Here is a 69,025-nt window from a genome sequence, read left to right as displayed (position 1 = left end):
AAATCAATTTCACCCACTAGCTCAGTGTCAGTGCTAGAGAGATCATGGAACTGAAGAACAAATTTGCTCCAGGGAAGGGACCTGTGTTGCACAAAACTGTTGGCCATGAATACTGGAGAAAGTGTAACCATCCATGTGAAAAAACATCTGAAGTGTGCAGTGCTCTTTGTATAGGCTTAACTTTCAGCATTACAAGTTATAAAGGAGCACAAATACAATGAAAGCAAACACCCTCAACTAATCCTTCGCACACTTTCTAAAGCACCCGTCCCCTAAGAAACATGTCAGCACCAGCAATGCATTTCACATCCCTCAAAGCAGCCAGCAAGTCATTGTGCCTCCAAAACATTGCTGCTGTATTGGGTTTGCATGACCTGGGTTTGGAAGCAGGGGGGCTACAGGGGTGGTTTCTGTGAGAAGCTTCTGGAAGCTTCCCCCATGTCCAGCAGAGCCAATCCCTCACAGCTCCAGGATGGACCCACTGCTGGCCAGGGCTGGGCCAGTTAGAAAAGGTGGTAACACCTCTGGGATAACAAATTTAAGAAGCAAAAAAATTATAGTGCAGATGTGATTGCAGCCAGAGAAGAGCAGGGTGAGGATGTGTGAGAGGAAGAGCCCTGCAGACACCAAGGTCAGGACACAGAGAGGGGCAGGAGCTGCTCCAGGGGCTGGAGCTGGGATTCCCTGCAGCCCTGGTGAGACCCTGGTGGGGCAGCTGTGCCCCTGCAGCCCAGGAGGGCACAGGGATGCAGAGATCACCTCAGCCCAGGAGGGCACAGGGATGCAGAGATCACCTCAGCCCGGGGAGGAGACCCAAAATGGGGCACAGGGATGCTGAGAGGAGGCTGTGAGCCCATGGGAGGCCCATGAAGAGAGGAGCCCACCCTGGAGCAGGATTCCTGGAAGGACTTGTGACCCTGTGGGGGACCCACATTGGAGCAGGCTGTGCCTGAAGGACTGACCCCATGGAAGAATAACCCACAGTGAAGCAATTTATGGAGAACTTTCCTGTGGGATGGACTCACATTGCAGAAGTTCATGGAGAGCTGTCTCCCATGGGAGGGATCCCACACTGGAGCAGGGGAAGGATTCCTCTCCCTGAGCAGTGGCAGGAGCAATGTGTGATGAACTGACCATAACCCATCCCCATCTCCCTGTGCCACTGAGGGGAGAGAGGAGGGAGAGCTGGGAAGTAGAGAGGGATGGGAAGAAGTTATTTTTGTAATTTACTTTTACTTCTCATTATCCTGCTCTGATTTTGTTGCTAATAAATCCAATTACTATCCCCAAGCTCAGCCTGTTTCGCCCATGATGGAATTTGATGAGTGATCTCCCTGTCCTATCTTGACTCATGAACCATATGTTATATTTTCACTTTTCTGTCCACCTGAGGAGGGCAGTGACAGAGTGGCTTTGGCGGGTGTCTGGCATCCAACCAGGATCAAACCACCCCAGTGTTTTTGGTGCTGAAACCCAGGATTATGAAGATTTTGAGATAAGGATGGTAATTGGGAAAGTTTGGGCAAAGCATGGACTAAACATTGTTAGAGAGTAGAACATTCATGGTGGATTTTGCTGTAACTGTGGTGAAGGCACGAGGGGTGGCTTTTGTGTGAATTGAAAATTTTTGTTCTGCGTTGTGATGATGTCATTTTGATTTTTGTGTGGGGAACCTTGCTCTTCCTTTGTTTGATTGGTTTTGTTGATGTGAGTGCAGGTTGTGTGATGGATGTGGATTTTAATGATAGTTCTTAAACAGTTAAATATGTGATTCACAGAGGTGAGGGGTGGAAAGTGGAGTCAGATTTGACCTACCTTTTTAACCCTTTGTTCAGGCATATCCTGGAGTATCCCAGAGGACATACCTGAAATGGTAATATTATTAATTTAGTTATTCACAAAACTTGAGCATGCATTTCAAAGAGACTGTGTCAGCCAAGAGGTCCTTCATTATTTCCATCAGTCCAGTGCACAGAAAATTAATGTGAACAGATTAATACAGAAGAAATCAATTTTGTTTAACATCTGTAAAAGATACAAATATGATTTCCCAAGAAACCAATTAGAAATCCCAGTCATTGTTTAGAAGGGGATGGGACGTGTGCGCAAGTTATTTGGCTAAATCATGCAAAACTCAGTGCTACAAGAGCTGACAATAATTTTTTCTTCTTGTCTTGTGTAATTCTACCAATTTCTTATCTGGAGCAGATCCCGAAATGATGTAGGGACTGATGAGTTTTGCCTTCTGGCTCAAGACAGGATAAATTCTCCCTGAGCCTGTGGAACTGCCTCAGAAAAAACCAAAAATCCAAGCATGATAGGCCTCAGATTTTAGAGCCAAAGTACAGTTTGGTATCTGCTGGAAAAAAGACATTTTTTCTCAGGTTGGTCCTGCTCTGTGGGGTGGGTGTGGAAGGAGGCTCCTCATCCTCATCTGCTGTTTGAACCCATCCAGGTACTGTAGGACACCTACAGACATGTCCTCCTCTCTCTGTTCCACGCAGAAGGGATGGATGGGAGTTTGAAATTCAGTTATTGGATGGAATTTACTTGCATCTCACTTCTTCTGCAAAGATCACATATTTGCCCACCTAGAGGGCAATTCATGAGCTAAAACTCAGTTGTCTTGTGCCTCTCAGACATTCAAGGGCACTTTGCTCAGCCCCAGCTGCTGCCCCAAAGGAGACAGCTCTTCCAGAGGCCCAACAGAAACTGTTGTCATATATTGCCAGAGTTTTGCACCTCCTTGATGCTTCTGGTAGGCAGCTCCTCGAGGTACTGACTCTCCCTTGTCCTCACAGTAGCCAACTGACTCCAGTTCTCCTCAACCAACCAATCCACTCTTTTATAACACTCTTCTGATTGGCTACAGCTGCAGCCTGTTAACATCAGGCCTGCTCCCAATCTTTAGTAATTGGTTCAGCTGCAACTCTTTAGGGCATAAGACTACATTCTAGACCACCTTCATTTACCCATACTGTATCCCCCTACAATTTCCCTTTTTTCTTTTAATTACAGAGTTGCAGCATTTCTAGAAGTACATATTCAAATAAATTAACATTATGACATATTCATATATCTCATTCAGAACCAAGAGTTATGCAGATGTTCTGACAACATATTACAAATATACAGTACAAATATATATATATTTCTGAGTGTTGGTTCAGTTTTGCAGTTTTTCTCAGTTTACAAAGTATTTATCTTCAAAATCTTTTATACTCATCTTTAACAAACACTAATAGCTACAATTGATATATTTTACCAATAATTTAGTATTCAAGTCCTTTTCCCCAAATCCACGGGGTCATATAGTCAAATCTTGTCTCCCCTAAATCACGGGGTCATATAGCTTAGTCCTGATTCCACGGGGTCACATAGTTTAGTATTCAAGTCCTTTTTCCCAAATCACAGGGTCATATAGCTTGGTATTCAAATCCTTTTTCCAAATCACATCGGGATCACCATTTGTTGTCGCATATTGCAAAGGTTCTATTGTCATTATATTGCAGGGGTTCCATATTGGCAGAGTTTCATACCTCCTTGATGTTTCGGGTAGGCAGGTCCTCTAGGCACTGACTCCTCCTTGTCCTCACAGCAGCCAACTAACTCCAGTGCTCCTCAACCAACCAATCCACTCTTTTATAACACTCTTCTGATTGGCTACAGGTGTTTCCTGTTAACATCAGGCCTGCTCCCAATCTTTAGTAATTGTTTCAGCTGCAACTCTTTAGGGGATAAGATTACATTCTATACCATCTTCATTTACCCATCCTGTATCCCCCTACAAGAAACCTCCTAAACCAGCCCTGCCCTGTAGCACAGATGATTTTTGGGTACCAAACTGGGCAGATTCTACCTCCCACCAGCTGCTGATGGCAATTAGGTAGTTCTGGGGGCATTTAGCTTTGAAGAAATGCACTAGGGATGATGTGGGCTCTGTGAATCTAACATGGTGCATGTTAACAGGTAGCTGCACATATAATGTGTTAATTCACAGCTGTCCTTTACCCAGGCAGGCTGTAGATGAATTTCCTTGTCATTAGAAACAGAGCCATGATATTCTAGTCATAATATTAGCAGAGTTTGCTAGAAAAGCCTTCAGTTAGCAGCTGAGTGCCACGATAAGCTGCAAAAAAAATACACCTGAGTAAGAGGCTTTGTAAGCTGATTTTAGTGTGTCATGATTTGTGCAGTCAGTAGCAATAAGCTATTCTGAAGCTAGGCTAGAAAAAGCTCAAAAAATAATTTTAAAAAATAATCATAGAATAGTTTGGGTTGGAGGGGATGTAGAAAGGGGATCTTTCTAGGTCACCTAGCCCAAACCTCCTGCCATGGGCAGGGACATCTTTGTTTAGACCAGGGTGCTCAGAGCCCCATCCAGCCTGGCCTTGAACATTCCCAGGAATGGGTCATCTACAACTTCTCTGGGCAGCCAGTTCCCTTGTCTCACCCTATATCTAATCTAAGTCTGTCTTCTTTTAGTATTAACCCCTTTGTTCTATCACATCAAGCCCTGCTAAAAAATCCCTTTCCAACCCTTTTAGGTACTGGAAGGTTCTCTGAGGTCTCCCCGGAGCCTTCTCTTCCCCAGGCTGAACAGCCCAAGTTCTCTCAGCCAGTTCTTATAGGGGAGGTACCCTAGTCCTGTCATCAGGTCAGTGACCCTCCCCTGGGCCCACTCCAGCAGGTCCATGTCAAAATACCTGTGAAACACACACTGCTTCATCCTCTGGGACTGATCCAGTGCCAAGCTGGCTCATCCCAGTTCTGCATTCCTCCTGGCACTGCTGAAAGAGGCAAACCAAGCTGTTTTGAGTCCAAGCTGGTCTCATCCTCTGTTTTGACAGAAGGTGAGATGCTGTTTCTAATTTATAACCAAAAGGTATTAGCTTTCTTTCAGGGCTGGCTTTTTGCTGTGTGCACAGTGAGTTTTCTGATAGCAATGTTTCTAATCCTTTCTTAGCAGAACAGCCCCAACAAAATAATCCATTTCCAACCAGCTCCATTTACTCTGACATCTACAGGCTCTGTAGACTCCTTGCCACCATCCCTGCAGCTTTGTGGGGGAAAAAAAGCCTCATCCAAATCCAAGTGATCCATTCATCCAGCCTCTCAGGTTTCTGTGGTTGAAATGGCTCCCAAGGTACTCAAGAGTCTCTTTTTCCCAGCCCCACAACCAAAGAAGAAGTTGAGATTCCTGGGCTCTGGTTCTCAAGGTTGTTTATTTTCTCTTATCTCTTACATTCTTTCTCTGACCTGCTGAGATCTGTCTGGCAGGTTGGTTCATGGCACACTGACCACCCTCAGGGTGGTGTTAGTTTTTTCTACTAAAACCTATGTGTACTTTATTTATAATAATTTTCCAATACCTATCACCTATGTTAGACACTCTGTCTCTACTCTAAACCAATCCAAAAGTGCCACCATCACAGCAGAAGATGGAGGACAAGAAGAAGAAGAAGAAGGACAGGACATGTCCAGATTCCTCCATCTTGCCTCTTGAACCCCCATTCTAAAAACCCCAAAATTTTACTTTTTCACCCTGTTACAAATTCACTATCATTCTACTCAAACTCTTGTGGCTTGTAACTCTTTACACAAAGTTGGTAATTGTTTCCATGGGTTAAAATTGAAGGCACAGGTGTTTTTGACTCCATGCCAAGGTCTCTGAGCCCCCTGCCAGAGTCTTGAATCACCCAGGGCAACCAGAGGAATGTCCTGGGTTCTGACACTGACCTACAGCAGAAAGGGGCTGAGCAAACACAGACCAGCCTCACCTGCCCAAGGTCATAACGTCATGGAACTTTAGCAATGTCTTTGAGAGGGGGAGTGTCTCTGAGTCCCTGCAGCAGCAGAGACTCCAAGAAGCACTTGAGGAAATGGTACCCAGCAGAAACACCAGCGTTTGGATAATTTGGTTTGTCAAGTGGCTCTGTTTGCCCCTCTGCCTCCTGGGATTTAACACTGCACTCGAATATGCTCTGGTGCTTGGCTGGCAGGGAGCAGGGAAAAGGAAACATATCAATAATGCACTGAGGCATCCTTGTCAGTCCTCAGGCTGTGCCCAATTTGCATATGCTCCAAGCTGTAAGAAAACACTTTGCACAGCAGTGTTGCATTTAGCAGAAATTACATTATAATTTCAGATGTAGAAACTTCTATTCCAGGTCTGAGGCAGGGAGGTGTCCCATTGGGCTGTGCAGTCATTATCTTAAACAATTGAAATGCATTCTTGTACTTCATCAAAATCAAGGGAAGACATTACTCCAGCCTCCACTTGCCAATTCAGTCCAAAGTGGAACAAGACTATTTAACTAAATTAGAAACTATATTATTTCCCAATAATTCTTTATGAGATGGAGTGTGGCCAGAGCAATTTTTCAGAGTGTGCATATTTGAGCCAGCACCTCTATCCATCTCTGCAAAGCAAACTGACCCCACAAAAACTCCCTTCCCTGAGAAGGTGAATGCCCAGGAGCATTTAGGATCTGTGCTCACACTTTTCTTCCAGCTCCTTTATGCTGCCCAGCAGGAGACAGGACTCGAGTTGCCCTTTGGAGGAAGTTTTGCAGAGCTGCCAGGGGCTTGGTGCTTCAGCCATTTCACTGCCCTGATTTCTGCCAGGAGCTTGGTGCCTCTGCCATTTCACTGCCCTGATTTCTGCCAGGGACTGGCCAGGGCCAGAGGCTGCAGGGATGGAGCCTCTGCTTCCTCAGAGTGGCACATCAGAGCTTAGAGATGGGTGAGAATTTATTTTTAAAGCTGGGGATTTGCATCATTTCCCTTTAGTGTGCTTCTCTTCCAGAGTTTAACAAGAAGGGTGAACACCAGGGCAGAAATGCCCACAGAGACCTTTCTGCAAACCAAAGTGTGAAGCTACTGACACATATTTTTTTTGTGAGGTGATAAAATACTGCTATGAGGTAGCCCAGAAGACGACAGGCTTTGTTTCAGCCTGTGCCATGCTGTCTGCAGCCTGTGCCATGCTGTCTGCAGCTGGTGTCTGCTGACAGAAATCCTCCTCAAATGCCAGCCTCTCCCTTTTGGAATTCAGCCAGGTGTCCTGGATTTCTCCAAGGTTTTGATGAAAATGATGGGGCTCAGGCTATAATCCAAGGAGTTTTCAAGTGAGTGATCTGGTCATGGAAGTCCAAATGCCAACACAAGCAATAATAATCTCCTTTCCTTCATTTTCAACCTCATCTCAAGTGGCAGCTGCCCTCTTGTACTGTGAGTGGCAGGCGTATTTCATAAAGAAGAACTGTAGGAAGATACAGATGGCAAAGGGCATCTGTCTTATATTTTCTTGTGCTTGGTAAGGTTAGAGACAGTGCAAATTCATGCCCCTGTCTGATCTGTTCATTATAGACCAGGGAACACCACATCCCTGGGACTCTGGAGGAACAGATGGGTGGCTTGAAGGCCCTGCTGACCTCCTCTGGCACCCAGCAAGGTGCCAGCACCCCTGCTAAAGCTTCCCTCTCCTCTCATGTGTAATGGGCTCTCATTTGGGAAACTTTTTTCCCTGCTCCTTCTATGTGTCCTGGGTTATTCTGTTTCTGTTATATAAGATGTGTCACCCTGTTTTTGTAAGTTTTTCTAAGGCTTCTGATGTTTACATTCTTGTAACAAACTTTCTCACACACTTTATGTAAATAACTTATTGTTTTGCATTCTTTTATGGAGGAGGAGAAAGCTGATGGTTTGTTTTTTTGTCCAGTGTCATTGGAGAGGTGGGACTGTCACCCTCCAATCCACTGTCACTCTTGGAAATCTATAAATGTTGGAGTCAGAATCAAACTTTGCTCTTTTTTGCCTCGGAAAATCCAGTGTCTGTGTCTTTCTGTTTTGTGTCCTAGAGTGACAAAGATGAGTCAAAAAAAACCAAAACAAAGAGAGCAAGGAACAGGGAACAGAACCTGGAAATCCAAGTACTACAAATAAAGAACAGAATAGGAACTGTAGCTGGAGCCCAAAGTATTTGTTGCCAAGTGCAGGAGCTGAATGGGAAAAGTAAAAGTTACAGTTCACTCACAAAGAGCACATTTGATTTCCCGTCCTGGATTTTCACCAAGATGAAATTTCCTTACTCTGTGTGTGTGTGAAAAGCAACTGTTGCAGGGGAGAAACAGCCCACAAGGAAGAGAGCTGACTCTAGCCACGTTTCACAGTAGAGGACTCTCTTTGTTTGTTTGTTTTTGTGGAACTGGGAGCTGAACTCTGTGCAGAGAGCATAAAACCAGTCCCCAGCTTGACCCCAGCATGGTTCCTGGCTGAGGAAAGCCCTTGCTGTCAGGCACCAGAACCTGGTCAGTGGGACGTGGGAACCCACTGGTGGGAAACTGGAGGTTGAGATGTGTCAGACTGTGTTGGCACATCACCCTGGCTGGTATTTTTGTTCAAAAACATAATGCTAATTTTCCCAGTAGTTGGGGGGTATCTCTGATCCTGGGAAAAGAGATCAAGTACAAACAGTACCCCACAAAAGCCAGTGTTGGCTCATGGGGGCTGAATCAAATGTGAATTGAAAAGCATTGTTGGTGAAGGACTAGCAAAGAGGCCAAGTGAAGGCAACAACCTCTTGCTTTCCCAAAATGGATTTTCACATAGTAATAGAATGTTTTGGGTTGGAAGGGATCTTAAAGATCATCCCATTCCAATTCCCTTTGATAAAAACAAGCTGCTTGGGGCTCCATCCAGGGAAACCTTGAACACTTCCAGGAATGGGCCATGCCCCAGTTCTCTGGGCATCCTACCCCTCGCCATTTTGAGGTTGGATGTACCTTTTTAGCAACCTGGGTGTGTCTGGTCAGATCTCCCCCTTGTCCCACACAAGGAGCATGACTGGAAGGCCACTGTGTCCCTGGGGGACATCCACATTCACTGCTCCAAAACATGGAGCCCCTGCAACCTGGCACTGCTTCCTTGGGGTGGTGGCCCCTTCCCAGACCTGTGACCCAGTGCTTTCCAACCAGGGGGGTTTGAGTTGTCAGTTCCCTTGCCAGGAGGTTGTGGGCTGCAGGTAATGAGGGAAGGAAAGCCTTGCTAGGCTGATGGTGCTAAAAATCAAACAGTGGCTTTTCTCCTGCACCTCCTGCCCATCCAGCCCCTGCTGATCCAGCAGTGCATCCTGTTTCAGGGTCCCCGTCCCCATGGGCTGGTTGATGGCAGCCAGGGGGGAACAACCCTGTCACCCTTTGCAGGCAGGAGCTGCAGCCAAGGGGAGTGGGGCCAGAAAGGAGGAGGGAGAGTCTCACAGGAGATTTTTCCATCCCCAGGGCTTGGGCAAAGCTGCTATGCTCTCTGTAAGCAAACCCAGCAACTTGATTAAAAAGAGGCAGACCTCCTCACATATATCATCCCCACCTACTTATTTTGGACTGCCTGATCTGTGTGCTCAGTGGTGTTTCTTATTTCACTGCTACTGTGGAGCATTAAGGGAATGCTCCACAGTTTTCTCCCTCTGCTGTTCCTTCTGCCAGTGCTTGCTCTGGTCTTTGTTTTACTTCCAACAGCCCTTTCACCTAAGGTTTTCCCGTTTCCCAGGGGTGTCAATGCAATTTAGTTCCCACACTGGTGCTGAAGGACTTGGTGTGGACCCCAGCCTCTCCCACCTCACCCTGTATTCAAAGAGGACAGAACATTTCCCACTTCTGCCAAAGGAGTGCAAAGCTCTTACTCCAAAAATGGGGCACTGAGCACCCCTGATTTGGGAAGGTGTCCAAAGGCTTTCCCATTCCCAGCCTGGGTGAGGGCTCTGCTTGGCCCCCAAAAGAAAGAGGTGTTTCCCTGGTGCTTCAATCTCCCAGCTTTAATACCAGCAGCAGCTCACTTGGGGAGTTGTCAGTGGTGATAAACTCAGTCCCATTCTGTTTCAAAATTGGTTTAAGAAAGATGCCTGGCTGTTTAATATTTAAGCTAAATGTTTAATGTTTAAACAGGGAAATTGGTCTGATTGTCAGAAAGGGCATTAAAGCAGGATGGGAACTGGTCTATAATCTCTGACAAATGCTGCCCTTTCTCTGCAGCTGCCTGGTGCCTGGGAGCTGCAGGAGTTTCAGAAATGCCAGTTTTAATCAATCTCACTCATTTCATTTGCTGCCTGCCAATCCCACAGCAGTGAGATGTGCCTTTCCCTGGGAAGTGGCAACATTGTACCTGGCCCTGTTTAACAGTTTGAGATTAATTCAGCTGAATTGCATTGGTATTTCAAACCCCAAAGTAATTTCAATTGAAATGTGTGTGGAAAAGGTGAAAAGTGAAGCTGGACAATGTTGGCTCATGGGTGTATTGCAGATGATTTGGGGTCCCTTTTACATGTGCACACAGAAGTTCTGATGTCAAGCCTGAAAATGAATGGCTCTAATTGCTACAAATACACCTATGGATAAATTATTTTTGAACAGGTACAGGCAGTTTTTTTCAGATGGTGGAAATGCATGTGGCAGTGTAGAACTATTTCAGACCACAAAAGGCTCCTCAGCAGCCTGTGCTCCCTCGCTGAGGAGGCACAGCGGCTGTGCCAGGCTGCATGCCCAGGGTACTCCTTGTGCACAGGAATTCCTGCTCAGCAATGGCTGGAGCTGGGGAGAGCACACTCAGCAGGGAGCCCTCGAGTCAATCAGCAACTCAGGAAACTCACAAAAAACCAAGCAAGGCAGAATCTGAAGAAAAGTTTATAAGAAGATCAAGGTTTCAGGACTATTGAAAGGCACATTTCACCCATGTTGAACGACAGCTGAGCTCATGGACACGTACAACGCTCAAAATTCATGGCAAAAAGATCACATAATGATGGCACATTGTGAAACATACATTCCAGACTTCAGTCAAACACTAAAGTGATTATTTTAAGAGTATCATGTACATAATAAGAGTGGAACAGGCAGATGCATCCAATTACTGTAATTTACAAGGCAGTAATTCGAGCCTCAAATACAGTTCTCCTTATTAGAAGAAGGGGCTATGGATTAGCAGCAAAATGAGGGGCAGTAAATGGACAGGGAATCAGGAAGTTGCTGCCATTTGGAAAATAACAGCCAGCACCAGCTGCAAGTGGGAGGAATTTAACTTGGCTAATTCATTTCACTGTGCTGTGGCAGCACAGGGCTGGGCTGGATGGATGCTCTCAGGGCAGGCACCCTGCAGAGCAGATGTGCACAGATGTTTCCTTGGCAGTGGGCAGGATGAAGTCCAGCCATGCCTCCTCTCTCCCTGTTCAGTGCTGTGCCTTGTGCTAATTACCTCCTTTCATCCAGCTCGGGGTTAAATTTCACATTGCGATGATTAATAATTAATCAAATGCACTTGAAAATTAATTTGGCAATTCTAGGACTGATTGGCATGCTAATCTCTTCTGTGCAGCGGGGATGGTATGGGAACAACCTCGGATGTTCTGAGGTGAATGCATGAGGGCATTTACTATCTTGTGTGGTGAAAAATAAAGCACTGAGTGGAAACAAAAGCGTTCTCCGAGACCTCTTTGCAACTCAGAAAAGGTGTGATCTGCATTTTGCCTTCCTGTATTAGGAATATATCATTGATATTATCATGTCCAACCAAAACCAAATGGACAAGTTTGAAAAACGCCCCCACAGTTGATTTATTTCTGTTTAACTGCAGTAGATTCGATGCATTAATTATGGGACTAAAAAGAAAAATCACAAGGAGAAAAATTGTTGGCTCTTTCCAGCTGTCCATGCCACTTCTCTCCAAAATAACACTCATCTGGTGAAAGGGGAGGAGAGGGGGTGTGCAGCTCCCCCTGGTCCCCGCTAGTTCCGGCAAGCAAGTCCCTTTTTACAGACCAAGAGCCCTGCAGCAGCCACAGAGGTGACACACAGGGTGCAGCTCAGCAGGCACAGCAGCCCCGGTGCCGAGGGCAGGTTCCTCTCCCAGAAGCTCCTGGAGAATGGTCGGGCTGGGACATCCTGGGGGAGAGAGGAGATGGTGACTCCACAGGGTGTCCCCTCACCCTGAGGTGGCAAATGCCCCCCCTGAGGCTGGGGAGGTGACAGGTATTTCCCAGGTGGTGCAGGGAGAAGAGTCATGGCTGTGAGATGTGTGTTCTGTCATCCTGAACAGCCACAGGACAGTGAAGATGGAGTTACTTGTGGCTGGAATGATGTTCTATTTGGCTTTAAACCATAGACTGGGACTGGGCAGAATTAGGCTGCATTTTTCAGTCCCCCAGGCTCTGAGATCAGTGTGCTTGGCTCTTAGTCATCCACCCTTCAGACAGGGGTAACAATATTCCTTGGACAACTCACAAAAATAATGCCATCAGCATGTGAAGTGACTAAAGGCTTGCCTGGGAGCAGGGTGCACAGGAGTCACTGAAATAGGGACACACCTGACTGAGGGGTGTGTGCCTGACTGGGTGACAGTGATTCTCTGGCTCACCTTTGACTCTGGCTCTGGCATCCAAATCTCACTCTTGGAGATCTTCCCCATACTGTGCAGTACCTAGAAGAAAAAATTATTTGTGCCATGTGAAAAAATTATAACCCACAATACTTCCAGTGTTGGAGAAACAGAGGAAGTCAGAGCAAGTGACATTGATAAAAGGTGTTACTATGACTAGCTGCAAGTCCCTTGAACCAGAAAATGTACAGTGATTTCTACAGATTTCTAGAGCTTCTCTAAATATTTCTGTGGGAGGTTTTTAGTTTTTTTTTTTTTGTTTTGTTTTGTTTTTTTGGTTTAGTTTGGTTTTTTTCTGAGTAAAAGTAAAAAAGCTTTTTCTCAAGGCAGTTTGAGAAATACCAAGGTGAGGTTACAGCCATGCACTTGGGACACAAAACCTGTTAGAAAGGGATATAGATAAGAGGAGATATAGGGATATATCTAGATATAGAAAGAGGAGAGATGCAACTCTGAGGCTCTCACAGCATAGGATTGTGGAGCCCTCCCTCACCTATTCAGGCAGTACAAAGCTTATCAAGGATTTTTCTTGAGAATAAACTGATTCAATCAGTAAATCATGGGGATTTTGGGAGGGGAAATGAATGCCTCCAGAACACAGCTCACTGTCTTTGTAACTACTGCTCACAGACATGGTGAAAAGAGAAATTAGGTGACTTGAAACAAAGCAAGTAATAATGGTTATAAGGCAAATATGACATTCTGTCAAATGGAAGTAAAAGACTGATTTTCCTTTAAATAACAACTTTGTGGCTTTGCCATGCAGTTGTAACTGCAATGTGCACCCTTAAATGCTTTTTTCCCCTCCCTCCAGGTTGTTGTAAAGGGATTTCACTGTGACTGGGAACCCAGCCCAATGTGTGTCATTCTGAGGAGATTTAGACATTATCAGAGCTGCACATTACAATTTCATAAGGCTCAGCTAACAGGACTGTCTTGTAAAAGGAGAAGCAGAAGGGATAGATCAAAAATGAGAACAATGTTCAGATTTTCAGATTTCTGCACAGGAAATAGCTGTGAGCATTTGAAATGACTTAGATGAGTTTTAAAACACGCAGTGATTAATTTGTTAGAAATTGAGGTAGTGTATCTACAAGCAGCATCAGGTTGGAGGGTTTTTGGAGGCTTTTTTCCTCTAGACATGCAGTACATGGCATAAGCTTTATTTTAAGTCTCCAGTTCAGTAATATTCTGATTTGGTTGAAATTCTTGGCTTCACTTTATTCAATAACCAATAAAGTAAGTTTAAAAAATAAAAATGTTTTGGTCATGTTGTTTTCTAGTATCCCTCCGGGCCAATTCTAGGAGCCTTTGCACTAAATCAGACTATCCCAGCAGTACTTAATCCTTTGCAGCCTTTTGATAGAGATGCTGGGAGCAGAGCAGGATATGTACCTCTCTGGCTGCTCTCTCTCCTGCCTGCACAGCTCCCTCCATGTATCCGCTCCACTGCGTCGCTGTCTCCGTGCCAGCAAAGTAGATCCTGTCAACAGGCTGGCGAATGATCCTTCAAAACAAGGGGAGAATGTCAGGGGACAAGTGACAGGAGGGTGATGAGCCTTCTAAAAGCAATTTATGGCTTTGATGGAGCACAGGGCTTCAGCTGTCCAGAATCCCTGCAGACCTGGGCTGAGGTGTGATCGGCTGTCCCTGCAGGACCACCCGCTTGCTTCTGCACTCAAAATTCAGGCTCTGAGAGAGAGAAAAACCTGAGGCATGAATCAGTGTTCCCAGCTTCCACAAAAGTTATACAGGCCTGAGTTTAGTGCTGGGTAAGGGATAATCCTAACAGCCTGCAGTAATGCAGTGCAGATGATAGACTGATGTCTTCTGCATGGCAGCTTTGCTGTTATCCTGCTGTTACAGTGGCATGGGGATGATGTTCCTGCAGTGCTAGATCACCAATATCAGCTTCTGTTTGGGGGATGGACTTGGCTGGCTGCTGAAGGCCTGGCATTTAGGGAGCTGCATTCCCCCCATAGTGTCATAAAGGCAGTCCCTCAGCCCTGCAGTGCTGCACAGCATTCCAGCCAACCCAGCTGTAGGTAATTCTCCCACTGGGAATGTGCCTGGTGTAAGGGCTCCCATGTAATCACCCATTAGGTTTTCCCAGTCTGGTTGACAGCAGCTTCCCCAGGCCAGACACCTCACCCATCACTGCCTGAGTGTTTGGATAAATGACAAGAGATAAATGACTGCACATGGGACAGCTCCTCCCCACGTGATCGCAGCTCAGGCAGGGTCTAACCCCATGCTGGAGATGCTGAGGAGCTCCTGGGCCTCTCCTGAACCTGATGCTCCACCTATACAATCACTGGAGACTCTTCATCTGTCCAAGATGTGTGTCCTCAAGGGCTTGGGGGTCTCTTGAGGGAACCACTGCAAATACTGCATAGCACAAGCTACTGTAAATAATCCAGAGGGGAAAAGTTTTGTGGCTTTAGCAGGTCCCTTTGTGACTGTGTTTCATCTCCTTAAAAGCCACAAGAGAAACTCTGCTCTTAGTAAAGCAAACAGCAATAGCCTCATTAGCTGGGGAGTGGGGGAGTGGAAAGAGGGTTGAAGTTCCCCTGATATTGTAAATATGCCATGGGTGTGTTGCATAAAGTATAGCATTGTACATGAGCTAAGAAGTGTGAATTAGGAAGCAAAGCACTCTCAGTTTTACCTTCCATAGGAATGCATGATGCCTGGTGGGAAATAGGCTGTGTAGCAGCCCCCTGAATATTGCTCCATGGTCCAGTCCTTCTCTTCATAATGCACAGGCTGTGAGTTTCAACAGAGAAAACAGTGAAACACTGACAGAGAAACTGGAAATAAAGAATATCTTTCTTTTGAGGAGGGGGAAAACAGGCTAAGAATACCTGCCAAAGGAGTGCCATGTCATCTGGCTAATGCTATCCATCTGCACAAAACAAATTTTTGTGCTTTTACAGAAACACCAGTCTCCCACAGGCACATGACAGGACAAATTAAAATATGCATTGCCTTCTCTTTTCTTGTGCAGGGTGAGACTGGCAGTTCTTTTCTTCTTGTGTTCAGTCCTGTCCTCCCCTTGATGAATGGCCCAACATGCAACTTTAGGTACACATTTTAGGTGCCAGGAACTTTGCCCTCATCATCCACAACAAAGGAGCAACAATATTGTACAACAGAGACAAAACCAGGCATTAATTCCTTACTTGTAAAGCCTCTCTCATCCCCAGTGCCTTGGCATATGCCTCAGAGATCTTCCTTTTCCTGTATGAAAATAAAATCAGAGTGAGTCAGAAAAAAAAAAGGGGGGTATGGGGGGGAACCTCTCCACTCTCATCTTTCTTATAAAAAACCCAAAATTACTGCAACACATGGGAAAGAAAGTTGGGTTAGGCTTTGTTTTCAAGTCAGATTTCAAGTTCTTATCTTAACATACATATTTCAAATGCTGATGCCTAAAAGTTACGTCAAAAATGGACCCAGGGAATGGGAAATGAAGGTTGATTTTGGCAATGAGCTCTAAAAAAATAAATCTTTGTACAGCTATTTTAGGATGCAGAGCCAATTCATCCTCATGTTCACTGATGTAAGACCAGAAGAAAAGCAATATAAATCAATTAAATCCCTACAGATTTACTATAGCTGGGAATAAAATATGAGCTGAAGAATGCTGCTCACATTCCTAAGCAGAGCTCCCCTTTCACTTGCACTGTACCAAAATGCACATTTAGAAAGTACTGTTTGTTCATTTCACTGATTAATGGGGAAAACATACTTTTATAAACACAGAAATTTAAATTTTTTTTCACCCCGTCTGAATCTGAAAAAAGGATACATATCAGCACTGCTGTATCCCTGGGTTAAAGCATCATTCAGTGGAGATGTAGTTTGGGAACATGGTTGGAAAAATCTTCTCCATTCACACAGAGATCCAGAATTGGCAAGTAATAGCATAGAAGAGTGGGCAGGACTTGGAAATTTAGAAATATCTATAACTGGATGCATATTAGCTTTAGTGTCTCAGCCTGTTTATGCTAAAATCTCAATTTCTGCCCCAATTTCCAGTGCTGGTAATTGCACTGAGCATGTATAAATGTGCACATTCACACACATATTTACACACATTCCTGTGGGGAAGCATCCCAAATAAACAACTTGTTTCTGAATACCTACAGCTTCTGAACTCTTACCTCTCTTCCTTGCTGAGATGGGCTAGCTTGACAGCCTTTCTGCTAAGGATGAAACTGAAAACAAAAATAAGGAATATGAACATCACCCCAGCTGATTTGCAGGCTCAAAATGACTCTAAAAAGGGATTGGTAAAGCTCTTTACTGGTATGTAATGAGCTGCATGTTTGCCATCATACCTCAACATCAAATAATTAGAGGTCACACAGGGGAAAAAGCCCGTGCAGGGTTAATTGAAAGGGAGGGTGTGCATTCCCTATCTAGGTCTGATCCAGAAGGACTGAAATTCTGAGCTTTATTAAGCTTTTAAAGTCCAGCAGGCAGCTGCCTGTGTCACTTGGTGTGAGTAAGTGACAGCAGCCTGCTGCCCTGACAGGCACTGCACAGTGCCATGGATCACTCCTGCAAGAACTAGGATTGATATTTATTCATCTTGAAGGAAACAGATTTGACAATTAGTTCATCTGGCCCTAGTGGAGATATCCAGGGGATGAAGCATGTTCCTGCACTCTTCTAGAAAGTCACATAAATCCATGAGGAAAAAGAAAGCTGGAAATTGTTTGCCATGTGGGGTTTGGAGGAGGTCTGCTGCTCTCAGGTCATGGAAGCTTTCAAGCCTTGAACATGCCCATAAACATGTACAGTTCAGTAGAAGGGGTGAGCTTTCCCCACCAGACACTTAAGGAGCAGTTGCCTGACATTTATATTGGCCTTTTTTGGCAGTGTCACCTCAGATTATGGTGGAAACACTTGTAAAGATTATTTGTTCACTTGGTTTCAGCTATTTTAAAAGCCAGTCAATGCTGTCATGTATTTTCCCACCTGTTTGTCCAAACTGTAACATTTTAACTTGTCAGTTTCTACAGAATCTTGATTTTTTTTCACTGCACAGCTGCTTCCCTGCTTCAGCAGCTGATGTTCCTTGTCCTACCTCAGCTCAGTGGGGAGAGGAGAAAATGAGAATTTCTTGGACAATTGCATTGTCATTTTGGACCAGGCACTAAACATAAAATCCCAACATAAGCCAAATACAGGCTCAAACAGATAGGTAAGGCAGAGATTTATTTCTAAATCTACTCCACAGCAAAAAAACCCAAACAAATGTGAAGTGACTGCTTAAAAAGACCCCAGCTGAATTCAGCAAATCTTTCCCAACCACATCCTTGTATTAGGCTGTTTGTAGCAGAACCTTCACCAAAAATTTATATGGACTGGAGAGGCACAAGAGGCTTTCCAGAAGTGCTCTCCTCCATCTGTGCAAACTGTGGAAGTGGGAAACACTGATGTAACCTGGTCATTTCCCCTCTCCCTCCTGCTCCCACTAACTCTTACAAGAGGAAATACACATCTGTGAGTGTGGCCCAGCAGCTTTTACCCCATAATGGCAGGGAAAGTTCCATCAGGTTTTGTGTCATCTATGGTTATTCCAATTGGAGACTCCTCGTCCTCAATGACGAAGGAACCACAATAACCTGAGGGGAAAGAAACCCCAAGATGATTGTTAGAAAAACTTGTTGATGATCACTGTTTCTGCTAGGAATGAGCAGGGAAAATGATCCATAAAAGGAATTGTACAGTAATTCTGTTATTACCAATAACACCTATGTGTGTGAAGTGTCTCTGTAACAGTTTCTCTCTTCTCTCTGACTCTGGGAAATTGTGTACACAGACTTGTAAAAATCTTTAAAATTCCATTGTTAGCTAACAAGGAATTTCTGTGGATTGCTGCAAGTCCCTTTGGCTTTCTGTTTTGGGGAGAATAAACATTAAAAATAAATGGATCTAGTCAGAATTATGGTGATTCATTCCATGAGTAACTTTGACCAAAACAAAACCCAATGTAATTACATCTGGTCACTGCAGGCTCAAATCTCCACTATTTTGATTTTGGTGGTGATAAGATTCTTAGGAATGGTGCTCCATAACAGTAATGCAGCAGAAGCATGGGGTGTCTAATCTAGGATCACATCAGGACATGTTTCAGATGAACATGCAAAAAATCTCATCTAGATGATAATGCCTGACTATATTCCTGCCTAATCTCAATGGCCAGGTTATGCCCTGAAACATGCAAAAATTATATTACTTTGATTAAGAAATATTTTTAAGATTCTCAATATTGTTAGGAAGAAAGTGGAATTAATCTGTTCATAGAAGTAGTTCTGAAAATAGTATCAGTTAAAGCTGAGGAAAAAAATATTACAGAATGGAAAAAATATTTTGAGCTAAACAAAAAGCTAACCGACTTTTCCCAGTCCTCTGAGATATCAAGTCTGCAGAACAGAAGATTAAAATCAGGGAAAGGTCTTGCTTACACCTTAAGCTCTGCTTGTCATCTGCTGTAAATTCTCTTTGGCTGACCTAACTGTGCCCAGCAGGAGAAGAAGGGAGCTGATGCTGCAGGGAAGCTGATGCTTCTGTGCTCTGCAGGTTTCAGCAGGGTTTCCCAGGGAAACTGCTTCTTCTCTTGGTCATCCCACCTCAGCCACCTGCTATGAGATTTGGGATCCTGTTTGGGTCTGGACTCATCTTTGGGACAAGGCATGCACTCAAGCTCAGAGAAAGACTTCTGTTTTTCTAAGGAGCTTTACTTTTCACTTTTCTGTATGTTTGATTTTGGGGTTTTGAACATTTAACCCTCCCTTGGATTTATTCCCTGATTGTTAGACAGCAGAGCTTCAAAATTTGCAGAGTTCCCAAGTCCTCTGCTTTCCCCACCTACCCTTCCTCCTCCAGAAGGCTTCCCTGTAGTACATCATGGTTTTTATGACACTCCCCATAGGCAAACGCTGAATTAACTGGTTTCTGTTTGGTGGCAGCTCTGGTTTGTAGTGAATCTTTGTTGTCAGGATTGGAGGGATGGCACTGATCACATACTTGCTCTGAAATGCAGAACAAAGTCAGCACAAGGCACTGCCTCCCCACGAGCTCATCCCACAGGACAGGTTTGAAAGACACTCTTAATAGCTGCCAACAGCTTTCCCACTCCTGACCCTGCTAGGTGGCTTTCCCACACACAGATTTCCAGGTGACAAAAGTAATTCTGCCATTTCAGATACACAGAGCTGGAAAAAACAGACCTGAGTTGAAACTTGGCTGGGGACAGGTGGGGAAATAGGACAAGAGACATCCTATGGCCTGGGTAAAACTGCCTTTATCATCTCCAGGAAAATATGACCCACATTTGTCCCAATTGAAAGGTGCTAAAAAATCATATTTATGCACATTCACAGGATGTTACTTCAGCACAAGGAATACTAATGGTGATTCCAGCTTTCCTGAATGTGCTCCATCCCTCTCACAGGCCCTGGGTCTGACTGGAGCAGTGCAGGACTCTGGAGGGTGACACTTTATCCCAACACTGCTGCTCTCAGGCTGGTGGGGCTGCTGCTGCCCCAAGGGTGCCCTGTGGGTCATCATGTGCTGATGGAGCATTTTAAAGCACCCAGTACAGAGGCAAAATCTTACTAAAGGTGTTTGAAATGGCTTTTTTTTTCCTGTGCTGTGAACCACAAACTTAGACACAAACAGGAAGGTTATTTTTTCTTCCTTTGAAGTCATCTCAATGCAGAATTAAAACATAAAAATATATGAAGATATAGAAAGTTAAGGCAGAGAAGTCAGAGTAATGACAGAAACCAAGTAGCAGAACACCAAGAAGAGAACCAGTCATAAATAAATCTGTAAAGCAGGTTCCATGGAGTGTCAGCATAGTCCAAGAAACAGACACACACAAATGGGTATTTCCTGATTACAGCTGGCTAAGAGATACAGCAGATATATTCCCCTGCTAAATGCACACTCTACTTTTATTCTGATTGAATTACCTCATATATCTCATGGTTTAGAGTCTCCACAAGGACATTATCCCCTGTCTGATCAATACTGATCACAGGTCTCTCCAGTTTAACTCTGCCTTTCAGGCGTTCCATTATTTTCTCTGATATTTGACCGGAACCCCCTTTAAACTTCCTTTCCTAAAACAACAAAGAGGAAAGAAACACAGACAAAAAAAATCAACAACATTAATCACAATGACATTGAATGTGACTTCTGCTCACCATCACAAAATTGCAGGCCAAATCTTCAAGTCCTAAGGATGCATAGAGACACCCAGACTTCCAGAAGGGTGAGGGCATAAACCTGAGCCTCAGTGGGGATTACTGACTGAACCACTTTTGCAATGGCTTCCTTAATGACCTGGTTTAAAGACTCTAAGCCTAGAGAACATGCACATATAATGCAGACTTTCTAGCAAAAATAAACATATCACTTAATTCAAAATGGGCTCTGAGTATTTTACCCACCACAGTGCTACAAAAACCCTCAAGTGTGACAAAGAAATCAACTCTAAAATGAAATATTGTGCCAGCCCAGAAGCAAGACAGATATTTAACTGAGTCTGGTCTCAAGGTAATGAGCTTTCTCCCTTTGTTTTCTCTGGGAAGACACAAAGACAGTGCTGCCAGGAAAGAAAGCACAATCTGTGCCACACATTTCCCTGTAATGTCCATGCAGAGGGCCAAGGGAAGCACTAAAACCTCTTTTATCTACCAGCCACCAGCAGGAGGTAAAGCAGCTCCCTTTTACATGTAAGATGCTGGCAGAGAGGAAAGGATCCATTAAGTTTTGTGCTGAAAGACTGAAATGGCTGCCCAAGCAGGTTTTATAAGACTTGGAAGGGCCACTAAGCCAGAAACCCTTAGTGCTTTTGCTCAACTAAAATTGATTGGGGTGAGGGAAGAAGGAAGCATGATAGGAACAAAGACAGATTTTCCCATGCAGCTACAAAGAAAAGAAATGCTCTTCCCTGGTAGCTTTCCCTTCTCCACATGTTTCATTTATGAGTATCTTGGGATTAATTTTATTTTTAACTCTTGCTGTAGCAGCTAGCAGCTGCTGCTGGGACAGCAAACATGACTGAGGGGCTCCTGAGGAGGAAGGCTCTTAGGCAGGTCTGGCTTCTACCACAGGACAGCATCAGCACTGCTTACATCCATCCTGACACGTGGTTGTCTGTCCTTACCACAATGGACAGATGTTGATGGAAACTGTTGCCATGTGAGCTGACCCAAGAAGGAAGGGCCTTTTGCTATTTACTTCCAACTCTTGTCATTAGATGCTTCAGCACCAAAAACACATCCACATTTCACTCTGAAGTTCACTTGTTCTGAACTCTTGTAAACATTCAAATGTGCCAAATAACCCACAGAAAATAAATTGGCAAAAAAAGCAGCACAACTGCAACAACAGTACTGTGCTGAAGTGAATGCAGAAAACCCCCAATTGTTTAAATAGTCCCAATTTATTCCACATCTTAGCTAATAAAATCCTTCATTAAACAGGGTTATGTCACCCCATGAGAACACATTTCTCTCTGGTGCCACATGGTCTCATCTTTTCATTAATTGCAGGGTTTTGATGGGTACAACACTGCACTTGCTCATTACAGTTTCAAGAGAGGAGGAAGGAAATGAGACATTTTGTACCTGGCCCCCATTGGTGATAGAAAAAATCCTGAATGTGCCCCCACACTGCCTCACATACCACAGGAACCAGAGGGCAGAGACCTCGTGGGGCTCAGACGTGACGTTGACGTTCACAAAGACCGTGGCGAAGTCTCTGACAGCTCTGTGTGAGACACAGCACCAGGAAAAGACTGTGAGAAAATATGACTTCCTGACTGCTTTCAGGATTTTATTTGCCATACTAAACAAGGGCTGCTTTCCCAAAGTCAGAAAAGTCAAGTTGGTTAATATTTGTTTAATTTTTCAGTCTATAGTGAGTCTGTTTAAATGATTTAAACAGTGAGTCTGTTTAAATCTCCTTCCCTCCCAAAGTATTTACTCATTTAGTTTGAAATCCCACTGATTTCATCTCCATTAAATAATTTCCCAGCTGCCAGTCAATTCATCAGAATAAATATTTTTCTCAGCAGAAGAACATTTTTTGTAATCTGTTAGTGAAACTTTTCTGCATTTCTCATGGGGAGCTCATTGGGCACATCAGCTCCAGGGTCTGGTGGGTCCTGAGGGACTGAGCAGCCCCACAGCCTGGACATTCCCCACCTGGCATGTAACACTGCTGCACTGATCCTTTGAGAAATCAAGAATCAGACTTGGTAAATAACCCAGACAGAGAAAAGCATATTGGCAATCATTGCCATAAAAATAAGGAAAGGGTCACCTGTCTACCACAGTTCATCCTCTGAAATAAACAGAGAAACAGCAGCAGCAACAGAGGATCTCGCTGTTCACATTTCTTACATTTTTGGCCACAGATTTGTAAGAAAATTGAGATCATTTTGCAAAGAAGGGAAAAGGACTTTGACTTCAATGAAGCTTCATGAAACAACATGAACTTATAATCATCTGATAAAGGAAGGAACTTTGCAAGTTATCTGGGCTAAAATATGTAACTTATAAACTTTTATAACCTCATTTCCCAAAGGATGAAGTCCATTCACCCCTATTTCACTAGCCAGGATGTGAAAACAGCCTGCACACAAGAACAATTGTGACAATTCTGAGAGCACCAAGACACTAAATAGATGCAGCAGGTTCAGGCCTAAGAAATGTGAAAAAAGTCTCCAAGATCAGTAGATGCTGATCTGTGACACAGGGCAAACAAATCTTTTGTAATCTTGGCCCTGAGTCACACAGAAAATGCTGTGGAAGAGTTTTTCTGTTTAAGCTCTGTTTTTTAACTGTGTGTAGAAAAATGTGGCTTGGCATAAAGATCTAAAATGGGTTTTTACTGAGTTTTTGAATGCATTTCAGCTGAGCACATCCATTAAAACTGGATGTTTTACTGACAACATTGGCAGTAGAAGCTGCCCAGCAGAGAAGCCTGTTAAAGAAGGGATCACTACAAACCCAGTCCTGCTTATGCTCCACCAGCTCCATGGCTAAAAGCAGCAGTAAAAACTAGAAAAGAAAGAGTCAGTGCACTTGCAACAGCAGTTCAAAGTAACCAAGTCTGCAGGCAAAAGGCTCATAAAACTAATTGCAAAGAAAACTCCAATGCCACAGGGAGCCTGAGCCAGTCCAAATGGCTGTACAGCATATCCCATGGAGCTGGAGCAAGACCTAAGCCATAAAAATGAATTTCAAATGGAGAGTTTTGGTCAGGAAGCTGCAGGCACAGCACTAAACTGCAGCCAGAATGAAAGGGCAAGCAGAGCACACCCACACCAATAAAAGACACTGAATAGGAGGGAGGAGATGTTAGAGAACAGCACAGGGGCTGGCACAGCAAGTGGGGACTCAAGTGCTCATAAGAGCACACTTCTCTTTGCCTTATAAAGAGAAATGATTGAAAAGAGAAAGGAAAGTAAGAAAATTTCCAGTTGTCATCACCTCAATGTACTGAACATTTTTCCTTTTTTTATTTGTACAGTGCAGTCCTTCACAGACTGCACTGTACAAATAAAAATTTAATCACACTGGTCTGTGGGGGTAGCAGTTGTGGGTTTCTCTGGGTCTGGACTGAAGGCACTTGAGACAGTAATTCGTTTTCAGACTCAGGTGTTTATTATTTCCTAACAGTAAAACAGTCTCACTACTGTGAGTTCTGCAGCTTTTCATTAGAAGGCACAAAATGGCAACAATCTCTTGGTACAAGGACTTTTAAGACTAAACTCTCCAATGAAGAACTGACACCTGGATTATTTTCCCTTTTAACCCAATAACTGACCCCAAAGAGCTGCAATGGGGACTTTTCTGCCCAATTACAAAATGCCACCCAAACCCATGGAGAAGGAGGAGGAAGAAGCATGAAGAAGAAACCCAGGACAACACCCTGTGCCCTCCATCTTGCTTCCATCCACAACACACTAAAAATCCCAAAACCTCAATTTCTCACCAAGTGATGCACCTACACTGCTCTCTATAATCTATTGCACACTTTTGTGGATTCCAGTCTATCTTGAAGTCTGGGAAACTTTCTCCATGAATGAGGGTCAAAGTCAGTGCTCCCCTGGGGGTCAGGGCACCCCAGAGCAGACAGAGAAATATTCCTGGTGCCCTGGGTTTCCACACTGGTCATTTTAGAGATGATAAAAGACCTTGAGCCCTCTTCCTACCAACTATTGTGGATGTTCTGCTGTTCTGTTACTCTGTGAGTAACAGATCCAACAGAAGGAGGATCTGTGGGATGATGCAAAGGTGAAGGGCAGCCTTGGCTGCAGTGGCCATGAGATTGTGGAATTTAAGATCCTGAGAGGAGTACAGCACACAGCAGAATTGCAACCCTGGAATTTGGAAGGGCAGATTTCATCCTTCTCAAGGCCCTGAATGTCAGTGTCTCATGGGAAACTCCACTGTAAGGCAGAGAGCCACAGGAGAGCTGGCTGGAGTTCAAGGATCCAATGGTTAGAAGTGGAAGGATGGTGGGAAGAGCCCACACCACCACTGCTGTGTGCAGGGACCTGCTGAAGCAAACCCCAGGCTCCCCCAGCACCTCTGATGCCACCTGCCAGCCAACCAAAGCCCATCTCAAACAATCTGTCCTCAGCTGCACCACTGAATCTGCCCAAAAAGCCACAATCATTTCACAGCTGGAATCTCAAAGCAGATAAAGATTTACATACTTGGTCCAGCAAATCTTATTTATCAGCTCTTTCATGGTCATTTTGTCCCATTCTTCAGCATGTGGAGCATCCCATGGTGCATCAACAGGAATCTAGAGACAGAGGTGAAATATCCAAGGAATGATTCAGTACTTCACCATTGCCCGGTGTGCTAGAGAGTAGCACAGGCTTTACTGAATTGTTGGCCAGGAGTTACTTTTTTTCCCTGCACATGGATATAAATTTGGAACAAATTCACTAAATTGAATCGTTTCTATTCACACCTTTGGGCATGAATTGTACCATGACCACCAAATCTGTCTTTGGCTGACCAGTGAACCATTTCCTTGTGCTGGCACTCATCTGGCTTTTAGCTATCCAGAAGCAATTCCAATTTAGTTGTCTTGGTGTCCTCTTGAAATTGAGAGGAAAGTTCTTTTTCCAGTCAGTTCCAAGATGAATATCCAAAGGCCTCTATGGCTCTCTGCTAATTGCAGAGTAAGAAAAAATGTCTAGATACTTTTGAAATATTTTAGGCAGTTAAATTCTTAGTAATAATTCTTTGCATGTAAGTAGTGTGATGTGGAGGATACCACCATATCCCTAAATCTTTAAAAAATGTACTACTGAAAAAAAAATGTGCAGTATAATACATAAATTTGATTCTGCAAAACCACATAAAACCACTGGAATTGGCAGGAGTACGGTGAGTTATGCTTGAAGATTCTATAATGTAAAGCCCTTGGTTTGTTGCTAGATTATATGGAAACTGATGAATATTTGAAAGAGAGTATAATGCTCCAGGGGCTGCAGTTGTACTGCTTATATTTTGAACTTTAAATATAAAGTTACTGTGAAGTCAAACTGGAGCCCAGCTTAGGCAGCTACAAAACCAAAAAAATCATCTTTACTCAAAATGCTGTCATGAGGGAAGGAGAAAAAAACCCTTCTAATCTTGCAGTTCATGGAATATTTTTTTCTGTCATGAGAAAATACTTACACTGACTTCAACCTCATTTTTTCAGATATCTTAGACTCTTCCAGATATTTTTGTCTCCTCTCATAGAATCATAGAATAGTTTGGGTTGGAAGGGACCTCCCCACTCTCAGTGAGGAAAACATATTATTTCTGACAGTTCCTGGACAATACAGAAATCTTTCTGATGGATGCTTCCTTTCTGTTTTGTTCTGTTGTTGGTTTGTTTTGGTTTTTTTTTTTTTTAATATATTAAAGAAGCAATAAAAAACCCTGCCAGAAACAAAAAAAAAATTAACTCAATTTATTCATGGAGCATTGTAGGAAACACAGAATTTTGACAGCCTACCTCTTTTCCCATCTTGTCCATGGTTCTCCAGAAGTTATTGTAATCCAGAAAAACCAAGGGATTCCATGTTGAAGGGCAAATGTCCCTGAAATTTCGTGACTTTCCCTGAAATCACATAAAAACACAAACAACTGAAATACAACAGAGCAGATCTTCATTACTCAAGAACACAAAGTTCTCAGTCATCACATTTGCCTTTTGCCCCAAAAGACCTGGCTGGGTTTTTGGGTTTTTCCTTTTTTTTTTTTTTGTCCTGCATATGAATGCAAGCAATGGAATGCATGTTACTAAAGAGGAGGGATAAAAACAGCTGGACTGGCATTAAAAAGGACAATAATACCTTTTTATATTTACTGTTCTGAAGGGGTGGGGAGGGGTACACATGGTCTGAGCAGGTTGTCAAATTCTGGGCTAAGGATACTCAAATCATGGCCAAAGAGGTAACATTTCTTGTTCCCAAGCATCCTTCATTATTACATTTAAATGAATCTTCTATTTGCCTGCTGCTGAAATGTGCATCCTGAAATTTGTGTGGGTCTAAAATTGAATGCATTTCAAACTATTTAAGCACCTTTCTGGTACATCTCACTTTAAAAGTGAACATACCTCTTTATTATTCCATGGAAGAAAACTAGCCTATAAAAAAAAACCAGGAAGTTCTTGGCTGCAGGAAGAAAAATATTGTACACTTGCAAAAATGGTGTCAGTACTTACAATGTGTGTGACACAGAGTTGCAGCACTGGCTGAAATTGTTATTATCTGAAACTGTTTCAGATAATCCTGTGATATAATGATAAGAGAAACAACACCGGCTGAAATTGTTATCATCTGAAACTGTTTCAGATAATCCTGTGAAATAATGATAAGAGAAACAATCTAACAGCAGCTGCTTCTTTGTGATAACTTTAATCTGAAACAAGACTGGATGAACAGGTAACATTTCATTAATTTGCTTTGAACCTTCCTCCACGTACGTCAGTGGTGAATTTCTCATCAGACCTCTCTGTTCTCTGCCCTTCCAGCTGTGCCAGAAGTTTGTGTGAGGATGCAGGGAACACTCTGAGCCTGACAGGCAGGAGCTGTGGTGCTGAAGCAATTTGCAGCCAGGTTTTCAGTGCCAGCCCATCACACCTGGCAGGTGGAGTCACAGACCAAGGGAGAGGCTGCAGTGATTCAAATGCAAAAAATGGGGACCCAGAGACACAAAGCAGGAGCTAAACACACCCTCCTCACACTTGCTGAGAGAGAACTGATTGATCTTCCCCACTGATAATCGTGTATTTGTGTGTAAAAACACTTGGGTTTCTGATATTCTGCAGAACATCTTTCTCTGCAAAGATCATAAGATAAAGGGTGCAAGGCAGAACTCAGTGATCATAGTGAGCTTTCAGACTTGGCAAAAGCAGTAAAATACTGAAATTCCTACACTTTGATGAACTTTTGTCAGCCCCAGGATAGGGACAGTAAGGGAGGCAAATGTATGTGGGTGAGGGAGCACAGCAAGCCCTGGCTGCCACTGCCTGGTGCTGTCTCCTCAGAGCAGGGCTCCAGCAGTGCCCCAGGCCACTCTGTGCTGTTCCTCCTCACCATCTTCAGTGAGGGCAGCAGCAAAGCCACTTTCCTGTTCCATCCAGACTCAGCAATTTCTGCTCTGTGCCAAGCAAAGCACCAGCTGGTGATCTCAGCAATTAGTTCAGCCTGAGATCCACAAGTTTAATGTTTTAAGGTTTTTTTTTTTTTAAGTTTCAGCAGACGTTGTGCTTTCAAGTCACCCAGAAGTGGTTGGTTACCTCTGGATTTCTGGGTATGTAACCTCAATCTTGTGAGCCATTATTGTATTTGTAGGGACCCCCATGGCAGGGAGGAATGATGCATCTGACTCCATGTTCTCAGAAGGCTCATTTATTACTTTATTATACTATACTATATTAAAGAATACTATACTATACTAAAGATTACAGAAAGGATACTTACAGAATGCTAAAAAGATAATAATGAAAACTCGTGACTCTTTCCAGAGCCCCGGCACAGCTTGGCCATGATTGGCCAAAGAGTGAAAACAACTCACACCAGAATCCAATGAAACAATCACCTGTGGGTAAACAATCTCCAAACACATTCCACATGAGCACAACACAAGAGAAGCCAATGAGATAAGAATTGTTTTCCTTTTCTCTGAGGCTTCTCAGCTTCCCAGGAGAAAAATCCTGGGCGAAGGGATTTTTTCAGAGAATGTGAATGCCACATACTTTTTTTCTCTCTTTTATGCCTATTTTGTTCTTTTCCAGACTTACACTGAAGGAAGGTGGCAGGGGGGATGCTGCTCCAGCCTTCTCCAGGTGCACACCTGCATGCAAAATATTCCTGCCATGGCAAGAGCAGAGTAAATGCTCCTGTGAGCTCCCAGCAGGGAATCCTCCAAATGACACTGGCTCCTCCTTTCCCTTGAGGACAATTTCCCAGGGCCAGGCTGCAGCACTGTGTTCAGCCACAGAAAAGAGGGCATGCAAAGGGATATCCTGCATCCTACAGCTTTTACTGCCATAAACTGAAGCTGTATCAAACTAGGAAATACTGATTCCAAGCAGTAACACACTAATAATAATTTTATTCTTATTGCACAACATTTTGCTTTTCTAAAAGATCATAAAACACTGCTTCTCAAAATTCATTTATTGCTAGTCTTTTTATTCTGGTTAGGAACACAGGTGCCATCCACATTCCTTCCTTGACATGCTTTAACCCCAATAATTCTGCCCTTCAGCAGAGGTGGGGTGCAGCACTGCTGCCAGGTCACCCAAACCAGGGTGAGAAGTTATTCCTGCCCTTCTGTCCTGTTGGTACTGCAGGGGGGCAAAGGGGAAAGATAAACTTGTGTCCAATCAGGAGTAGCAGCAAAAAGTTCCCAGTTTTACATTGTTCAGTGAAAATCGCTTTCCAAAACTCTTTCTGATGAGTGACTGTGCTTGTACAGAGTGATGTACCTTGCAAACAGCTCTCCTATCCTTAGCTTACTTAGCTTAAAACACCTTTGGTCAATGGCATGGCCCAAGGAGATCAATGGGAATACATGTTTTATTCTCTGAGAACTATGAAAAGCCAACTTTTAATTTAAAAGGTCTAAAATTATGTTACTTGTTGCTCTCTCCTGCATGCAAAAACCCCACAACTTCAGTAAGACTGGAGCCCAACGGCAAGAAAAGCTGGAAAAGTACAACAGTGCTAATAGACCTGGAAGAGGCTAAGACTGAATTCAGAGAAGCTGAAATAGTTCCCAGACACAGTGACCCTTGTGTGGTGGGGCTGTACCCATCAGAGATGGGATCAGAGGAAAGCCAACTCTAGCGAATTCCAGGCAAGAAACTCCCATTTCCCAACAGCCTCAGACACATCAGTTCTCCAACTTTCTCTCTGGCACAAGTATCTCCACAGCAGGGAATAAATCCAGCCCCAGTGAGCTGGGCTGGTTATTAATTTGATTTTAATATTGTCTCTCTGCTAGGCAGAAGAGCTCTGACTGCAAGTTTCACAGAGGAGCTCACTGCAAACAGGGGAGGTCTTGCAATATTCCATTTTTAAACAAGTTTATAGTGTTCTGGATGTATTATTTTCAGAACCACTGTTTTCTTAACTGAAAAGCAAATAACCTACTGGCTTAGCTCCCGTGCTAACACATGGCTGCCTGACTGACCCACAGAGTTTATCTAGCTCTTTTTTTTTCATTTCCTGCTATGTCAAGTGGTTTCCTGCAGGCCTCAGATCTGAGTCCTGCTGCCTGCTTGGATTAAGTTACCCCACACCAATCCAAAGGAAACGATCCTTAAGCACCTTCCCTCAGTGATTAGAAAGAAGGCAGTGAGAGATGAGCTCTGCAAGGTCCCTTCCCTGCCCAGGGCTATGCTGGGGCTTGTAGCCAAAACTACAGGAATTAACCCTAAGCTGTGACACCACCCCAAGTTTCAAATTGTGCCAGAGGAGCAGACAATTTTGCCAGACCAAGAGAAAGGCAAGTCTGTCTCCTGCCTGCTGGGCCAGGGGCAGGGCACACATCAGGAAGCACAGGAGGAGCATCCCCCACGCCCCAGAGCAGGGGCTGTGATTGCCTGGGGCTGAGGCCAGCACAGAGCAGCAGCTCCCCAAGGTGTGATCCCTCAGGTGACAATCCTTCCCTCCAGCAGGTCTGGCCCTGGGGGCAGTGCTGGGCCTGGGGCTGTCTGATCCCTGTCTGAACAGCAGGTTTGGGGTGATGGGCACAGTCTCAGTCACAGAGCCACTACTGCACCCTGAGCTCTTCATCTAAAGGCAGGGGAAAGGAAAGAGAGACTACAGGGCTAATCTGAGGCACTGTAGGGAAATCCTCATATTTTATTAAGTGTTCCCCCCTCTGAAAATCATAATTCTTTGTTAAGTAATATTATATATTCTGGGGTGTGTGCTGCTGCCAGATATTGGAGGAGTGCAGTTATAGAGAAGGTTAATACCACACCAAGGCCCAATGCCTTACTTTCTAGGGTCTTCTTCCAAAAAAGGTGAAAACAGAGCTTCAAGGACTCTGTTAAAACAAAAAGCTGTCTGCCAGCTCAGGGAAGGGAGAACCCAGCACATCTGGATTTAGCTGAAAAGAGGGCTCACAACAAACACTTAAGTTTTAAAGTTACAGATTTACAAGGACAGGATACCAAAAAAAATTCCTGACTGACATTAAAGGTATGCATGTTACCATGCTAACTGATGCAAAATAAATAAATAAATAAATAAATAAATAAATAATAATAATAATTATTATTATTATTATCATTATTATTATCATTATCATTATTATTATTATAAACAATAGTTACATATTTGGATTTTCAAAGAAACTGTAACTACAAAGGAAACCTGCACCAATGAAGCAACTTGGCTATTAAAGCTTGCAGCATCTGGAATTTTTCCACAGAGATATGGGAAAAATTCCTGTCAGAGCAAAGGAGCTCATTAAATCCCTCTGGGGATTTTCACTTTCTCTTGGCTGCTTCCTCTGCTCAAATAAGTAATTTTCCCACTTTCTCCCAGCTCAATCCAAGCAGTATCCTGGAAATCTTCAGAAAAAGCCAAGCTGAACTGATTGTTAAGGTGAAGAGAAGACCAAAAATCTCTTAATCCAAGGGTGCTGGAGATTACATACAGATGTCACAAACACAGCTAAGGCTGTGCTTAGTCATTGCTCAAAACTTCCTCTCCCCTCTGACAAAACCACACAACACTGCAGGCTCTGGAGAAAGCTCTTGGGAGGAGACTTTCCTGTCTGGCCCTGGCTCCACACTCCTGGACAGCCACCAGACAAGCACCAGAGAGCTGAGACACAAGGGGAGAAGATTTAATCAGACCTTTCAAGGTCTGCAGGTGGCCATGGCTGATGGTGCATCAGGCCAAGAAGCTGAAAACATCCATATTTCAGATTAATATTTAATTTCTGTTTGATATCATCCTTTAATATCAAATAATCTCTTTGCTAACGCTTTCTGCCATCTAGGAAATACCACTTGGTACTGTGTGGTATTGTGTGATTTGTGCTTGTGTTCCTGGAGCATCTTTAATGAATGTGAGGGGTGCATCTGCAGCTGGGAGACCACAAACCCTACCTGCACCTCAGCATCCAGCCTGGCAACAGTGTGCAGCAGGCAGGTAAAAGAGAGGCAGGTAAAAGAGCCCTGGGCACTGAGCTGCCAACAGCCAGGACTGCACAGATGGAGCTTAAAAAGCTTCTTCTAGAAGTGGGATATGAGTGAGGGTTCAGCAACACATCCCCAAATCAAAGGGCATGCTGACTGCACAATGTCTCAAGGAAAAAGAAAAGAGAAAAAGCTGTGCAAAATCTTAGGAAAAGAAAATTAAAGGGCTACAATTCATGGGAAGAGGATGTGGGAGAAAGGAGGAAGGCATCATTATTGTTCATCCAGTGCTTAAATCTGGGATACCTTAAAGCCCCTTTGATGTCACCCTGGTCCAACAATTACAGCTCCCTTGGGACCCTGATTAGCTCAGCAGGACCACAATGCCAAATCCAGAATTGATCCACAGCCTGTGATCCAGCTGAATAGCTCATAATGCTGCCTCTTGCTTAGAAATATGCTTTCACTTCAAAGAAAACATACAAAATTACATGGTCATTAGCAGAGACGTGCATAATGCAATGTGGGACAATAAAAAGCTGCAGCTTTGGTGTCAAAATGGATTAAGGGCTTGAAGTAATGTGACCCATTAGAGCCTTTTATTTAACATAAAGAAGATAAGTGCCTTTTAGGATGCTGAGATATTCATGCCTGAGCTTAAATTAGAGTGGGACAAACATTCTGATGGTACAAACCAGCCCATCCCTCTTGCTGCAGAATTACATCAATTTTGCATGAGGGAGTGAAAAGTAAGTTTTTCAGCATTATGGAGTGGCTGAGCAATTATTTAAGATGTGCCTAGTTTATGAGCATGGCATCAATCTGCCCAATAAGGAGTGCTTGCAGAACCAGATGGTAAAAGTTTGCAGTGTGAACACATTGCTCTAATTCTTAGGGAAAAAATTGGGAAGGTAATAGAAATGAAACCAATTAAAGATCCCTCACACAGGATGGCTTGTCTATATCAAGTATGTCAACTGTAACTCACACAGGCTTCAAAAGTCTGGTTCTGCCAGAGTCTGCCAAGTGCCAAAACTAAAGAATATTCTTTAAAAAATTGAAAGTGGTGGTCTTTGCAAATTAAAATAATACTTTGTGTTATGGATACAGACAGCCACATCTCACACCTATGAATCTTAGGCTTTTCTTTGTCCTTCTCCCTGCTGCTCTCACCCTGCACTGGTTTTGGCAGCAGGTCCTGGGTAGGACCTGTGCAAAAAAAATCAGTGGACTAAAGATCTGGGCTGGAAATCTGCTCTGACTTTCATTCCTGTTCACTTCAACCACACCAGGACTTGCCCAAGAGTGGCCACCTGGACTCCTGCTGCCCCACACCTCAGAGGTGACATTTTGGTGACTCTTGGGAAGGGCTTGTGTGGCACCATTATCTAGAGAGGGAAGCTCAGAGTCTCAGATTGGATGATTAACTTCCTAACACCCTTTTGTGAGATTGATCCTACTCTGTGGGGCTGGGAAAGATCTCATGTGAGCAAAATATATTATCCTATTCCCAGGCTGGTTCCATAATACTGTTGTCCAGTATCCTCATTCAATACTATCCATCAATACTATTCTTTTTTTTAAATTTAAATTTGGCTTTTATTTCTGAACAAGTATTTCCTGGATTTCAAGCAAAACCCCTTGGGAGGGTATGTTCAAAGACAATGTGCCAAATGCATCCCAGGTTTTTTAGCTGCTGTCAGCTGCTGTTTTGAACACTTTTAAAAAGAAAATAAGAACCATTTGTCACACTCCCAACAAATTAAAACAGAATAACAACAATTCAAGCAGGTGCTGTCTGGATTACTAAGGGTGAATTTTAGATGAAACCCTTTTGATAACTGTCAGCAATTTCCAAGTTTCAGTGCCACCTTTGGGTACCTCAGCATGGAGTTACAATATACTTACAATATCTGCAATATGCAATACTTACCCCTTTGTGATGGAACATGTGGCCCTCAACATACACTTTATAGTTCTCCACCCCCAGCTCTTTTGCCAGTCGCAGAATCCGGTTTTGGGTAGGTCCCACATAAGATCCACCAACATCTACATAATTCACTTTATCATTCTGGGAACAAAGAATACAGGAATCAGAAGCTGTGCAGGAAGCTCCTCAATACAAACATCTAGAAGCAGAAAGAATATTCCATACTGAATGGATTTGTTAATGGGAAAGGTTGTTGAGCATGGAAATGGGCTGCACAGGGAGGGGGTGGAGTCACCACCCCTGGAGATGTTCAAGAAATTCACATTAATTTTCTTGTCATTACAAAGCATTTCTGCAGCTGAAACCACCTCCAGCATCAAGGCTTGTTTTCTCTCTCTAGATACTTGCTTAGACTTAGTGCTGCAGGTGCTGAGCACTGCACTGCAGTTTTCCAGGAGATTATTCTCCTTTCTCTTGGCTCCAGCCTGCTGCTGATGGGACAGGGATCCCCAGCCATACCTGACATGAAAGGTGCTCCATGCATCCCTCAGACCAGCACCCCACTCACTTGGGAAGTGGGAGGAAAGCAGAAGGTTTCAGGGATGCACACTATCACAGCAGGCTGATCTCCCAAGACAGGAACTCTTGAACACTGTTTATAGTGAGTATTTTCAGCCTGGCGCTCTCAGTGTCACAGAAGGATGGTGTTTATGCTCCATGGTTCACACACAATGATTTCTGCTGGAACACCACTGTTTATCTCTGGTTCCCCAGCAATGGCACCTGACATAATTTTCACCTCCCTCAGTTCCAGGGTGGGAAGCAGAGGTAATGTCTGTATTACATTAACCTGTGTCACAAGTGATTCTTCATTTCTTTTCTTTTTTTCCTAATGGAAATCAAGATGCATTTCATTTTTAGAAGCAAGAGTGTTATTTCAGATAATTTTAAGACATTTTCAAACATATGTCTGAGCCATAATGATGTCTGGTCCTGCTCAGGCTGCTTTTTATAGGGCTCTAAGTTATCATCCCTGTTACAGTATGCAAAGGGAGATGGGAAAAAGAGGGGAAATGCTCTGACACTCTTGGTCCCAGATGATGGTTTTCAACACATTATTGAAGGCTAGGTAGACAATATTCATTTTTCCCTCATCTACTAAGCCAGTCACTGCACCTTAGAAGGCTGTCAGGTTGGCCAAGCAGGGATCCTTGGTGAACACATGCTGACTGATGGCTTTTGGATTAGTTGCTCTGTCACCTTCTGAGGGATTGAGCTGAAGCTGTAGTTGCCTGGACCAAAATAATTGCAGTTCCCTGGGTCAAAATAACAGGAGTGACATCTGTCCCATTGTAGACCAGCACAAAAGGGAGTTCACACCTCATGAAGCACTTACCCTGATAGTGAATGTCCTTCCTCCCACTCTGTCCCGGGCCTCAAGGACCACCACGCTGACCCCAGCATCAGAGAGCAATTTGGCAGCTGACAAACCTGGCAAAAAAAAAGGAGAAAGTGCATTAAAGCCAGTGGCAGCAATCAGCCACATTCATGGTCAAAAACTGGACCAAAGCTTCAAGGTCAGATATTTCAATAGATTGCTCTCAAAAATCCCTGAGAGAAGCTAGGAGCTTTGCATGGTATCTCACCACAGAAATCATGTGGCTGCTGCTTAGTTGCATGTTATAACCACTGACAGACTGAAGCTTCCTACTTTGATTGGCATTTTGGCCTTTTAAAAGCAGCAAAACTTCAATTATTAAGAGACAGACACACATCCTACTCTCCATTTGTGCAGCCTATGGAAAGGCAGCACCCAGCTTGGGGGCCTTGCAGTGCTGCAGTGACATCAAAAATGCTCCTCTGCCGCATCAACTCTGCTCCTCTGCTGTCCCTTGGCCTCATTCACATGCAGAAGGAAAGTCTGCTTCACTGTCAGGATTCATTTTCAGCAATGGAGTTTGACCATGACAATCAAACAGGCTGCATGTAGATACTTTATAAGTGGAATTATGGTCTCAGCAAAAATCATCTAATTATGGGACTTTGTGATGGAGCCACTAGAGACAACTGAAAATTCAATAGGACAGGAGACCTCTCTGCTCCTGACAGATGGGAGCTGAAATTGTAAAAAGCAATCATGAGTTGGTGAAATCAGATTATGCCCCTGCCCTGCAGGCCAATTTGGCACTGAAGCATTGTTTCTTGGGAGTTGTTTCCCCTCCTTAAGTACACGAAAGGCAGCCCTATTGATCAGCACTTCCAAGATATCCTGCAGGCAGGAGTAACAATATTACCCTCATGTTTATTACACTACCTTGAAATGTGATTAAAATCAACTTTTTGTGAGCCTTACAAAGAAGGCATGTCTGGAAAGACCAGGGGAGAGGAATCATTCTGGGAAGAGTTAAATGTACTCCTTTATTCTAAGGCAATGCAAAATTGACCATAAACTCCTGTGCATAGAATACTTAATGGAAAGTGGGACACCATTCACTGGAAACCAGAACTGAGGAAGTTCAAATGTCTTATATAGGCAGAAATTATATAGATAATTTTCACACTCATCTAAAAGTAATTTTACACCCTTACACCATATTCTTCAGATTGCTGCTGGAGCAGAAGTATACCTAATTCTTCCATCTAGTTAATATTCTAAGTTTTTTAATTGCAAGCAATTTTTCAGTGGAGTGGATATATTACAAATTGATCTAATTTATTTCAGTGATAAATTTTTTTCCTCCATGAAACTTTAGAAATAATATTTTTCTAGCTAATTCTTTAATCCATTGAGTGATAGTTTCTCTCTCTCTCCAACATAAATGTAGAAGACACAAATCCATGATGTTGAAACCACAAAACGCAATACTTTCTCACAAATACATATTTTTTTATAAGCAGAAATATGAGATTTCAAGAAATACAGAAGGTTTTGTCATACCATCGTGGATATCCTACATGTACAAAATAAAAGGCTGAATTCTCTATTCTCTATAAATACCACTGGACACTCACACATGAGTGGATAATTCTTTTGTAAGAAAGTTTACTATAGATATACATGCCTTGAAAGAATTGACCATGAAGCCAAAAGAAATCTGTCCTAGGTATGAAAAAAAAATTAAATGCAATCTTTGGTGCCTAAGACCATAATTTCATGCTGAATACAACTGCTCCATTCCTGCCACAGTTGTTTAGGAAGAATAATGGTCACACTGGACTGAGTTGGAAGTTAAGCTCACTACTGGATTACAGCTTAATTATGGGATGTATCCAAATAAAGAAGGGCTGCTAAGGGATGAAGAACATGCTGTAATGTGACTGAGGTTCTCTAACCTGTTTGCCTGTTAAATTGCACTTGTTCTCCAGACTCACAGGTGGTTAAGTTTCATTACTGTTAACCCAATGGTCATCTGAGAAAAGTTTCATAAACTGGGAAACAGCAAGAAATAAATTGAGACAGAAATGCCTTACTGGGAACCGGGAGAGGGCATGACTCACAAGTATAAACAATACAAAATATGTTTATTTAAGATTACTACTACACATTTACTTGCTCTAAGCATGGAAACTATTTTCTCTCAAAACAGAAGGCTAGGAACAACACCCACACACAGCATCTCCACGTCTGTCTCTATCTCTGTCTGTTGGACCCACCTCCTCAGCTTCATCCTGGTCAGACTCAAGTGCACCAGGTCCAGGTGTTTCCACAGGTTCATCTGAAGCACCCCACAGGTCATGAAGCCTCTGTGCTTTTTATACACAACCTCTAAATTGAGTGCATATTTATCCTTCATCTTCTCCATAACTTGAGTTTTCAAGACTTTTGTTGCTGTTCCAGTATCCTGGACAGGACTGGACACCAGAGAGTGATTGATTGATTGATTGATGGGATAAGAATGAGAGAGGAAGGAATGAGACCTTCTCTTTTCCTGCTCCTTGCCTCATCCCTGCCTGCTCGGCTCCCCTCAGGCTGCATGGAGCTATCCTCCCACTTCCTCTACACCATCTCCATCCCAGAGGACATCATGAACTTCAGCAACTCCCAAGGAGCAGGGAAGAAGCTGTGGATGCCCCATCCCTGGAAGTGCTCCAGGCCAGGCTGGATGGGGCTTTGAGCAACCTGGTCTAGTGGGAGGTGTCCCTGCCCATGGCAAGGGGTGGAATGAGATGGGCTTTAAGGTCCCTTCCAATCCAAACCATTCCTCACAGGCACATTATTCCAGGCCAAACTGGGCTCAGTGCTCAGACCAGGCAGCGACAGCACTGCAGTGTCTGCTGCTGTGACTCTGTGCAGACACCCCTGTCACAGCTCAGCCTGTGGCTATGTCACCTCCACCTCCCCCAAGTGCAGCCCTGAGATAAAGCTGGAAACCACCCCAAATCACTGAGCAAACTCCTTCCAGATATCTCCTAATTCCAAGAATTAGAAATACACCACTTGCCTCAGCAAGACAGGAGGAGCCTGCCAAAACCACAGCTCATTCTGCTCTGGAAATTCACTTATTGTAAAATGAGAACAAACAAGGCCAGACATCCTCCACAAGGGTTTCTATGGAAATCTCACAAGCAGCTCCCCTCCTCTGAAGATGCCAGGCAGGAAAGCTCTGTTCCTATTGATTCTGCAGTGCTATTAAGGACTCAGAATTGCTGCTGCCACAGATCATACTGTGGCTGCTTTCATGCAGAAAATTGTCATAATGCTACCACGAGCAAAGCCCTTCGAAGTGCATCAAAACACTGGATATACAGTTTAAAAAAAATAAACACTAAGATGAATTGATGCCAACCTGCAGACTACAAGACACACCCCATGACTGAAACATAAGGACTGAACAATACTGAATTTTGTAATACAACAAAGCCCATCTCTACTTCACAGGAAAGAAAAGTTCAACTCCATAGGTAGTGAACAACACTGGGACTTAAGAGACTTGAACTTGATTCCAGAGGAGTCCTGTAATGTGGAAAATGGTTCCCTGCTTTGTAGGGAAGTGTTTAAAAGTGTAGATTTATGAAAATAATTCCAAGTTGCCTCAATACTGGGGTTGATACAGAGCATATGAGCAGAGATGCTTTCTACAGCACAAACAGTGAGAGTTTTTAAAAAGTTACTTTATTGGGAATATCCTAGGGTTTGTATACTAACAGTATAGAGTATATACTAGCAGTATAGAGTTCTAGTTTTCAAAATTTAGGCTCTGTAAATACAGAACATTCCTTCATAAAATCCTCATTAATCCACCCTACTGTACATGGCATGGAATAGCCACATTGTGAGAAAGATCATTAACTAATTACTCTAGTGTTCTAGCAAGATTTAATTGAGCAAAAAGGGGGAAAATCTTCTTGTAAAATCCCTGCATTTTTATGATCTTGAGTGGGGAAATAATTTTAAGACTTTTTTGCTCATTTTTTCTAATACACATCAGTAAAATAAGAGAATTGGCAATATATCATTATTAAAGTTCCAATGTAATGGCATCCTAATGCTGTGATTATTTCTACTGTTTCATTGATGGAAACCCTAACTTTTTCTAAACACAACTGAGTAATTAAACCTGGCAATGATCACCTTAAAATCAGCTCTCATTTTTCGAGCTAGAAATCCCTTTGGCAAGTAAAAATGAACCTGTCAATGAGAGATGCAAAACATGTCTGCCATTACCATAGGGTAAAATCTCTTCCTCACCTCTTTATTCTTTTCCTGCAACCTTGATTACCCTTTGATTGGAATTTTTGTGTACATTGTAGCATTTTTTTAAGTTTTAAAATACAATTAAAATGTGCTCAGTTACATCAAATTGACCAGAGAAGCCACTAATGGGCAACAACACACAGAAAGCTGAGAATGAAAGAACTTTCCTTTCACTGACTAAGGATTTGAAGATTTTAAATTGCCACTGAAAATATAAAAAGACCCCAAGCCAACAATGCTATTAATTCAGTAACAGCATCTTAAATCCTCACAGAAGAGCAAAAATGCAGAGTGTGGATCACAAGTCTACATTTATTTCTACTTCAGTGTTGCCTAATACCATAACATCACTAATTTTCTGCTTGTCAGAAACCATGTTTTATCTTGCCATACTTTCTTTCATGTCTCTTCTTGTAGAATCTTTGACACTAGAGAGAGATTGAGTTAATCTCTCTATTTTGTCCTTTTCAGTTAAATCTATTTAATCTCATTTTCATCAGTATTTTTTCCCTTCTAGGAAAAAAAATCCACTTGATTCAGCAAAGATCTTAACCAAAAGAGAATAAATATTTTCTACTACAAAGTACATTGTCCAAATGAGACCAAACCACTTACTGGCCTCAATGGCTTCACTGTCTAAATGCTTCCTACAGATGCAAGCCTTGTTCTGAAAGGCACAAAAACACTTTCTCATGGACAATGTTAGCAGAAATGCAGTGGGCAGGAAGAGGGAATTCTATTCCAAGGATGATATCACTCCACACACACCCACTGGGATTTTTCATGTCCACAGCTTCTTGCAGTAAACTTTCCTCCCCCAAAGTAATGCCCTCCCCCAAAACAAAGGCAGAAAAAAGTTAATGAATATAAGCACAGGGTTGGAAATGAGGTATCTTTCCTCCATTTACACATTAAAATAATGAAAGTTTGATCCCACCTAGTAATGGAAACAACCAAGGTAATTACACACGTGTTATTGACAATTTTTTTTGGTCAGTGCTGTCCAGAATAAATTCCTGCCACCTAAATGGTGACTTTCAACTAAAAAAGAATGTAAAAAAATGTTGCTGCTAATTTATGATCAATGTCATCACCACAAATACCAATAACATCAGTGCTGATATTCTCAGAAAAGACATAATGCCTATCCCATGCCTGGTTTTGTTATGTTAGGGTATTTTTAGGGGTCTGTCCTAACTACTTGGCTATTTCTTTTGCTTGCTGAGGCAAATAATACTCATAGGATTTCAACAGCAAACCAGCAGAACACATTATGAAGAGGGAGGCAAATGGAAATTGGTACTTCTGCTCATTTGCAATTACTGTATAAAGCATCCATTACACTTTGTATGGAATTCTGGGACTTTTGTTCCTGCTGTAAATTTTTGTCATAAAGACAGCCAGCTTGCTAGGAGTACTTTGGGAACTCAGAGCTCTATGAAACATTCTTATTTATTTCTGCATCCCCAAAAATGGTCTTTAGGAATCTCTGCTATGAAATGACAACATTATCAGCTTTCTGCTTGGCTCCAGAAAGAATGAAGGAAGGAGCCAGGTAGCCGGAGCCCAGCACAGGGCAAATGCAAAGTGATAATCAGAGAATACATTTTATGAATCAAATATTACATTCCTATAGGTCAAATCCCAGGTAAATACAGAAGTAACAGCAGGGGAAAAAGATTATTGAAAACTACTCCAGATTTACACAGGTCAGAGCGATTCTATCTCACACCAACAACTGTGTGTGTGTTTGACAGTTTATCTGACACCACCACCCACCAGCAGCTTGGCGTGCTGTCAAAACAAACAGGGCAGTGTACAACAGAAGTTGTGCTGCCAGGATGGCAAGAAGGAAAATCTGCATTTGCTCATTATTCAGTCTCTCACTCAGAGCCCAAAGCCAAGGCGTAGGTAGCTCGAGGGGTGAGGCTGTCAGTCACACACTGTGGAGCTGGAGATGCCAACACAGAGTGCTTTCCCACAGAGAGAAAAACAAAAATGTCTTAATAATATATCATATGTTTTATTTCTATATAAAGGCTAATCACTACTATTTTTACATCCCAGCTTTTCCTACAGTTTGTGGGCCTTGGAATCCTCCATAAGTGCAGCAGAAAACAGTGCTGTTTCCTGCACATGGCTGGGAAATCTCAGCTTTGTTCTAGATAAAAACAAACATCTTTCTCTGTGGAAACAAAAACTATCCATGTCAGCAAATTATAGTCTTAAGTGGAAGATTCAATTATGACTGGTTTTCTCTTGTGTTTTATATTTGTAACACAATGTGCTGAAATTTCTTCCAAACCATACTTGCATACAAGATTTTTTGGACCTCTCTGCTTCTGGACATACTTCTTCATATCTGCTGTCTCTCTGGTTTGTATTATGTAGACAAACATTATTAATTCTCCATGCAATCTTCTGATAAACTTGGCTTCCACACGAGTTGAGGCTGGCACATGAATATATTCCCTTGAAAAAAAGTTAAGATATTTTGCTTACATACTTTTTTTTTTTTTTTCCAAATGTGGAACTATTTAAGCTTGAATTTTCAGGGTGTGTTTTTTCAGGGTGTGGTTTTTTGTGATTCTTTTCTGCTAGAAAATCTTGGTCAAAACTGCCTGTCTATTTCTAAATGTCTAGGGAAAACATATTCTTTGATTTTGAAAAATCATTCCTTTTTTTAATGCCTATTTTTTGGAAGTTGCAGCAGCAACTTGAAATTTGGTAGGGAGGTAACCTTGGAGTCAACATGGCACATTTTGTTATCCATATGAAAATATGCCCCAATAAGGTCAGTTAGAAAGTTTTGAGAAATTACAGGTCACAGAAGTCATTCTCAGATCTGACAAACTGAATATCTGAGGTTTCTGTCAAAACTCTGAGCATTTAATGCTGTCCAGTTGCTAATGAACAGTGCCTGAGGAGTGACTGACCACCCAGACCCTCCTTACACCATTTTCTGCCATTAGCTTGCTGGGTTTCAACAAACACACAATCAAGTAAAATCAATCATGTCAAAATCAATCCAGAACAGCACTCTTCAGTTCAGCAGAAAACCCTATAAATAGAAAATGGGAGCAATATTTGAGCCATATAAATAAAAACTCCCTGTGGGTATGAGGAAAGTCTTTAACTTCAGGCACCAGTTTATTTAATATGCTTGGGTGTAAAATGCTGTAATCAATATTAACTGTATTACAGGGGACATAATCTATTAAGAGTGACACAAACATGTGCCTGAGGCTTTTACTGGCCACTATCCACATTTTTAACATGCAAGCCCAAGTGGAAAGAGGAATCTATCCCAACCTCTGCAGCTCCCTCTCTGCAGGGTGCAAAGGCACTTGCTAATGCAGCCTGGACACTTTAAGGGAGATTCCAAGGGGTACAGCAGGAAAATCCCAGAGGTAGAAGCCACCCAAGCAGAGATTTCTTCCAAAAGAAGAAATCCAGTTTTTCTCTCCAAACCACCCTTTGCAGAAGCTCCCTCCATCCCCAGCCTGCAGCTCCCTACAGGCAGAGGGGATTCTGTGTCCCTGGAATGGCCACATTGTGATGTGCATGCAGAGGCCAGGAGCAGGGATGAGCAAAACATGTTCAGAAACTCACTGCTCAGAAATTGCCTCTCAGGACCATGCTTTGCTTTGAGAAGTGTACAACTCCAGAGCTGCTTGTCAGGGTTTGAGCTTCATTTCACAAATACTGGACAAATAGTTTTAAAAGTGCCACAGCATCACTGCTGGGAAGTTCACACCTAATAGAACAAGCACTTTGCTTATACCTCATACAGATTTCATGTATTTGCAGTAAAGAATTATTTTATCTCAGAGTTTCCTACCCCTTCCTGCAAGCACCAGGTAGTATTTAAAATACAACAGAAAGAGAGGAGACAGAAATCTCACCAGATGAGTCAACTGCAAATTCAATTTCAGCAAGTCAACACTGGAATCAGAGAGATGGAGGGGAAATCCTGTCCATACTGGAGCATGACTTACTATGTATTTCACCAGAAGCAGAACTCTAGATACAGATTACTTTCTCTTTTTTTTTTTTTTTTTGTTTTTAAGACCAGAAAGCAGCACTGTCTAACCTCTTGCAGAACTGAGGTGTAAGCATATTGGTGCAGGAATGGTAGTAACAGAGAATCTGTGAGAAAAGCAAAACAGACCAGAGGCTGATCAGAGTTTAATCCCAGCTATGAATGGCAGTGTAGAGTAAAAATGGATTAATTAATAAATAAGGCATTTATTGTCTATTTTTCAATGGCTGTTTTCTTAAAATGATGCCTGTTCTAATTCCTTACAGGCAGACACCAATGTCTATGCCACTGGCATGGGGTTTCCATTGGCATGAAAAGTGTTCCTGTACCCCAGGATTGCTGTGACATGTTTATTTGTCTTCCTCATGCCACCCACAATTTTTCAGGGACTGTGAGCACCCTGAAATTTTCTGCTTGGCTCCATTTCAAGCCCCACACCAGGCTTTGGTCCAAGGCACAGGTGTTACAAAGTAACTCAGTGTTTTTGTACGAGTGAGGCAAGACACGACATAGAAATGCTCAAAGCATTTTCTGAAACACTGCCACGGGTTGGGGACCTGGAGGAACGAGGCACCCTGAAGGGAACAAGAGCTTGTCACAGCTCTAAAAACCATATGAAGAGGATGTCACCATCAGCTGCGCACAGAATGGGTGGCAATTCCCTAGGGACACTCTGTGCATTACAGGAACCCTAAGGATGAAGACCAAATGTCTCATTCTAGCAGGAAAATTACCAGACATCTGGTAAAACTAAAAAGCAAGGAAATCTAGATCCACACTCTTCCTGTCTGTTTAATGATGCTACAGATTATTTGCTTATTTACATATTCACAAATAATTATTTAAACAATTACTGTTATTTTAGTAGATGAAATAACATAATTACGTAAACAATTTGCTGTTTTATGCATGAACTCACTGCAGATTACATCAAAAGAAAGCCTCTGACTCCTCAATATTAATAAAACCTAACTTTACCCACACCAATAATGGCTGGAATATCACTGAAGTCACAGAGTCACAAAGCTCACCTTTTCTGAATCCTTAGTGAAGTAAGGACTGCCTGAAAACTGAGACCTGGCCAAAGCTGACAACACAAAATTGACCTGAGGGACAACCTAAACATTAATTTTCTCCAACACAGCAACATTCTCATTGTAGATAACATAAAAATAATTAATTAACGGGGTTTTTTAAGCATAAGGGAGGGCCATGATGCAGTTGCTGGTGTGAAAGTAGCTCTGAAGAGTATTTTGGGAAGTGTTGCCTGGTGAAGTGCAAGGACTCCATGGCACTTGGGGAATCGGGCTGCCTCTAGAACAGCTCTTCTCCCAGCGGCAGAACCAAACCTAGAGATACTCCCAGATGTTTATTCTGCAGCAGTTTCCCAAACAAAACATCTGCCACCGCTGCATGGGCAACCTGAATAAACCACGCCAAACCACCACTTTTGTCGGGCTGCACCAATCCCAGCCTGGATGCACCAATCCCAGCCCGGATCCCCGGATCCCTGCCTGGTCCCCACCTGCGGGCACTGCCAAGTCACTTTTCCTCCAGCCTCCCTCCCGACCCGCACCAAGAGCGAAGCAAGGCGAGGAGCAGCGCTTTGTGAGATCACGACACGGATCATTTCCCCTGTCCCTCCCCGAGCGCCCCTGAAGCCCCCGGGTCCCGGCCCTGCGCTTCCATCGCCCCCCGCGCCCCGCCCGGCGCCGCTCCGGGGGCGCTCCCGGCGGGATGCCCGGGGACCGTTCCTCCCCGACCCACCTGAGATGCCGGCCCCGATCACGACCACGTCGTATTTCTGGGCCATGGCGCTGTCCCCGCTGTCCCCCTTGTGCCGGCTCCGGTCACGGCCGCGGCTCCGTCCCGGCCCCGCGCTCCGGCAGCGCCGTCCCGCCCGCCCCGGCCCCGCCCCTGGGCGTGGCCACACAGCCCTTCCACCAATGGGCGCGGTCCGGGGGAGGGGCATCACCTGGCCACGCCCTCCGCGGAGCTCGGTGTGCGGCCCGACGAGGCGGGGGATGCTCGGGAGTCCCGAGAGCACCGGGAACACCGGGAAAACCGGGGACACTGGGAATATCGGGGACACTGGAGACGCCGGGAATACCGGGAACACCGGGGACACCGGGGACACTGAGGACACCGGGGATACTGGGAATACCGCATCCCGGGGCGCGCATCGTACCGGCTTCGTGCCCCATCACGCCAGGGGGATGGAGGCAGGCAGGATACAGCGTGCCCCGGTGCGGGATGCAGCGTTCCCGGTGTGGGATGCAGCGTTCCCGGTGCGGGATGCAGCGTTCCCGGTGTGGGATGCAGCGTGCCCGGTGCGGGATGCAGTGTGCCCCGGTGCGGGATGCAGTGTGCCCCGGTGCGGGATGCAGCGTGCCCCGGTGCGGGATGCAGCGTTCCCGGTGAGGGATGCAGCGTTCCCGGTGTGGGATGCAGCGTTCCCGGTGTGGGATGCAGCGTTCCCGGTGAGGGATGCAGCGTTCCCGGTGTGGGATGCAGCGTTCCCGGTGAGGGATGCAGCGTTCCTGGTGCGGGATGCAGCGTTCCCGGGGTGGGATGCAGCGTTCCCGGTGCGGGATGCAGCGTGCCCTGTGTGGGATGCAGCGTTCCCGGTGTGGGATGCAGCGTGCCCGGTGAGGGATGCCGCCTATGGAACCAGCCAGCGCTCCCTTAACCCCGCGCTGGTGACCTGCAGTGACTGCGGAGGAGGAGGAGATGCATGGATGCAGAGGTTATGGCAGCCTGCAAACCTCACCTCTTTAGTAGAATCAAGTTATACTTGATCCATGAGCCAGGGAACAAGGGGTTAATGTTTCCACGGACGTATCTTCCCGAAGACAATGCCTGAAACAATAATTGGTTGCCAAAATTCTGTTTGTACTTAGCTGCCATTACTGCTCTGGAATACACGATGGTTGTGATGTTCCTTGCCATACGTTTTTTACAGCTCATACAGGTTTTATTGCCAAAGTGTAAATGTCATCTCTGTGGAGTGAAAAAAATAAAGAGCCTGTCCATCCCCTTCCAAATAAGTACAGGAAACCTATACAGTCCACACAATTATAGGAAATCCTAACACTGTTTCATGTTAAATATTGGTATAAGTTCTGAGAGTTGCCCAATTCTGCAATTCCAAGCCTGGGTATGACCAGTGAATGCAATAATACTGTGATACTTTTTGGCTGGTGTTCTTCAAAATGAGTCAGTTTTCTATAGGGAAAATACAGGATTTTTGGTTTTGTTAATTGTCCAGATGAGTGAGATGTAGACCTGTTGGTGTGAACCAGAGGAAGGCTACAAAAATGTTTGGAGCACCTCTCCTATGAGAAACATCTGAAAGAGCTGTGATGGTTCAGGCTGAACAAGAGGAGCCTCTGGAGAGACCTTATTGAGGGCTTTCAGTAATTAAAAGGGGACTGTGAGAAAGATGAGGACAGACTTTATAGCAGAGCCTGTTATGGTAGGACAAGGAATAACAGGCTTAGACTAAAAGAGAGCTGATTTAGGTTTGATATAAAGAAATATATATATATATATATATTAGGCTTGATATAAAGATATAATTTTTTTACAGTGAGGGTGTGAAACCCTGTAACAGTTGCTCAGAGATGTAATGGATGACACATCCCTGGAAACACTCAAGGTCAGGTTGCTCCCAACAACGTTGTTCTGTTGAAAATGTCCCTGGTCCTTGCAGGGTGAGTGGACTGGCTGAGCTTTAAAGGACCCTTCCAACCCAAACCATTCTGTGGTTCTCTGACAGCAGTGACTGAATGCAGAAACATCAATAAATCACTAAGCAACGGTGCAGGAGACCAAATAATGGATCTTCCTCACCAATAAGAACAGGTATTTACAAAGTGTAAGTGCAGAGCTCAGTAAGTGTGTTGCAATATCTGCAGACACAGAAGTGCCAGACACTGCAGCAAGGCAGAACAGCAGATCCCTGCTGCTCTGGGAGATCATCTGCTGACACAGAAGCTCATCATCACTGTGATTGCTGCTGCTCCCTGCCAGGGTAAAGGGAGCACAACGGGAAGGGACCAAGGCTGTGAGAGTGGAATGGATTCTGAAAGAGAAAACCTGATGTACCAACACCCACGTTGTGCTCAATGGAGAAAAAAACCTCTGTTTCTCGAGGGAGATAAGGACACCCACTCCCACAGCTCTGCTGGCTCCAGTGGGCAGGTCACAGAAAATCTGACAAATAAACAGCTTCACTCAGGGGCACCTCCCTCATAATTCAGAAGCCAAGTTGGGAAGAAAGGAACAAAAACATCCTTTGTGATAACAGCAGGAAACTTGTGTTCATCTAGATAACTTTCTGATACATAAGCTTGCCAACAAATCTCCAGTGCTAAAAGGAGCTGTAAGAATCTGTTTAAAGGGCAGTGGAGACTGAAGTGGTTCTAGACCAGCTCTAATGATGAGAGATAATATTCAACTGTGAATTATACAAATTGTTGGCTCAACCACTGTAGTAAAGAGTGAAAAACTTCCTGAGGGGTTACCAAGGGTTACCTCAGGTTTTGACAGATTCCAGAGGCAGCGATGCCTGTCAGAGCCATGTGACTGCTTAGTCCTTGGCATCAATAAGAGCACTCAGAATAATTCTCTCGCAGCTCAGACCTGCAGGCATCTAGGATTTGGGGAAAAAAATAAACCCTGAAGCTTTGCTTGAGAATAACAGGATAAACCCAATAGACTCGCTGAAAAAGCATGAAGTAGGGAAGGAAGAAGGTGATTTTTCATATTGGGAGTGATCCTCTTCTTCTAAATGTGATTACCATGTTTTTAAAAAAAGTTTTGAAATGTGTCAGAAATCAACAGAAAATAAAGGGATGCCAAACCTTACACTAAAGGAAATTCCAAGCAGATAAAATTTTATTTGGAAATAAATCACCTGTCACTCAGAAAGGAGAGTTGATTAAGAAGGAAATGCTCACCAATGGGCCCTCTTTGTTATGCAGTATAGAAAACAAGGGAACAGCACTGAAGGATGAATATAGGAAGCTTCTGTTGCTGAAACCATTTCCTAGCAATCTCTCTAGTTGATTTATGTCTGCCTCAGTGATTGATCTGTAGCAATAATTTGCTGAGCCTGCAGAATGTGCATGATCATAAATGTGAATGTGTAGAAAGTCTCAGACATAGAATTTCAAATTTGCCAGGAAAAAAAATACTGAAAACTGCTGAGAAATACAGTGGAATATCAAGAACAAAGCTTTCACTTGAGATCATATCTATGTCAGCAACGACCAAAAATGTTTACTAGCCCCAAGAATGGGCAAAAAATGGATCAATTTTTTGATCAAAGAACAGGAAGAAAAGTATCCAAAAGTAAGTGGTATTACCAAGTCCTTTATTGTACAGTGTTTTGTACAGTCCTGTACAGTCCTGTATTGTATAGTGATTTGCTTTCAGTTTTTCCAGCTAGTGAATGGAGGAAGTCAAACTTTTCACATCTTTATCAAGAGCCTCAGTTATTTTGTATCTGCTCAATACCCCAAATGATGAGTAAAATCAGTCATAATTGTTGTGAAAAACACAGATATTTTGCATTCGTTCCTGATTTCAATGTTACTTATTTTGCCAATGCATCCAAAAATTAGAACATAAGCATAGGGGAAATCTCAAGCATTAAAATAAATTGGTTTTGTAAAAAATAAAGTATGCTATCTGTAATTGTATATTGTAAATATACAATTGTATATTTTAAATATCTGTAAATGTATATTGTACAGTTTTTTTTTTAGTTTTTACTTCTTTTATGAGTGTATTTTGAAAGGTAAATAGAACCTAAATGCTGTAAGTGAAGAGTGCATTATCCCTGGAAGACTGATTGCCATTACCAAGGTCATAATTACCACCACTTAACCACTTCTAAAGTCATGTAATTCTTGTATCTTAATGATACCAACAGAGCTCCTCTAAAGTACCCAAGAACCTGTCATCTTCACTGTTACTGTCAGCTGAAATTTTTGCCATTAACTCATCATCTGTGTTGATTAGCACTCTACTCTTCAGATGAGCTTTCCAGGGAGCACCAGAGCCTTTTGCAAAGCCTAAATCACAGAAATTTGCATTTGCACACATTTTAATTCTGGTAATTATAGGGTTAGCAGTGTGGATTGCATCAAGCTGAAATGTGAAAAAATGTGAAAAATAAACTCTCCCAGAAATCAGACAAAGTAGTTCTTTTGGCAGCCCTTTTGTGGGGCAACAGGGCACGTGGTGTGGAGCAGAACTCAGCTGTAGGTGATGCTGTAATTTCTAATAACACTTTTCTATTTTGTAACAGTATCTTAGGCTATCTTAAGCTAAATTTAGGGTCAACAGGTAATTTATATGGCTAATGATGCTTATAGATTTTGGTTTTCTTCCCCTTCCCCTTCTCCTCTCCCTGCTCAAGTTAACAGTAAGGGAGATCATAAAATACCATGGTATTTGGACAATGTTGCACACTATAAGTAGGGGGAAAAGAAGTTACATAAAATGTTCCAGGCTTTCAGAGTATTTTCCTCTGAAACAAACTCCAAACAAACAGCAGCAGATCGTTGTCTCCAAGGGTTTTGTGCAAGAGGAAGGAGAGAAAATGTATGTTCACTAATAGCAAAGGGTAACCTAGCCTTCTGCCCAAAGCAGATCCAGGGCTCGTGTAGTTTGAATGCAGTGAAGGATGGAAAAACCATGAGCTCTGTGGGTTTCAGGGTCTGGCCGCCCTCGGAGTGAATCCTATTTTCCTTATATTGATTTCCCACTGCCTGTGCCTCCAGGCTGTGCTTGCTGCCCTGTTCCATCACAGGGTGCTTGGGGCACTTTTGTGTTTTGGAACTTCTCCTGTTGGAGGCATTTCAAGAAGCATTAAAACCATGGCACTGCCAAGTAGGTTTTGAAAGTAAAACATCATGATACCATGTCCTCAGTGAGGTCCCTTAGGGAACATTCCTACAATCCTTTCACCTCTCTCTGGTCCCCTAAATACAGAGTTATCTAGATCCTCTGGAATGGTCCCAGCTGGGGAGTCACAGATTGTTCAACAGTTGGCAAAAATTGGTTAGAATCAAATTGGTAAACTGTGGATGGCATGGTTGAGTATTAATCTTTGTTTTTATAGACTAGGATGTATATTCTTAGTTTTTCAAGATCATTTTCTTCCTTAGATGTGTATTCAAAACCATCTGAAAACCATCACCAATCTGATGTTGCAGAACAATCTTCACTGGTATGAAAAATGGGTTTGTACACAAAGATGGCTGTGGCATATTTATTCATCAGTGTTCATTTTTATTGGCCTGTTTTCAACAGTGCTAGTGATCTCATGCTTCCTGACCAGCTCTTTTTCAGGCACTGTGCCGAACTCTAATCAATGAATAAGCACCTTGAAGAAAATTATCATCAGTCATGGCTATTAGCATTTGGTTTAGTTCATTTTGCCTTACAATCACAACCAGGAATCTTCTGATGCATAAACACAGACAACAAAAATTCACTGTCCACCCTCTCCTTGACCCGTGTTTCCCTCTGGCTCATTTACAGAGCATCCCACAAACCTCCTGGTGCAGTGCCTGTCCTGAGTGCAGTGGGACATGGAAGGGATGAGGGGAGTGGGAGGCTCTGAGTCAGCCCCCAGCACTGGCAGAGCTCCTGCTCTTCAGCACCTGATTGATGCAGGACCTTCCTATCCCTTCTCCATCCCCTACACAGCTCCAAAGCTCTCAGTTCCTCCCCACTGGATGCAGAAGGGATCATTATGTGACTGGACTGCATTTGAGGGCCTGGGAACTTTAAATAGGGGTATAAATATTGAAAAGGGAGTGCCATGAAGACAGATCCAGGCTCTTCTTGGTGGTGCCAAGGACAGGAGACAATGAAGAAAAGGAAAGAAGTTTCACCTGAACATGAGGAAGAATTTATTTCCTGTGCAGTGACCGAGCACTGGAACTGGTTGTCCAGAGAAGGGTTGGAGTCTCCTTCACTGGGGATATTCCAGAACCCTCTGGACACAATCCTGTGCCTTGTGCTGTGGGAGGTGGGACCAGATGGCCCATGGTGGTCCCTTCCAGCCTGACCCATCCTGTGATCCTGCAGTGGAGAAAACAGGCAACTGCATGTCAGGAGTTTTCTTAAAGCCATAAAGAAAAGGTCAGCTACTATGACTTCAGTGCCTTTAGGTAAATAAACTAGAATATGTTTAAAACATTAATTCAAATTTCAAAGTGCTCCTCTACACCTGGGAACAGAAAAAACAAAACACAAGCTTGAGATTTGCTCCCTCAAGAGCAGTGCCCTCAGCTACACGCAGTGAAACTTTCTGTTCCCCCAGAGAAACCTGTTGTGTACTCACTGCATGAAGTTTTGCTACCTCAGGATGCCAAAAGGTATTTTGGCTCTACAGAAATGTGGAATAAAATTTTAAGTACTTTTTAGCCATCAAAGAATTAGGTACATGTTTTCTTTCTTTGCTAGGATAGCATCCATAATTTAATTTTGCAAAATATTTCCTACTCTTTATTTAATTGTGTAATACCACAGAATTAGGCATGTGGGGTACAAAAATTCAGAAGAAATTTTGAGGAGACAGAATTACCTCATGCAAATTTTTAAAGTAACTTCTCTACATGGTTGTGCAGTCTGACTAAGACAATTATTGATCTTTTAACAGCATCAGACACTCCTGTTTGTATGTCTCAGAATTGTCAAGTACTTTTAAATGAATAAAATGTTTCAATTTTCTTCAATATTTGAGCACCCTTGTGTGTCTCAGAATTTTCAAATACTTTTAAATGAAAAAAATGTCTAAATTTTCTTCAAAATTTGAGCATCCTCCTGATGAGCATTAGGCAGGCTTCATCAGTGGGTGAAATACAGCACAATTTTCCAGGTATCAGAAGCCAGATGTGCCCAGGCAGGTCTCACACAGAGAAGCTGTTTGGTTCAGAGTGAGGAGAGCTCTGTTCCTGGTGTTAGCAGACACAAACACAATGCTCCAGGAAGTAGCAGGTGAAGTGCAACAAGCCCATTTTCTCTCCAGACTCAGCCTTCTCCCACACACAGCCTCCCTGAAAGAAAACAACGATTCTTAGATGCCTGTAAAATTTCATAGTTCCATTACAGTGGCAACAACAGATTTCAGACTACTTCTTGACAAACATCTTCTGAAGGCAAAATGATCATAAAATACAATTGTTGCCTTTGAAAATGTACAATCCCTCTGTGTGGGAGTGGGTGTTTTTTTCAGAAGATGTGAAAGAAACATAGCTGCAGATACATCTCCTGCTAACAAAATAAATAGAGGTAATTCAAGTTAAAGTTAGCATGTGTGACAAAAAAGATTATGCTGGTAACTCATTTTTAATCTCTTTAGCTCTCTACTTTTTTGTCTTTAATTATGTGCATTAGTTCAAATGCCAGTGTCAATGCAGATGAAGTCTTTCCCATTCTCTGTAATTTATCTTCATGAGTCATTTGCCTTCAAAAGGAGTTTATTGTTATAACTATGGGATAAAATATAGTTACTGACTGGAGTAATAAGGATTTAAAAAATATGTATATGTCTATATATATTTGTTTTCAAGTTAAAGAAGCCCTGAGATGTTTTCAACAAGGTTAAATTAAATAAATCTTTCAGGAACTTTTGTTTCACTGACACTTTCAGCTCCAATATGAAGTCAGTAGGGGAGACCCTGCAAGGGAGGTCCAGAAGAAGGGCTCCAGGCACTCCTCAAACCTCTGGAACTCCTTCATCCCATCTTGATGGGGGAGGAAGACCTTGCTGGGCAGGACACGTGGTGCTTTCATGCTTCCAGCAGATGTCTGCAAGATTTTTGTCCAAAAGCCACGTAAAGACCCCAAGAAGGGGAACAGGTGACTGCAGGGAGCAGCCATGGCAGAGCTGCCTGAGCTCGGGGAAATGGGAGAAATTTCTGTGTCATCTCTGCTGGACCCTGCCCCTCAGCAGGGCATGGGTTTAACACTTTGGGTTTAACACTCAACCTGCACATTTCAGGTCTCTGACTGTCCCTGTGCACCAGAATTACCTCTGCTCTTTCTTTGGACATGTTAAATTGACTTAGTTCCATTCTTAGCTCAGCAACTCCTGTTGATTTGCCCAGACTCCCTTTTCAGGTTTTGGACCCCTGTGACCTTTGGGGGGAAGGGTTGGTGTTGCACAATGTGTGACCCAGCCAGAGAATGGGACATTGTGTGAAGGGCTGGACTTTGCTCCTGTTGTTTAAAGCACTTGAGGCAGATTTCTACTCTGCAGTGTCATTGCTGCTATCAAGTTTTCTCCATGCCCTTCACCACCACTATATTAAAAAAAAATTATGCATCAGGTTTTAAAATGAACTTTCAGTGGTATTAACTAAATGTCCCCTTAATTGCCAGCTCCATAAAAGAGTGGCTTGGATATAGCTTATGGATTGCTGGTATCATTTGAGGTTAGATCAAAGCTTGTGTAAGAGATAACAACAATCTGAACATAATACTACCTTTGGAGAACAAGGATTTGTTATAGATCACAAAGCCTGGCTGCAGCTTGGACAGGATTTTAGAAGCAGAACTGCCATTATAGGCATATGGGGAGATGAGTGGACATCATTAGTGTAGACATCAAAATAGCAAAGAAGATTTGGTCTGGGAGAGCAAAAAGCATGGTAGAAACACTAGCAGGAATAAATAATGCACTGACAGACATCAAACTCCAGCCAATAACAAAAAAAACCCAAAACCCAAAACCAAAACAAAGCATCAAAAAGCTTTGCTATAACTAGATCAGAGAAATTTGTCATGCCCTCTCACTGTCTATCAGGTAAAACAGCACTGGGAATCTACATCCAAAAAGAAGCATCCAAAAAGAAATAAAAGCTGTTCTCCACTGCAAATCCTGAACAGGACACAGTAGACTGAAGCCATGAGCACAATTTCATCTCTCTCCTGGATAATTGGCTGCTTCACTAAACACCTAAAACCCTCAGCCCTCCTCCTGAGAAGCAAATTTAGTGCAGGGGTTTGGGAGCTGAACAACCCTTTCTGCCAGCCCTCCTCTCCCTGCAGCAACCCCTCAGTTCCACCAGGCAGAAATCAGTCACACAGACACCACTCCTACCTCTGCCAGGTAGAAGAGCTGAGAAGAACCTTAGAAAAGTCATTTCTAAGGTGCCATTCCTTCTTTTCTTTAAAGTCCTTCAATGATGTCACCCTTTAGGTGCAGGACATTTTCTAGTGTGACCCAAGGAATCACATTCTTGTAATAAGTAAATAATGTTAATTACTTATTTTTCTTTTTGCAAACCCAAACAGAGGATCTCAGATCCCAACACTGTGCTCATTCCTAAACTAACTTAGAGGGGTGTGCATCCTTTCTGCTCACACACTCACTCAAATTTGGATAATAAATTATTAGAAATTGGCCAGAGCAATGAATGAGCAGATTTTGTAATTAGGAACTGTAAATAAATTGGTTGAAGTTAAATTCATGAGAATTGTTAGTAAGTGCATTGAGCTCTGGTGCAACTATAGTGTCTCAGCAGTATTTATGATAGTGACTATTGCTATCTAGTGATATCAAACGTTCTCTAAAATAATATTGATTACTTCTGCTTCATGAAACTTATTAACATATGTAACATATGTTTAATGTAACATATTAAACTTTTTGACTGCTTCAGAGAAAAAAATGTCTTAATCTGCATCTCCATTTAAAAACTCCCTGAAACCAAAAATAATCTCGGATCAAGTCTGTCAATGTGCTTGCTGCAAAAGAAAAACAACTGAGGGCATCCTGTGATGAAATCCATCAGCACCACCTTATGCAGTTTCTCAGAGCTCTGTGTAGCAGCAGTCACTACCAGCTACCATAAAAACAAACAAACAAACAAACAAACAAAGCAAAACAAAACAAAAACCAAACCAACAAAGCAAAAAAACCAAACCACTCCCAGCAGAAGGGAAATGGAAATCCCTGTGTGAAAAATGCATATTTTATGATTGGCTTTTTGCAAATATTAAAATGAATATTACATGTGTTATGTTAGAAAGTTATGCTGTATTAATTTTCTTAAGTAGTGTGTTAAATATAGTTTTAGGTAATAACAAAATGTTAAAATAGAAACTATGCTATGTAAGATGCTTTTATTAAAGAAAGGACTCACACCAAGATAGCAGCCACAGCACACCTAAATCTTTCAGAGAAAAAGAATTCATTGCTCCATTATCAGAAGAAATTAACTTCTTCCCGCCTTCTCAGCCATGAAGACACCGTCAGGATCCAGAGGAAGAAGCTGACACTGACCAGACAGAATCCTGTGTTTGAATGGAATTTATGCATCATGTCTGAGGTGTATGAATATGCAACAGGCCATTGCTTTTAAGGGTTAATCCTCTGTTAACGTGGGTCCTTTTTCAGGCTTATGCTGCCCAGAAAAAGGTACCAGGAACTGTCCATAACTCTTTGTTTCTGTTGTCTCATATTGTCCTAATCCAAATTGTCCCAATTATTATTACTCTAATTATATTACTATTTTTATAACCATTTTATTACTATTAAACTTTTAAAATTTTAAAAACAAGTGATTGGCATTTGTCACACCTGCCTACACATAATTTCTTGAATAATAAAAGTGGATGCAGCATTCACCTGCAGAGAGCAGGCAGGGTGAGTCTGCAGGGTCCCAAAAGGTTATCCCCAATATGAGCAGAGCAAAGCAATCAGAGTTTAATTTGTAGTGCCAGGGCAGCAGGAGGGAGGGCAGGAGAGCTGCTCTCAGCCTGAGCTGCTGCTCCTTGCCTCAGTGATTCATCTCCAGCCAAAACTCCCAGCACACATGGAAGGGAGATTTGCAGCAGAGGGAGGCAGCTGTGTTTGTGCTCTGCCTTTGGCACACACTCCAGGACAGGGCTGCCCTTCTGCTGCCAGCACAGGTGCCCATGGCAAAGTCCTTGGTGTTACCAGCTCTTGAAGCTGCTTGTTCCTCCACAGAGCTGGGAGTGCGGGGAGCAGCAGCAGGCAGGTTTGCAGGTTCCTTGTGCTCCTGAGTCATTAGAAAAATACATTAGAAAAATACATTGGCTCTCTCCTCCTAATGAGTCATTTAAGAGACAGGGTGATCAGTGCAATTTTCCCAATTTTTTTGAGGTATTTCTGAAGGAACTGTAAAGGTTGTTCTCAATCTCGTGAGCAGTGTTATGAGCCACTGGTGTCATTGAGTTCAAACCTCACCTTACACCTGTGAGAAGAGGACTGAGGGACAAAACACTCATGGGAGCGTACATTTACTTTGTGTTGGCAGGACTGAAGCCACCTGATGCCAGTGTGGACAGGCATGGCTCCATCAGCAGTGTCCACCAGGGCTGCTCTCCCTCTGCCCACCAGTCGGTACAGCCAGTGCCACGGGGGCAGCAGGGACAGGGGACAGCAGCCAGCCCAGGGTGACACGATTTCTACCCTGGCCTTTGGGAGTGGAGGCATCTGGCTTAGAGAAGTGATTCACAGCACCTTTTCTCGTGTGTCTGCCATGCACTCAACAGGGGCTGGAGGAAATCAGTGTCTCCAAGAGCTGCTTTCTGCGCCTCCTGAGCAAATTTGGGACTACTCCACCTGCTGCAGAGTCTGGGGGATGCAGCACAGGCTGAACTGCTCAGCCAAGACACAAGGTGAAAGCACCATCAGCAAGAATTCTGACTGTGGATCTCACTTCATGTTTTTCTGTGCTCTGATTTCCCTTTCTGGACTTTTCTTCTTTTCTACATGACAGAGCCAGCTGAGACAAGTTCCTGCAGCTTCCCCAGCCTTTAACAACTGGGGGTGCTTGCTTTGCCTGATGCAATGCCTCAGTGTAAAGATTATTTCTATATATCAACTGTACAGTGCTAAGTAAGCAAATATCTTATTGGTGTTCTTTGGATTTTGACTTCTGGCAGGTTTGAATTTTACAATCTTGAACATCATAGAGCTATCAGAAGGAACCTACAGCAATAAACAATTCATTGTGGCTGCTCTCCAGTGTGAAAGTACACTTTCTGAACTGTGGGAACCTCCTGTGTGTAAGATTTCATATCTGCCTGAACCTTTTATCTGCAGGAGGTTTTGTGTTTGCAGGTGTTGGAGTTTACACAGTGATGAATCACAGAGTTCTTTGAAAGGAGAATTTTAACTCTTCTGCAATTTGAGTGGCTTTCAAATACATTTTTAAAGAAACAATATCTAGATACATTTTTTTTTCCTAAGAAAACATTTATGTGGTGGGGGAATGACTACCAACAAGAGATTTCTGAAAAGAGAATGAATAAGCAAAGGTACAATAAAGTATTAGGTATACAATTCCTGTGTATTTGTGGGCTAGGACATGGGTATTAGTGTGAACCACTCCCAGAAAACTTTGTTGTATGTTTTCTATGTTTTTTCTATGCCTATTTAAACCACCAGCTTGTGACACATGCTTGTAATTTTAATAGCTCCTCTTTTCTAGTGTATGTTTGCCATTTCCTCAAAGTCTTTGTGTGTCTGAGGTGTGCTGATCACATCCAGATCTCTTAGTGACAAATCTGATGGGAAATAATCCCATTGATTAAATATTCTTCTATCAAGACTCTGCTAGATATTTTTATCTTATTTTCCACAGAAGAAAAATATCTGTTCATGTGTTACACCAGGTAATTTAGATACTTGTGGAGTAAAACATTGATTATCTGTATGTTTATTTGTTTGTTTGTTTGTTTTCATGGAGTTTTCCTTTTGCTGGGGGAAAAAAGCCACAGTGCAGTAGCCAAGGGCAAGCAAAGCAGGTTGCAGGCAAATGTGACAGAGTTGATCCTTCCTAACAGAGCAGGTGCTGACCCACAGGATGTTCTGGCTTCCAGGTTCTTCCTCCCCAAGCCTGGAGAAAAAGCTGGATCTTCTTCTTGCATGGCTTTAGCCTCCTGTACATGAAAATACATGACTAATTTATTTCTAGGACACCCATAACCAAATGCATCCCTATTGTCAGGCCAAGTAAGCAGGGAGTGGCTCTGAGTACAATGCAGCTCTCCTGATTCATCTAATGAGAAGACATTTAAGTTATTATAGTTCAGGGAGTGGGGTGCATTTCACAGGCAGAATTCATTCTGCCTAAAATTGCATTTCGAGGAAAAATGTGGCAGTGTAGGCAATATAAGCACACAAAAATACAGAAAAAAATAAAACTTTGCATTGGAGAAAACTGTAACTGGGAAGGAAATGACATGGACCAGATGAGTTCCTGCACAGCACACAGGGCTGCTGTCCCCAGGTTCACTGCAGAATGTAGAGTGATGAGATGCATGAGCACAAGAGACAGGATCAAGGCTCCTACTTATGTTTTTATGCACTTCAGTGCTTCTTTGGCGTAGCTGAGTCTTGCAAAGGGAATTGCTGGGATCCCAAGAGAAAAATTTCCCATTCTATCACCCTCAAGACAGATGTGCTGACTGCATTTGTTCCCTCTGGGAAATTTCCTCCTGAGCCCATCACTAAGTTTGTCTAAATGAAAAAAGATCATCTGGATTTTAGTCTGAGACATGTGGACAGCTCAGGAGACGATCCAGCTCTCATGTTCCTATTCTGACCTGCATTTTGATGGTTGCCATCAATCTGCTAAAATTGCAGCACAAAACCTCTCAGACAGGAGTGGGTGCAGTGAGCTCTTGACAGTGCTGATTGCAGCCAAAATTTCCTTCTCATTCACAGATCCTTTAACAGAGGAATTGTGTCCATGTAATTTACTTTTTTAAATTCATGCACATGTGTACATTTATCAGCACTCAAAATCCCAAAGGCTCAAGCCCACCTCAGCCTCTGCTCAGCAGGAATTTAGAATAAACACAGTTCAGGTGCTGAGGCTACTTCCACAATCCTTTACACCAAGGCTGGCAAAGCCTTTAAAATGAAAATGCTAATTCAGAAAATGAAAAACCTGTTAAAAATTAACTAATGCATCAACAAAGAGAATATTCAGGTAGTTAATAAATGTGTTTTCTGACTATCTAGCAGCAATTCATTCCAGAAGGCAGCAGGTATCTTTAAGTACTTGTGAAAGAAATAGAAAAAAAAAGAATGTTTTCAGTTGAATAGGATTGTAGCTATAGTGGCATAAATATAGAAAACCTCAAAATCCTGGAATACCTGTTAATCATTAACTGATAACTTAATTTTCTTAAAGTAATTTCTGAATTTCATGAATTTTTTAGCAGTTGATGTACTTTTTTTAGTACAGTTAATGTAGCAGTTAGTTGAACTTTTTTTTCTTTCCATGAATAGCAGGTAGGTGCCTGCAACACCTACTGCAAAAGCAGGCAAGCAGGGAAAAAAATAGTCTTCTCATACATTTCTTGTTTCTGAAGATTGCATAGGATGGACAGGGCTAAAATCTAGTTATGGAGTGGGTTATTCAAAACTGCAATCCACATGATGCACTGCCATAGGCCAGCATGGTTTCCTGTGCAGTTTGGCAAACACAGTTTGCCATGGCACAGTGTCTTGGTTTGAAGAGACAGGTGTCTGCTAAGGAAGGAATGAGCCTCCCTTGAAATGGAAAATGTAAACCCCTTCCCTGTGAATTGTTATAATTTTTAAATTAAAAGGCTCTCAGGCAAAGATATGGGAATAGGAATAACAGCTCTTTAACAGGAAAATTAAAAATGCAACAGTACACAAAAAACTCCACTGACAGTCAGCCCATGCCCTGTCCCCCTGTGTGTCAGGGGGGCGGCACAGCCCCATCCCATGGGGGCTCAGCCCTCCTGCAGTGCCAGCTGTGGTTCTGCTGGAGCAGGGATCCTGCACAAGGGGGGAGTTTTCCTCTGCAGCTCCAGGGCTGCTGCAGATGGGCCTGGGCTCCCTCTGGCAATGCAGGGCAGCAGAAGCTGCTCCTCTGGCAATGCACTGGGCAAAGGCTGCTGTGCTGTCCCAAACCTCAGATTGGATCCAGGTAGGAATGCTTGGCTCCTCCCCTGGGCGGAGCATCTCCCCATGGGATGATGGGATTGGATCAGCCCTGCAGGGACACTCAGTGGCCATGGACAGAAGATATTTCCTTCTTTCAAAGTTCTTTCAAAGCACTCCCTGATTCATCACTGTGTAAACTTCAACACCTGCAAACACAAAACCTCCAGCAGGTAAAAGAAGGGAGGGTGGGTGGTGGAAGAGATAAAGAAAACTGCTCAATTAACAGAAGATAACTGCCCCACGTCTGACAGATGGCAATAGAATACCCCCCCCCCCATTTCCAACCTAAAATACATAGGTTTGATCCTGTAGGAAGGACAGGAATGATTTGGGGACAGCCCATGGCCAATGCTGTGCCCTGGCAGCAGCTGCTGCAGAAGCAGATGTACAGCTCTGATGGGAGTGAAATGCTGCTGGTGAATCCATCAAACTGACACAAAGTCAGGCTTTATTACAGTTTCAACCTTTGCCATCAATAAAGGCCATAGCTGTCCCTCATTACTTTGCATTTTCATGCATCTCTGGCCACAGTCCATCAGATAAGGATGGGATATAAAGCTGAGATACTACAAGGATGGCTCCTCTCACAGGAACCAGCATCCACTTTTTCCCCCAAGAGGTGTGGCAGTTCCAAGCACTGGGTTTGGTGAGGAGGAGGAGGATGGGGGTGGCCATCAGAGACACCTGATGGCTCAGAGGGACTCAGCATCCTCTTTACCTCCTCATCATCATGCTCTGGGAGTGATGTCAGGAGCATTTCTGAAGCCCAGTGTGTGTGACATTCTCCTTACCCAAACATTCCAGTCCATCTGACATTTTGAAACCCCTGGGAAGTGACCTCTCCCTGGCTCAGCAGCCCCTCTCCAGCTGCCCAGGAGGGCAAGGCTGAAGCCATCTGCTGATGTTTATGCCTGGTGACCAGAGGTGCAGGCAGGTGACAGAAGGGAACAACGTGAGCAGTGGTTACCCCCAAATCACAGAGTACACATTCTCACAGCTTCCAGGACTGGGGGTGGCAGATGGCCAAGCACCATCAGACAGACCCTGTTAAAAAGTGGCTTAAAACTGTTTGGAACAAAGGAGAACCAAAGAAAGGAGAAAGGGCATTTGTGCTATTTCTTTTGCTGTGTTAGAGAAGTTACAGGTGCAGTTTCTTCTCCGCAGCTCTGGACAGCAGAAGCTCACTCCTTTAAAGCCAGCACAATCCAAGATTTCCATAAATCTTAAGAACCTGCAATCCAAAGTTTTAAAGACAAAATATCATAACTGTGGGGTTTTTGGTGGAGGCAGAAGAATTGGTAGTTTTGCATCTCAGTTGTATGGAAAATCCAACAGTTGTGGTAACTTTGAGAAAAGCACAGAAGTTTTGGGCATGACTCTAGGAAAAGAAATCCAGGGCTTTCAATGGTTGTTTTCCTTACTCTTGTTTCTCTGCAGTCAGGCCTGGCAGACAGCTGGCACAAACCTACAGTAATTCCAGTAGTGTATTGATGATTTCTGTCCAAGCATGATGGTTTATGTAAAAACGTATGGCACTCTCAGGAACAAGCTTCTGGAGACAAAATGTTTTATAACAATTAGAAACACAGATCTCCTTCCACACCTACATACTGCTTGTACCAATACTCTCCTGCAATAAGTGCTTTCCCTCTCTTTCCACACCAAAACACAGGCTGGGTGACATGAAGTATTTGTACAACGTTTGCAAATAAGTTATGCAAAATCCAGTTAACACACAGTGTTGGCAGTGTAAGATGTGGTGTAAATCAGGTGCTGCTTTCCTGACAGACAGCAGGTTGTGCCCCAGCAAGATGAGGCTGCCAGGCCCTCTGGATGCTGAATTTGTCACTGTGTTCATTTATCTCCTTGTCTCTTACCTGCTCCTTGCTCAGTGCTGGGGGACAGAAGCCTGCCAGTGCCACCCTGTCAGAACTCAGAACATTCCTCTGAATGTCTTGTATGCCTCAAGACTCTGGCAGGGGGCTCAGAGACTTTGGCATGGAGTTAAAGACACCTGTGCCTTCGATTTTAACCCATGGAAACAATTACCAACTTTGTGTGAAGATTTACAAGCCCCAAGAGTTTGAGTAGATGATAGTTATTTTTCACAGGGTGAACAAAGTAGAATTTTGGGGTTTTTGAATGGGGGTTCAAGAGGCAAGCTGGAGGAATCTGGACGTGTCCTGCTCTTCTTCTTCTTCTTGTCCTCCATCTTCTGTTTGATGGTGGCACTTTAGGATTGGTTTAGAGTAGAGACAGACTGTCTAACACAGATGATAGGTATTGGAAAATTATTATAAATAAAGTACACGTAGTTTTTAGTATAAAAAAGATAACATGACCCCAAGGGCAGTCAGTGTGCCACGAACCAACCTGCCTGACAAATCAGCAGGTCAGAGAAAGAATGTATTAGATAAGAGAAAATAAACAACCTTGAGAACCAGAGCTGAGGAATCTCGACTTCTTCAGTCACGGGGCTGTGAAAAAAGATTCTTTAATACCTCAGGAGCCATTTCAGCAACACAAAACCTGAGACCACCCTGCCACTCCTCTGCCCAGGCACCATGGTGGAGACAAGGACAGGCATGGAGGACAGGTCCACCTACACTGATATTACTACATGAAGTGCTACTGCCATGAGTTTGGTCCCACTCTGGTGTGGGATTCCTCTTCCCAAGCCTCCTGAGCTCTTCACAGACCAGAGCAGGAAAGTCCCACAGCCACCAGCATCTCCTCCTCTGTGTGCTCCAGCGTCCAGGACAGAGGTGGTGGCCCAGGCACAGGAGAAGAGATGCTGGGGAAAGTGATCCAGAGGTGGAGTTCCCTATCTGTTTCTGTTTGAATTCATTGAACTCTGAGCCACAGAAGTGGAATTTCTGAGCTCACTGGCAGCACAGCATTGCTGGTCCTTTGCATGAGTTGTTAATTGAAATAATGATGTTCAGCTCCTTCACTTCAGTGACATTTAACAGAGACACGCTGAAAACATGGCCATGATCAGGAATGTGTTGGACTTCATATTCTTAACCATGCCATAAAGGGCTGTATCTGCAAAGATTTAGCCCAGATCATGACGTTTCCCAAGGGAGTTTACAATCTCAGTTTTATCTGGACAGAGAAAGGGGAGAGGATGTGTTCCCCTGTGACAGCCACCATTGCAGCTCAGACAGCAGTGGCTTACATGTAGATATTCAGAGATAAAACTGTAAGCTGGGTAAGCTTAACCTAAAGAATTAACATCAGGGGCTGTAGGAACTCCTTGCAACAGACCTCAAGTAGTGGATTACTACTTGATATTTCACAGGCTAAGAAAAATAACATTCCTGCGGTCCCACACAGCTGGCTTGAATTTATTCTGCTTCCAAACACAAATGAAAGACTTGGTGGTAATCCCCAGCTGCCAATTAAAAGTAAAGAAGGTCTCTGGGCCTAAACTGTGACAACAGAGTCACACAGTAGCAGGCTGTGTCTCCACTGCCTCCTTCTCTCCAGCTTCTGGTACTTGACTCCCACATGTGGAGACAGATTTTTCAGCAGGGTCTGTTGTGATAGGACGAGAGGAAATGGTTCTAAACTAAAAGAGGGTAGATTCAGGTTAGCTATAGGAAAGAAATTCCTTATGATGAAGGTGGTGAAACACTGGAACCAGTTGCCCAGACAGTCAAGGTCAGGTTGGACAGGGAGCTGAGCAACCTGGTCTAATTAAAGATGTCTCTTCTCACTGCAGGGGGTGGGACTAGGTGCCCTGTAAAGATCCCTTCCAACCCAAACAATTCTGTGATCAATCTGGACTGTGTGATTCTCCAGTTTGGTGGGTACTCAATCCTATCCTGGGATTGCCCTGCTTGCCCAGGGATAGACATGGAAAGCAGATGCCAGCTCTGTTAACACTGAATACCTCTGGAGAAGTAAAAGATGCCACCTATTTTTCAAGTCAGGTGCTTTCTTTTCAAAAGCAGTAAAATTAAAAGGAAAAAAAAGCACTATGGGAAAGTAAAGGATCAATTTTTTTTTTGTTGTTGTTGAGCATTTCACTCTCTGAGGTACAAAGTGGAAAGACAATATTTTAGATGATTTTCCCAGCCTCAGCACTTGCCTGTCATTCCCTCTTAGTTTCCCAGAGCTACTTTCTAGTTTATGTAGCCTGTCTGTGATTTGCAGTAGACTTTCACCCCTCCAGCAGGGGTAAGTGCTGCCCCTGCTCCTCTGCAGCTTCCCCTTCCCACCCTGACAGCTGCTCCTCCCCAAGACTCAGTGACTCCTCTGGCACCAGCACCTTTGGAATCTCCCCTTTGCTCTTCCTCTCTGCTCCTCTCACAACTTTCATCAGGCTGATTTGGTGGGGGCTGTTTCCTGATTAATTTCTAATCCATCAGGGATGGATTAAACCATCTCCACCCCTCCCTCCTGAGCAGACTCCTTAGGGATGCAATTTCATGAGGGGCGAGCAAGGAGGGCACTGCCCCTCATAGGAGGGCAGCCTGTGGCATGCCCAAAACCACATGGGGAAGCCTTTCCAAGGAAAACAGCTGAGCTGGGGTGACCTCCCCTCCTGCTGGGCAGGCTCTCCCCCAGCCCCATGCCACCTCTGACAGCCTGGAAAAGCCAGGGCATTTGCTTTCCTGCTGGGTCACTTCTCAGCTGTGACAGATGTCCCCCAGCCCAGGACCAGACAGTTCTTTGGATAAGGATAAGGAATGGGGCTTTATGATGAGGATTTAAAATACAATAAAAGCACCAGCATCTTCCTTGCTGCTTAGCTGGCACCAGAAAAGCAAAACTGGATCTTTAACAACTCTCCTGGACTTCAAGCTCAAATTAATATTTTCAACATTAACAGACATGATGTTTATCTCTTTGCTTCCTTTTTTCTCCCTGCTCTCCAGTTACACTAACATATTCAAACTCCCCAACTCAGCTCTTGCTCAAAGCCAAATCACATAAAAAATATTGAAACCCAAAATTGCACCATTACTTTTAAAAGATATCCCAGCTTCTAATGCCACAAGAATTTCAGCAATATTTATGTCTTTTGAAAGATCTGATGAATTTTTCTCTCTTGGGCAATCTCTGGGAACTTGTGCTTTCAAAGCTTCTACTGGACAACAATCTATAAACACAGAAATGGTCTGGAGGCATTTCTTACCTGAGTCCCACCCATCCATGACATGCACCACCCTGAAGTGTCGCAGATATCTTTTTATGAAAATCCTTTTCTTGGGATTTTTTCTTCCTGAGAAGCTGAGAGGCTTCAGGAACAAAATGTAAACAATGGTTATCTGCTGCTGTGGAATGCAACAGGTGCATCTGGGATTGGGCTCATGTGCTTGTTTGTAATTAATGGCCAACCACAGCGGAGCTAGCTCGGACAGAGAGTCTGAGGCAGCTGCCTTTGTTATCATTCTTGTCTTTTCTGTTCTTAGCTTAGCTGGCCTTCTGAGATGAAACCTTTTCCTTCTATTCTTTTTAGTACAGTTTTAATGTAATGTATATCATAAAATAATAAATCAAGCGTTCTGAACATGGAGTCAAACATTCTCATCTCTTCCCTCACCTGAAAACCCCTGTGAACACCGTCACACTGAAGCAAAAATATTCTCCCATAGGCTGGGTCTGACCAGCCTCCAATATCATTGAATTAACCCCACTCTAAATTAATTAATTCCCATAGATTAAAAAAAAAAAAAAGTGTTGTTTCTGTGTTGGACATTATTTTACAACTTTGATGTGCTCTAAGATAAACCTCCTGCAGAATGTTTAATATTGACAGAGGTTGTCTGGGGGTATTTTAGGCTGAAGCTGTGACATTTGCATGCTCCCACTAATGAATGATCCAGAACAATGGATGCTGCAGACAAGAATTGATTAACTGAGTTTGGCTGGAGCTGGGTTCTGTCCCTGAACCTCAGCACTCCCCTTGGCCAGGAAAAACGTGTGGATCAGGCTTGGGACACCTGGCATGGCCCAGTTCCAGCTGCTGTAGGATGTGAGAAGTGAATGGAGAGGGACAAGAGGAAGGAGAAGGGTCTGGAGAAGGAGTTGTGGGCAGGCACAGGAAACCGGCTGGCCATTTCTGCTTGGTTATCTTTCTCTAATTTCAGAGAGAAATTAGTGGTTCCTTTGCAGAGGGAACAAAGAACTACTTTTCACACCCAGATTTCTGTATTTCATGTGTGGTCAATTAAATTCCTCTAATCTCCTGTTTTGAGGTTCTTGATAATGTTTGCTTTGTGAGAAGAGCTCTGTTTCAGATAACTTGGTGTAAACTTTACAAATGGGCATTTGCCAGGCCTGAACCAAGCCATTAGCTAACTGAGAATAAGCATTCTGTGAAACAAAATTCAGGTATCCATTTCCAACAGAGCAAGCTGTTCATGCAAGAGGACAGCAAGATTCATAGAGGCTGGTTAAAGGCCAGGAAAGGGCTGGGAAAAAGCTTGGAAAAAACACTGGCACATTGCTTGGTGTGTGCATCTCAAATGCTACAGCACTGTTGAAACATTTTGGGAAATAGTTGCTCTCATACCTGTAGAACTAAAGAAAAGATGAGTCCTCTTATTTTTCCAGCTTTGGCAATGGCATGGAAATGATGCTGTGCTGAGCTGTGGGTGTGGGTAGTGTCCTAGGGTGATGTTGTGATGCTTGTATCCCCATTGGTGTGTTCTGTTTTTGCTGGATATCATGTTCTGTGCCTTCCACACTGGCTCTGAAGAGTGAATGTTTTGTTTTGGCTTCTTATCAGCTGCTCCCCCATGGCTGGTGGGACACAGAGATGGGGCAGTACATGGTGTTGCTTTTGCTTTTTGCTTCTTTGCTGCTGCTTTGCTCTTGCTTTTTGCTTCTGCTCATTAGCTAGTTTAGCTAAGCAGTCCAAATTTTTCCCTGGACTGCTCTTCCTTTCCCTTTTTTGGACCTACTCGAGCCTGTTCCAGACTGGGACCTGGCAAACACCGAGGGTTTGCCCCTTGTGGCCTAGCGGGGCCTACTCTGGGCAGCAGCTGCCCCAGCACCGGAGGGACTGATAACAGAGCCACCACCCCCAGGAGAGACTTTCTGAATTTGTCATCTTTTTCAGAGTGCTGCAAGAGTGGTGTCATCTGGTATTGTTCATTTTGTGTGCTGGGGGGTGCTGTGCCTGTTAAATAAACAGGTTCTTTCAACTTCTCTCCGAGGAATCCTTCCCGAACCGGTTGGGAGGAGGGGCTGTGTGGGTTTGCTTTCTGGAGGGGCCCCCTTTGGAGGTTTTCTCCCGAATTTGCCCTAAACCAGGACAGGGGGACACATCTGCTGAAGATCAAAGCACAGCCAGACATCTGCACTGAGACCCCACACAGAAAGTCTTAGGATGTCTGTGGGGTTACCTCCTCACTCAGTAGAGCCTCACTCAGTAGGTAAAGAACAGAGCAAGGAAAGACAAGTCCAGGATGCCCTGGGTTAGATGCAGACTCATCACTGAGTACAGATGTGCAGATCTCATTAATGCAGGATCAGGTTCTTGCAGGTGCCCTCTCCTCCTCGGCTCCTTGGTCTGGGCCAGGAGCTGTCCCCACCTGTGCTGGCAGAGCTGCTCTCTGGGACCAGGTGTTTGGCATCACAGGAGTTGTCTGATTGCTGCAGCAGAGAACACCTGGGCTTCCACATGCTCTGTGCTAATTGCTGCTAATGAATTGCTGAACTAAAAAGGCTTGAACTCCATGATTTGGGTCAATGTCCACTATTCATTCATCAGTGGACATCACCAATAATTTCAAGCATCATTAGGCATGCAGTTATGCTGAAACCCCTATTTCTCATGCATGATTTGGACTACCAAGAAAGGGGAGTAATGTAGAAAAAAACAAAGCCTCTGACTTTGCACAAAGCCTTTGACTTTGCCCAAAGCAAAAATGTCTATGTGGCCAAAGAATGCAGAGGTCAATAAAATATTCCACAGCTGTAGCCAAGCTGGGGCTTAAGATGCCAGCAAAAGCACTAATGATGAGATGCCTTGTTTAAGTGAGCAATGAAATGACTCAAAGCCCCAACAAAAACCACATCACCATCAATAAGAGTCAGTAAGTGTAGAGGTTTTTGTTGGCCAGCTTGTTTATTGCAGGTGATCTCCTCCTGTGAGGACCTGGACTGAAGGTTGGTCGGTCTTGTTTGGTGATTGGCCTCTGTTGGAAGGAGTTGTGTGGGGAGAAATGAGGACAGGTCAGAGTTAAAGGGCAGCAGGAGACCTAGGGACTCATGGCCAGC

General features: G+C 43.5%; 1 protein-coding gene across 1 annotated transcript; it reads right to left on the bottom strand.

The window, feature by feature from the left end:
* Positions 1-10,663: 10,663 nt before the first annotated feature.
* Positions 10,664-45,681, bottom strand: LOC136553748 (amine oxidase [flavin-containing] A-like). The gene is made up of 15 exons (XM_066545499.1): positions 45,574-45,681; positions 35,466-35,560; positions 34,073-34,210; positions 26,485-26,589; positions 25,181-25,272; positions 22,080-22,221; positions 20,418-20,567; positions 19,313-19,472; positions 17,966-18,062; positions 16,593-16,646; positions 15,609-15,666; positions 15,095-15,192; positions 13,822-13,933; positions 12,406-12,468; positions 10,664-11,933 (listed from the first exon to the last, which is right to left on the bottom strand). The coding sequence occupies exons 1-15, from the start codon at positions 45,617-45,619 to the stop codon at positions 11,778-11,780; spliced, it is 1,566 nt and encodes a 521-aa protein (XP_066401596.1). The 5' UTR covers positions 45,620-45,681; the 3' UTR covers positions 10,664-11,777.
* Between the last annotated feature and the right edge of the window lie 23,344 nt (positions 45,682-69,025).

This window comes from Molothrus aeneus, chromosome 2, assembly GCF_037042795.1.
Source record: "Molothrus aeneus isolate 106 chromosome 2, BPBGC_Maene_1.0, whole genome shotgun sequence".
Taxonomy (NCBI): domain Eukaryota; kingdom Metazoa; phylum Chordata; class Aves; order Passeriformes; family Icteridae; genus Molothrus; species Molothrus aeneus.
This window is presented reverse-complemented; position numbering and strand designations above follow the sequence as displayed.

Excerpts from the sequence above, each read along its gene's own strand:
- LOC136553748 (XM_066545499.1), bottom strand. The coding sequence starts at position 45,619 with ATGGCCCAGAAATACGACGTGGTCGTGATCGGGGCCGGCATCTCAG. Across the intron at positions 13,934-15,094 it reads ATCATGCATTCCTATGGAAG|GATCATTCGCCAGCCTGTTG; the intron begins GTAAAACTGAGA and ends CTTGTTTTGAAG. Across the intron at positions 12,469-13,821 it reads GAGAGAGAGCAGCCAGAGAG|GTACTGCACAGTATGGGGAA; the intron begins GTACATATCCTG and ends TTTTTCTTCTAG.